At 33.9% G+C, this 72,089-nt stretch overlaps 5 protein-coding genes across 6 annotated transcripts in view; 2 read left to right on the top strand and 3 right to left on the bottom strand.

Moving 5' to 3' along the window:
• Positions 1–3,196, bottom strand: part of LOC146927219 (phenylacetaldehyde oxime monooxygenase CYP71AN24-like) — a 5,681-nt gene extending 2,485 nt beyond the window's left edge. The window contains exon 1 of one of the 2 annotated variants that reach the window (XR_015005609.1): positions 2,070–2,280. Coding sequence is in view for 1 of the 2 variants with exons in the window: in XM_085700569.1 (XP_085556695.1) it covers positions 2,070–2,384 (315 nt within the window). In the remaining variant the exon portion in view is untranslated. Of the gene's footprint in view, positions 1–2,069 lie in introns of both variants that reach the window. The other variant, XM_085700569.1, reaches the window with a different exon arrangement.
• Positions 3,197–14,284: 11,088 nt separating this feature from the next.
• LOC146927218 (cytochrome P450 83B1-like) lies at positions 14,285–17,118 on the top strand. Its single transcript, XM_085700553.1, has 2 exons — positions 14,285–15,231; positions 16,384–17,118. The coding sequence occupies exons 1-2, from the start codon at positions 14,806–14,808 to the stop codon at positions 16,990–16,992; spliced, it is 1,035 nt and encodes a 344-aa protein (XP_085556679.1). The 5' UTR covers positions 14,285–14,805; the 3' UTR covers positions 16,993–17,118.
• Positions 17,119–43,501: 26,383 nt separating this feature from the next.
• LOC146927217 (6,7,8-trihydroxycoumarin synthase-like) lies at positions 43,502–47,394 on the bottom strand. Its single transcript, XM_085700568.1, has 2 exons — positions 46,383–47,394; positions 43,502–44,308 (listed from the first exon to the last, which is right to left on the bottom strand). Exons 1-2 carry the CDS (start codon positions 47,265–47,267, stop codon positions 43,700–43,702), a joined length of 1,494 nt encoding a protein of 497 aa, XP_085556694.1. The 5' UTR covers positions 47,268–47,394; the 3' UTR covers positions 43,502–43,699.
• A 1,577-nt stretch (positions 47,395–48,971) lies between these two features.
• On the top strand, positions 48,972–55,405 carry LOC146927216 (cytochrome P450 83B1-like). The gene is made up of 2 exons (XM_085700566.1): positions 48,972–49,926; positions 54,582–55,405. Exons 1-2 carry the CDS (start codon positions 49,042–49,044, stop codon positions 55,188–55,190), a joined length of 1,494 nt encoding a protein of 497 aa, XP_085556692.1. The 5' UTR covers positions 48,972–49,041; the 3' UTR covers positions 55,191–55,405.
• A 2,625-nt stretch (positions 55,406–58,030) lies between these two features.
• Positions 58,031–62,043, bottom strand: LOC146927215 (cytochrome P450 83B1-like). The gene is made up of 2 exons (XM_085700565.1): positions 60,974–62,043; positions 58,031–58,911 (listed from the first exon to the last, which is right to left on the bottom strand). The coding sequence occupies exons 1-2, from the start codon at positions 61,856–61,858 to the stop codon at positions 58,303–58,305; spliced, it is 1,494 nt and encodes a 497-aa protein (XP_085556691.1). The 5' UTR covers positions 61,859–62,043; the 3' UTR covers positions 58,031–58,302.
• Between the last annotated feature and the right edge of the window lie 10,046 nt (positions 62,044–72,089).

The raw sequence follows: 72,089 nt of genomic DNA, 5'->3' as shown, positions 1-72,089 counted from the left end.
GAAAGGTTGATCACTTTGACATGAAAAAAATAAAAATAAAGAAACTGTTTAGAAATTAATGTTAAGTTAAAAAAACCTTGTAAAGCCTATCCCTAGCTACACTTGTTATAGTGAAAGACATAGGTAAATTGGTTTTATAATAAAAAATAGGGTTAAATATGCTTTTGGTCCTTAAAAATATATCAACTTTTCGTTTTAGTCCCTCTAAAATTTTCCTTCAACTTTTAGTCCCTATAAAATTTTCAATCACTACTTTTGGTCCTTATTTTTAAGTAAATTTTTGTATTTTTTAATGAAATTTTGCAGTAATGTGTAGAATATAGTAAAAATCACTCCAAAAAAAAAATATTTTTTTAACAAAACATAAATTAAATATGATTTTTTCACCATCAAACATATAAAAATTCATATTTAATTCATGTTTTAGTAAAAAATTCTAATTTTTTTGGGAGAGATCTTTATAATATTATAAATTTTTCTGCAAAATTTTATTCAAAAATATGAATTATACATATGAGTTTACTTTAAAAGAGGGGCCAAAAGTGAAGATGGAAAATTTTTTGAGGACTAAAATTTGAAGGAAAATTTTAGAGGGACTAAAATGAAAAGTTGGTATATTTATAGCGACTAAAAACATATTTAACCCTAAATAATAGGCAAAATGATATGATAATTTGCTAAGTGTAATAAGGAAAAATAAATAATTTAACCCAAAGTAAGAAAATTGATCAGTTTCTTTAGCCTTAAAATAACATCTAAGAAGGAATGAATGTAGTTGCTGTAAAAGGAAAGTTATAGCACGTTGTGGTCCCTAAATATCTTCTTAAATTTTTGTGGGATGTTTACATCAAGCCGGTCACACACTTCGCTGGCCTATGGTCATGGGTACCACTTCAATAATACGAACAAGGATCATCTAAAGCAGGTAAGATGTAAAGAGAAAAATCAAGAGTTGTTATTATAATAAACTCATGAGTTGTTATGATGTTTTTACGATATCTACCTTTAATAGTAGATATTATCTATTTTACACTCTAATCTGAATTGACTGCTTTAAACAAATCATATACACACACAAATGCTTTGATCTATTAAATAGTTATGGATAAAAAAATTGATGTATTTGATTCAAATATCATACCAATACATTAATTTTCTTTCATCTATCTTATAGTTAAGAGTGGACAAAACATAAGATGTGGCAAGTAAACAAAATTCAAATAATGAATATCAATGCAAATATCTAATACTAAAGCCACACTAAAAACAAACTAACACCAAGCTCTAATTACGTGTTCCATTTTTAGTATATTTTTTCACTCGGAATTCAGTTTGGATGACTTATTTAATCTTGTTTACTAACATAAACACTTGTGAGATTATTTTGGACAATATATAAAAAAAGCTTATGACTTGTTTATAAGTCGTTTTCAACTTAGTTTCATAAGTTAACCAAGAAACATTATTAAAACAACGTGTGTGTGTGTGTCTTATACTAAAACAATTTAAGTTACTTTATCTTTAATTATAAAAATAGATTAAGTTGTCTATCCAAACATGGCATAATATAAGACAACAATACTTAGCATGAATTTCATTCACTTGTATGACGTATTGCACACTTAACTGTCAATGCACATATATAGGGATCATATTACACCATAGTACAGAAATGTTATATTGTTTTACTTGATTCATATTTTTTAAATTTGACCGTTAGATTGTAAGTTACATCATATATATCATCCATGTAATGTTTTATACAAAATCTAAAATCATAGAATCACCAAGATTAACGGTGTTCTATAAAAATGAATAAACTGTTAATCTTGATGTGCCTCAATAACATATTAAATGATTTCAGACTTATTTAAAAATTTACACGGATGATCTTAATGGTATAAATTTACAATCTAACGGTCAAATTTAAAAAAGAGGAATCTAGTAAAACAATATTGAGTGTGTAACATTACTTTGGTTTAATTTGATCCCTTTTACTTGAAAAAGAAATTCACCAATTTTTTTATAAAAAAGATTGATAAAAGGGGAAATGAATTAAAATATCATACCATGAGGACTCCTTTGATGTGGTCAAAAGTGATATCAAAAGAAAATGAACGCTTTTTCTTAAGTTGAAAGCAAGACATCAACAATAACCTCTTCATCTGTGTATTGTCTATTTGGATCCAAATGTTCATCAATAATCTCTTGATAAAAATCATCAAACTCCTTGAAATTTCTATCAAGACGACCATGCAACCCCCTAAGTTTATCAATCCAACTCGTGAATGGAATATAATCAGAAACAAATATTTCTGCGAGCAAAGCTTGACACTCATGAAACATTCCTTGAAACCTACTTCTCTCAGTTCCTTCATCCTCATAGCTTCTCCCAAAAACAATCCTACAAATTATAGTACTTGAAAGAGATATCAATATCTCACTCATATTTGAAACACTTGATGAACTAGCATGCCCTGAAATTTTGTTGATCATTTTCTTCACCTCAAAATTTCTTATAGAAGAATAATATGACACACGTATTGAACTAAATATATGAACAACACAAATTTTTCTTATTTCTCTCCAAAAATCAGTGTATTGTGAGAAAAAAATTTCTGACCCATTATAAAACAATTTTTGCTGACCATATAATATAGGTCTATTAGAAAACAAATGGTCATTGGTTTTCAATACTTCTTTTGCAATTTCAGCTGAAGAAACAACAATAGCTTGTCTTAGTCCAAGTTGAATTGAAAATAGAGGACCATATATTTTTGAGAATTGAGAAAATTGAAGATAAAGATTAGGAATGTCTAGTTGATGAAGATTTCCTATTATGGGAAGGCCTTTAGGACCAAGTGGAAATTTTTTAAGGGTTCTATGGTTGTGGAAGAATATTAGCAAAGGAATAATTAGACATAGAGCAAGTAGAAATAGTACTGACAACATTGTTAAAAAAGGATAGTATATGGAAGAAGAAGAAGAAGAAGAAGAAGAAGAGGCTGCTTTAGATGTACTTTCAACTTTATAATAATAACTTGGTCCTCGTGAGCAGTTATATATAACAAGAGTGAACAACCATTTTAGGGTAACTAAAAAAAAAAAAAAAAGAACAACCATTTTAGGACCAAATTAATTAGTACCTAACTGACCGACATAAGAAAAAAAAGGAGATAACTGGGTCCTTCACAATAATTCAAATACTTAGGTTTTCTCAATTTTTTTTAATGAAGTTTTTATCCTCCATTTTTTCCCCATTTAACTTTTTTTCTTCCAAATTTAGGCATCAAATCATTTTTTTAGTCTTTTTGACGATGTGACCTATTCATTTATAATATGACAACGCTTATTATGTCACATTGAATATTCATGTTAGAAAAAAAATGTTTAATAAACGCTGTCACGTAATAAATGAATATGACACATCATAAAAAATGAACAAAAAAGGAAACGAGAAACCAAAATTTTCAAGCAGGTTAAATCGGGGACCAAAAAAATCAATTTTTAGAATAGGAGGACCAATGCTTCATTTATTTTGAAAATAGGGGGATTAAAAGTACCCTTAAGTTAATTAAAAAGAGACAATATGATCCATGACAATAATTAAAAAGAAACACCTGGATCTCTGTCAATAATTAAAAATAGGCAATTTGGTCCATACATAACAAAAAGATGTGTCTAATATGAATCAGATTTAAAAGTGGACCCTATTATATCATTATGAATTTGATATAATAGGGTCCCAAATATACATCATATAAATATATACAACCCAAAAAAAATGAAGTTGATATATATGTATATACATATAACATCATATTGTTAGAATATGTATATGATGTATATTTTGTTGTTGCTGTTGTTGTTTGGAAGTTGGCCCTTTTTCGTATTTTAGAATCAGATAATAATCACGACTCATAGTTCAAGGTTTTGAGATATATCAATCTTTGATGCGTCTTGCAAGAGTTCTCGCAAGTGTCCAAAGTTATGACGAACTAAGGTGTAACCTTGTGTAGGGATAAGGCCAAGAACCTTGTTCTTAGGAATTTTATATTTTAATGTAAAATAACTCTTATTTATAATTTCGAAAATTTAAGAGAAACTTATTTATTTGTTTATTTTTAATCATATGAGTTTTTAAATTACTTTTATTATTTTTAAGAAAAAATAAATATTTATCCATCTTTTTCACTAAGAATCTCATTAAGTTAATGTCTCAAAATTTGGGTCGTTACACTCAGCTATATCCCTAGGATATGAAATAATGTCTTCTCCAACTTTGGCGTGTGGAATCAGCTTTGTATTATTTTTTTTATCTTTGCAATTATGTGAAAGAAAACAGTGTTTCTGTCACCATCTAGATGCCACTTTACCTTTGACTTTTCTTGCCAAAATATTTCTTGCATATCTATAGTCACATCTAACTCAATTTGAGTTGTTCTTGTTTTTAGTAACTTCAAGTTAGTAGAGAGCACAAACATTGGGCAACCTATGAAATTATTGATCCAAACCTCTGAAACAATACTCTTACAATCTTCATGAGCAGCCAACATATTTATGAACTTAAAACTATATGCAAATCTATTATGACTATTATGAAATTCTAACAGTAATGGATAATGGTTTGACTTAGTTTTTATCCATAATTGATTACATATCTTAGACCAAGTGTAAGTTGGTCCCCTTATAGGTAAGTGTATCAAATTGTTTATGTCAAACCATACTTGAAATTTTTCCATAGATTTTCTAGTAGGGCTATGGGCTCCCCTATGTTCATGAGATCCTAAAATGGTGTTAAAATCCGCCATAAAGCACCAAGCATAAAAAACTTATTTTTCAATCCTTCCAAAATATGCTAGAGCTGTCTTCTGTTGATATAACAATTGGAAGTATATAGATAGCTGAAAATGCAAAATCCTTCCCATTTTCTGAAAACTTGAAAGAGACTTGTTGATCATCACAACATATGACCACATGATCAATATCAACTAAACAGATACACCATAAATTAGGTAATTTATGTTGTAGCCTAATCTTGACAACCATCTTATAGGAAATTTTTTAACTGTCATCTAGGGTTCAAAACTAAATAAAAAAATTAGGCTTATTTTTTATGATAAGCCTTTTGAGAGCTAATCTTGATGGGGAGTTGGCAATTCATTTGAAAGCTTTAGATGAAACATGCTTTGATCATGTATTATACTGCTTTGTGGCTTTAGATGATGAGTTGTGCTCATTCTTCTTTTTGTGAGTCACCACCTTGAAACCTGCTTGCAGCTCATCAGAAAATTGATTATTGTATTTGTCAGATTCTTGGTCAGCCTCTCTCTCTCTCTCTCTCTCTCTCTCTCTCTTCCATGTTATTGCCCAAGAGTCTTTCAAATGGTGCTGCTTGTGACTTCTTGAGTACCTTCCGAGCTTGAAAGATTATCCTCTTCAATTTGTCGAGTATCATCATGAAATTATGAGTTCTTCACGCAAGCTTTCATCATCTTCATTCTCTACCTCTTTCATTGGAGAAATCTTAGCCATATATAAACATATAAAATCCTCAACAAGTATGGTGCAAATATTTATTGTGTTTTAAATATAAAATAAAATGTTATTTAACAGAAACACTACGTCAATGTTGATATTTCAAAAGTAGTCACGTGTTTCCAAAATTTTATCATATCGATTTTTCTCATATATGTTACAGAAATGATAAGTAGACACAGATTTTCAAACACAATAAAGACACCATGGGTAATTTGGATATTTCACCCTTTAAATAGGGGCAGTTTTGTAAATACACCACAACCCTCTTCTTCTTCTCTCTTCTTCCTCTCTCTTCTCTGCGTGTTTTCTTTCCCAATTCTTCCAACATCCTCCTTAATACCACCATTATCCACCACCGTCCTCATTACAACCCATCGTTATTAACATCGATCACCACCCTCTCGACAAACGTGAATCATATCAGCACACATGGAATCAAAGAAAGCGATGTGAATACGAGATCTGAAAGGAAAGAAAGAAAGACAGCGGGAGGAGGTGATGGTGATGATGTCGCGGCGGTGGAGGTCCAAATCTGAACGGAGGTTGAAAGGGTGGCCACTATTGATGACGACGGTGTTGTGAGGGTGAAAGCTCAGGAGGTTGTGGTTGTAGAGAGACGGTGATGACTGTCGTGGAGGTTGGTGAGAGGTTGATCTGAGAAGATTGTTGGACGGTGGTGGTGGCGGTGCCAGAGAGAGGAACCGGTGGTGGCTGGCTGGCTGGGTGGGAGATGAGTGAAAGGAAGCAACACGGATGGGAGGGAGAGAAGAGAGAAAGAGAAAAAGAAAGAACAAAAAAGTTATACCTTATTTTATACATTGGTGTCTGTATTGTGTTTGAAATTGTGTGTTCAGTTATCATTGCTGTATATGTTATATATATATATATTTTTTTTTTCTGCATATATAATCACATAAAATCTGCAACGAATGCGGTGCAAATAATGAATGATTATTTATTTACATATGAAATAAAAATTTATTTAATAGAAAAATTACACTAATGTTTATACTATGAAAATAGTCTTTTAAGTTTCCAAAATTTTAATATTTCGGCTTTCCTATATATGTACATAAAAATTTGTTGGCCTCGCATTGCGAGGAATGAACTTTCATAGTGAGCCAACTTTCCCTTAATGTTAGGAAAATGTGCGCCTATGAGTACTGAACCCCTAAGCCAGTGAAAAAAAACCTTTTGACGAGCAGGCGAAGGTAGAAATGCGATTTCTGAAGGATTGAATCAACCAGAGCTATCCGGGAGCCAAAGAATCATCAACTAACGATCATTTTCTCATGCTTTCTTTTTCATATCTAATTATATATGTTTAGAAGCTATTAGTAGCTAATCCTCTCTAGGTTAGGTCATAAAAGAGGAATTCCATGTAATTGTTTGATTATGCAACTTTAAATGATTCTATGAATTCTAGTCGATTACTTTGCGATTTATCCGATTAATATTGTTCTCAATGTCTTTTATGCATTGACAAAAAGTCTCATAAATTGATTTAGGTCACAATGATTATGAACCCTAACTTTGTTGGCTCGACCTATTTTAATCGTTCAATTATTGATTAGATTAGACATAAGCTAATGATAATTGTTACTTACTTCGGCATTCTTAAACCTTCGATAGTTAAGGACTCACCTAAGACATTAGGGAACAATAACTGTTGAACAAATTTAGTGACCAAGAAATTGGCCTAGTTAGTTTGTTAAAATCAAATAATTAATAGCTTTGTATTCATAGTTTGTAGTTACCCAAACGATTGAGGGAAGGTAAAGACAAATGACATAGTCATATCTCTCTTAAAAAATTAAAACCAACCATTTTGCCAAGTGTAACCCCTCCCCCCATTTTATGACAAATAACCTAATCATAATCGTAGTATTTTGTCTTATATTAAAACTATCGATCTCTTAAAGAATTATAAAGAGAATTTTGTTTACAATAAAAATTGTCGGAAAAACAAGTAAAATATATTATGATTTTTTAGATTTGGCTCCCTTGTATAAAAATGACTAGCTTCGCTGCACCTAAAGAATTAAAATTGACAATCAGGAAAGAGAATGATGGGTTGCCTTCAGGAAATGGAACTGAGTTTTAAAAGTCACCCTCATGCATGTGGGTTAAAATTGTATAATTTATGTTAAGATTATATTCCTTTAAAGTGTCTATTTTTGTTTGGCGGTTGCTTCGCAATCGACTTCCTACTAAGTCTAACTTAGCAAACCGTGGTATCCTGGATATAGAGGCGTGCTTATGTGTGTCAGGATGTGGTCTTGTGGAAGATGCCCGCAATCTGTTTTTTGTCTTGCAGTTGCTTTGGTTCTTTATGGCCTTTAGTGAGGTTTTGGATTGACTTTGATGGTGTCGATCATTGTGATATTTCAAATCATTGTGCTCAATTTTCATATTATACAGGTGGTTTGAAATCAAGGAGGTCTTTTCTTCAACTTATTTTGGTTACTTACGATGTGGGTTCTATGGAATGAAAGAAATAATAGGCTTTTTAAGCAAAAAGAAAATTCCATAGCTCAATTATTAGATAAAGTAAAATATCATTCATTGTGGTGGATGAAAGCCAAAAATGTTGTTTTTATGTTTGGTGATCATTTGTGGTGGTCGAGTCCATTGTCTTGTTTAGGCATTGACTAACCACTTTGTTGTAATTCTTGTGAACTGCTTGTATCTTTTCTAGTAGCATTTTAGGTACACCTTGTGCTGAGAGGACTGCTATAGCAGTGTTAATATAATCCTTTTCTTTTTGTTAAAAAAAAGATTATATTCCTTTAATCCTGATAAACGGAAAATGTGCTAACATTATTCAATTTGGTGTAGAAACAAGTATAATTTTCGAATGAATGATGTAAGTGAAGTCAGTGGCGGATCTTAAGTTAATTTGTTGGGGGTGCCAAACTTTTATGGAATATATATTAAATAATATATATTAAATGGTTTCAAGTATTATCAGTAATTAATAATTGGCCAAGTGGTATGGAATTCCTTACAGGAGCAAGAGGTTGATGGTTTGAAACCCCTCAGAAGCGTTTTTTTAAATACAATTTGCAAAAGTAGAAGTTAAAATATGTAAAAAGAAGACACACAGGTATTGAACTGGCGACCTACCCCCTTACCACTGCAGCAGCTGAATTCTAGAAGTTAAGATGCAACTAATATAGTATATAAGGAAACTTTGGGAGATGCCATGGCACCTGCCTGCCCCCAAAGAGATCTGCCACTGAGTGAAGTGATGAATGGTTAATCAGATAAATCGAGAGAGTTATTAAGTGTACAAAAATATAAAAATAGATTGATTTTTTTGAAAGAAATTAAAAAAGGTTGAAGTTGTTAATCTCAGCATTAAATAGAAAAAGGTAAGATGAATATTTAAGATAAAAAATAAGAGTAAAATAATTTAATGGCACGATTAACTACACATAAGTGATATGAGATAAAAACAATTGAGAGGATCGGTTCCCAAAGATAGAGAAAGAGAGTTAAGATGAAGTTCATGGATTAGATTTTCTGTTTGTTAATAATAATAATATTTTATGAAATGATCTTGAAATAAATTGGTTTAAGTTGAATCACATACGAACTATAACGACCCTAAAAATAATATCTATGACGAAAATGTGTTAGCACTGTCTTTGTCATACATTCAATCTAAAAACAACTCTTTCATAAACACAACACCATACGAAAAATATTTGGACACACTCATATCACATGAAAAAAATAAAAGAGAATAAATGTAAATGATGTTGATTTATGTGACTAAATTATTTTATTTTTATTTTTTTAATTAATGTAAGTGTGACCAATTATTTACGATTTGTGGTAATTATGAGACCATAAAAGCCTTCTCAATATAAACACTTCAAGTTAAAATAAAATGATTAAATTGTCAACCATAAGTTGGAGCCACAAGATCAATTTTGACTAAGTCAAGTTGAATAGTCTACACAATTGTTTTAAAAATGGCAAAATCTTTTTTTTCTCTTTTTTTTTTATTTGAAGGATAAAAAAGGCAAAATCTAATATCCATATATTTCTTACTTTGGTTGGTTGGCTATATTTTTGAGAAAGACATTTGATTCTTTGGCTTATCTCGTCTAATTTTCAAAATAGCTTAAAACTTAAAAAAAATCTCAAATTAATTTTTCTATAAAAATTAAATGAAAAATGTTTAACTAATACTTTTCTTTTTATATATATATATATATATATATATATATATATATATATATATATGGCCAAATACCTTATAATTATTCTTATAAATTTTTACAAGAAAAAATTATTTTGAGATGTTTTTTAAGTTTGGAACATTTTTTATAATTAGACGAGATAAGCCAATTAACCAAATGTCCTTCTCAAAAATATAGCCAATCAACCAAAATAAGAAGTATGGATTCGGATTAAATTTTGCTTTTTTGGTACTGCATCCGTAATTTACTTTAAGTTGTTTTGACATTTTTATGCATATTTTGTATTGAAAAAAGAAATTATGAGCGATTTTATAAAAGTATCCTTATTAATAACATGATAAAAAGAGAAAGAAAAAAAATATAAATAAGATAGAGTAATAAATAATAAAGAGAATGATATGAAAAAATTATTAATGATGCATTGGCATTGCAATGTGACTTATAATAAGACAATTTTTTTTTAAAAGTGACTTATAATAAAATATGAATATGAAGGGAGTATTAAATATCAAGTGATATATAACTGACATATTTTATTTTATCTTACCGTAACCTTTTTGGCCATTGGAATTTGGTGTGTTTAGATTGAATGTGTTGTAGTGCCGACACAATTTCCACATGTGAATGCACAAGTTCATTGTCGTCATAGATATTATTCTTATAATGTTTTAGAAGAAACAATTATTTCGAGATTTTTTTTTAAGTTTTTAAAAAATTCAGAAAATTAGACAAGATAAGCCAACCAACCAAATGTCCTTCTAAAAAATGTAGCCAACCAACCTAAAATAAGAAGAATAGATTAAGAATACATTTTGCCTTTTTTAGCACTTCATCCATATTTTATTATAAGTTGTTTTGACATTTTCACGCATATTTTGTACTAGAAAAATCAATTATGAATATTTTTACAAAATTATCCTTACTATTGATATGAGAAAGAGAACAAAAGAATAGAAAAAAATTAATAAATAGTAAAGGGTGCGATAGGAAAAAAATCATTAATGCTGTATTGATATTTTTTTCTTTTTTTGAAAGGGTTGATGCATTAGTACTGTAAAGTGATTTATTATAAAACACAAACAATTTTTTAAAAAATGACTTATACTCCCTCCGTCCCTTAATGTAACCACCCATTTGATTTTATTTATGTCCCTAAATGTAACCCCCTTTTCAAATTACTAGATGCATTTATTACTTTTTTCCTAAACATAACCCTAATTAATACTACTAACTTGTCTTCAAATATGAATAGTCAAATTTAATACACATACAAACAAATGACAATTTGGTAATATTAATACACAAAACATACACATTAATTACACTGACAACTTTTCTTAAGAAATGTGAAAAATGCAAAGGGGGGTTACATTAAGGGACGGAGGGAGCAGTAAAATACGGTGAAGTAAAGTGAGTCAATTCAGAAATATATAGCTGGCATTGGAATTTGGAGTGTTTAGATTGAATGTGTGGCAAAGGCAGTGCTGACACATATTTCACATGTGAACGCACAAGCGATATTATTCTTAGTGCCGTTATAGGTTATACGAGGTTTCATTTAGACCAATTTTTTAATATTTTTTTGGATAAGTCAAGAGTGAGTTTAAACAACAAAGAGAGACCGAGAAATCTGTTGGCATTCTCAAGAAACCGCTACACTACCTTGCTGATTTTCTTTTTTGACTTTTTTAAGGTATGGCGTGAATGGAACTTCGTTGTTTTTCCCTCGCACCAAATACTGTTGAACAAGATCGATTTCTTTTTAAAGGGTTGCGCACCTTATGAGGGTGCGCCATTGGTGTAGGTTTTGATTGCTCATTGGCATTGCCTTCTGCTGCCAACGCTTGCTGAATAACCTCAAGATCTCTCATTATTGTCGGACGACTATTCATAACAACAATAATAACAAAATGGTGTTGTTTTGGTGGTTTGTCATTCATCTTTTCAATAATAGCGGATTGTACGTCATTATGGGAAAATAATTCAAGATCCTGTAATGTTAGTACATTAGATAAGGGTTCAGCTGCAGTATGCTGATTATTCAACTTGTGGCTGCAATCCACATGTTCCAAAACAACTGTATTAATGCTTGGACAGACAATATCGTTTGTGGCACTATGAAAAGTGAAGTGGAAATAGGTACTTGATTTATAACGCTGTTGTGCCTCATATATAGTTAATTTCTTGCACAATTGAATTCACATCATCATTTCTATTAATTTTTTTTTCAAAAGATCTTGATGAACAGATACCTGCAGGCAGCGGCGAAGTTAGAGAAATTTTTACGAGGGGGCCATGCATATAAAAAAAAATTAGGCAAAGAAATTTTTTATATTTCTATAATGAATTCCTTAACATGTGCCCTGAAGGACACAATTTAACATTTGCCTTTAAAATATTATATATTAAATTTAAAGGTTAAACATGTTTAATCTCTATAAAATTAGGCTTCAAGAAGTCAAATATTTGCTAAATAGATTAACATTTTTTTTAACGTAGACAAATAAGCTATTTGCATTAAACTATCCTCTATTATGTTTCACTATTGATAACTTTTATTGCTAAAAATGTTTTCTCCATTGTTGTTGTGGAGACCGAAATGACAAAATAAGAAAAAATAAGTTTATTTATTAATCAAGTAATAATTTTTTTAGCCTTTTAATTTATGCAAATGAATTTATTTGAGGTAGCTAAAAATATATTATTGGGGTAGCTTGCCATATTAATATGCCTAATGATTCAATAGAAATATAAATTTTGGCTACCCCACTCTATCAAAGGGATTCGCCCCTGCCTGCAGGATTTTCCTTTTTTTGCCTAACTTAAACTGGTTGCTTCTGAATTTTTTTTCTAGCGGTTTCCCTTTGTCAAATTTGACTGATTTTTTCTTGTCGTTGCTCCCAATTTACTGAGGATGCAGCCAACAAAATTTAAAAACGTTGTGGCCGATATTTTTGCAATGAGTACGAAAATCTGGAAGCCATACATATAATTGAACCTCCACATTAAAAGTAAAACCATTCCTTTCCACAAGTATTTCATGAAATAAGCAACGGAAGAGATCCATATATATACCTATATGTGCGCGTACGTAGTGACCAAATAATCTATTTTGAGTGGCGCTATCAATGATGATTGGTGTACCTACAACATTCGTAATTTTCACACAAAGTGCGATCCTGCCAATATTCCTAGGGTAATTATATTAAACGAATCCATACTTGAGCATGCGTCTGACATTGAGTATAAGCATTAAAGTCTTTCATCCATTAAAAAATTTGAAGGACTTCCGATTTCATGTTGATTGTTCTCTTGGCTAGAACTAGACGTAGCTCTTCATAAGAGGAAAATGACAACTCATAAAAATCTTTTCCAAGCGAAATCATTTTCCAAGGTCCCAAAGTCTTCCATTTAGTGGCGGATCTTCTCTTAGACCCACAGGCGCCATGTCATCTCCTAGTTTTTCTATATATACTATATCTGGCATGAAAGTTTCATAAGTTTTCCTGTGTTACAGTGGATCGGGGGTGCGCGATTCTTGAGTATGTCGCGTATTCGAATCCTAGTTCATCTCATTTTTATATGTTTAATATTTTATTTAAAAAAAGTGCTTGTGGGGGAATCGAACCCTCACCCTGGATTCGAGCAAAAATAAACCACTAGACCAGTTAATATTTTTGATATTTCTAATAGTAGTATCTAATAAGTACTCAATCCCTCCAACTCAATATCTCACACAAATTTCTTAATTAAGTGAGTTCCACTAATCAATTATCAATAACTTTATATCATTACATTGGTTCCATTTAAGATTGGAGTCTTAAATGAGACCTTGAGTGTTATAAAACGCCAAAAACTTCTCTTCCTAATAGGAGTACTTAATAGATATCAAGTCTTAAAAGTTTTCGTCAATTTTTATCGACAACTAAAATGGTTGTTCACTCTTTATATAAGTTGGTGAACAATATGTAGGACCTATTGTATGTGGGTATTGTCCAACCAAAAAATATGGAACAAGTAAATTTCCATATTCCCTAAAAAAAATTAAGTAACTTGCCATACGGTCTCTCATCCAATAAATGCATGGATATTTTTTTCCTTCAACTAGTAAAGCTATGGTAGGGCACAAAATGGTTTCACAACTTTGCTGCATGACGTTTTGATGTATGGGGTGTGAACAACTTTCGAACTTTCACGGTTCATTTCCTCTAATAATAGAGAGAAATGATATTTCTACTACTATTTTATGACAATTTTATGAACAATTTTATCTTTTATACTCATATTATATTTTTATTTTTTCTCTCTATTATTTTAATTTCCGTGTTAATACTTACTTTTCTTTGTAAATTTTATGGTTATCCCAAAAGTTATCACATAAATAGTTATTTATATAACCCAACTCATAAAAGACATTTGAAGGAAGGTTCGTATCGTAAGCACAACAACACAAAGTCAAAGTGAATTACATCAACAAAGAGTTAGAAATTGTGAGTGTTTGTAAAGACATATATATTTCCCTATATATTTATTAAAGTTGAGAGTACATATAAATCATCCTCTTCTTCTTCGATAGTCTATCATTTTGGACATTGATATTAACAATGTTGTTAGTACTATTTCTAATTGCTCTATGCCTAATTATTCCTTTGCTAATATTCTTCCACAACCATAGAACCATTAAACGTTATCCACTTGGTCCTAAAGGCCTTCCCATAACCTTCATCAACTAGACATTTCTAATCTTCCTAATCAACTTTCTCAATTCTCAAAGATATATGGTCCTCTATTTTCAATTCAACTTGGATTAAGAAAAGCTATTGTTGTTTCTTCAGCTGAAATTGCAAAAGAAGTATTGAAAACCAATGATCAATTGTTTTCTAATAGACCTATATTATATGGTCAACAAAAGTTGTCTTATAATGGGTCAGAAATCTTTTTTTCACAATACACCGATTTTTGGAGAGAAATAAGAAAAATTTGTGTTGTTCATATATTTAGTTCCATACGTGTGTCATATTATTCTTCTATAAGAAATTTTGAGGTAAAGAAAATGATCAAAAAAATTTCAGGGCATGCTAGTTCATCAAGTGTTTCAAATATGAGTGAGATATTGATATCTCTTTCAAGTACTATAATTTGTAGGATTGTTTTTGGGAGAAGCTATGAGGATGAAAGCACTGAGAGAAATAGGTTTCAAGGAATGTTTCATGAGTGTCAAGCTTTGCTCGCAGAAATATTTGTTTCTGATTATATTCCATTCACGAGTTGGATTGATAAACTTAGGGGATTGCATGGTCGTCTTGATAGAAATTTCAAGGAGTTTGATGATTTTTATCAAGAGATTATAGATGAACATTTGGATCCTAATAGACAATATACAGATGAAGAGGTTATTGTTGATGTCTTGCTTCAACTTAAGAAAAAGCGTTCATTTTCTTTTGATATCACATTTGATCACATCAAAGGAGTCCTCATGGTATGCGCATTGATAGTTAAGTATGCAATAGGTAGTGTTCCGGTGACAAGAACTTAATTGGTAGAGATAATGCATTCTAATATGTAGGGATCAAAGTTCGAATTTTAAACACACAATTTATTCACTTTAAAAAGGAGAATTCTAATAACTAGGCTATTTTACAATAAAAAGTAAGCAATACGTAGTACAAGAGAATTTTGTTGACTTTTGCCACATCTTGTGTTTTGTCTACTCTTAACAATAAACGTAAAATAGATCAAAGAAAATTAATGTTTTTGTCCGCTATTTGCATCAACTATATCAAATTTTGTTATCCACAACCCTTTTAATAGACTAATGATTTTTCTAAAGTGGACAACTCATTTTATGATTTTTAAAGTGGTCAACTCACTTTAAAGGGTAAAGTGAACAACATCAACCATTAATAAATTAGAAAACATCACAATAAATTTTGGGTTTGTTTGTTACAATAACAACTTTAAATTTTTTTCACTTATCATTTTATTTACTTTAGACAATTCTTGCTCAAATTATATTATTGAAGTGGTACACATAGCCTATACATGACCATAGGCCAGCCAAGTGTGTGACCGGCTTGATGTAAACATCCCACAAAAATTTAAGAGATTTAGGGACCACAACGTTCTATAACTTTCCTTTTACAGCCTACTACATCCATTCCTTCTTAGATGTTATTTTAAGGCTAAAGAAACTAATAAATTTTCTTACTTTGGGTTAAATTATTAATTTTTCTTTATTACACTTAGCAAATTAACATCTCATTTTACCTATTATTTTTTATTATAAAAACATTTTCCCTATTTCTTTCACTATAAAAAAATAGCATGGGATAACTTTTACAAAGTTTTTTAACTTAATATAAATATAAATTTCTAAACAGTCTCTTTATTTTTTTCATTTCAAATCAATTTTGATTTTTAGTCTACTTTTGTTACAAATTTCAGCACATGAATATTGAATGATATATTGCAATTAAAGAGTATATCTCTCACAAATAAGCACCGTTATTACAAAAGTCGTTATGATAACTTATATATCATCTTAACAAATTGAAAATGTAATTTAGATTTTTGAATGTTCAAGTTTTTGGAATATTTTTCATTTGGTAACTCATAAAACACTTATTTGTAGGATATTATCGTAGCTGGAACAGATACCACAGCAGCCACATCAGTTTGGGCTATGACAGCCTTAATGAAAAACCCAACAGTAATGAGGAAAGTACAAGATGAAATTAGGAACTTGGGAGGTGAAAAAGATTTTTTAGATGAAAATGATATTCAAAATTTACCTTATTTGAAGGCAGTGATTAAAGAAACGTTAAGATTGCACCTACCAGCCCCTCTACTTATGCAAAGAGAATCACGTGAAAATTGCACTATAAGTGGATACAATATTCCAGCCAAGACAATATTGTATGTGAATGCTTGGGCTATACAGAGAGACCCTAATGTTTGGAAAAACCCAGAAGAATTTTATCCTGAAAGATTCTTAGAAAGTTCTATAAATTTTAATGGACAAGACTTTGAACTAATACCCTTTGGAGCTGGTCGTAAAATTTGCCCAGGAATGTCTATGGCAGTTGCCTCATTGGAACTTATCCTTGCCAATCTTCTTTATTCATTTGATTGGAAATTGCCACATGGAATAGTAAAGGAAGATATTGATACTGAAATGTTGCCAGGGATCACACAACACAAAAAGAATCCTCTTTGCCTTGTTGCCAAGATCCCTATGTAGATGCATCACTTTATAGTAATAACTACGATGGTTTCTTATATAATATGTTATGTTTGTTAGGTTTTTTATGTAGTGGTACTCTTTGATTTTGTTTTTTTAATAAAACCAGCTATTTTGTTTCTTCTACCGATTTATATTTTTGGATATTGCTGTGCAAAAAGAATTATAAGAGTATGATTTTACCACATTGTATACAAGATGATTTTGTTCATAGAGATCAAATTATAATTATCGCTTAAATGGGGATCTTATATTATTTAGATGAATGTTGTTGAGAATTCGAATAGAGTCACACCAATACTTGATATGTGGAAGAAATTGATGGCAACCAAAATCAAAGGAATGCAATAATAATCATGAACAAAATAAACAGCAATATAAAGGAAGAAGAAGAAAGAAAAACACACAATATTTTTTACCCTATTCCGTCAAAAATTGAACTATCAATTGACTCTAAATTGGAGAAAAGAGAAGCTCTGATCCATTCCACTGATCAAGAGAGTGCTTTAGACAAAGATTCCATAAAGAATTACAAGAATCAACCTTCCAACATAATTCTACATTTTCGTCAAAATCTCATTCCGTGACCAAAAGACTTAATCATTTCACACCCAAGGTGTTTGAATGGTGTTTCCAAACCCTATAATTTACCCCAACAGTCCTCAATCTTTACCCTATTGATTTCCTAAAGGTATTTGTAGAAATCCATTTATTATTATCTGTTTTATCTTGGTTTTCGGGTGTCAAACATTGATTACGTTTGAACCTTTTAAACCGGTGATATCTTATTTTTTCTTGGGAAGGGAAAAAAGTAAGCAAAACCCTTGAGAATCGAGGTCCGGGAGTTGTTTTCGCTACGGGAAGGTGTTAGGCACCCATAACGACTATAGTATCCTATAGGAACCGTCTTTAACTTCTACGCGTGCGCTTTATTTTTAAATGCTATTTTGAAGAGTATTTATTAAACCTAAAAGTTTCTAAGTGAAGAATTGGAGGGAGAAGAATGTTTTTGGATTTTTATTTTAGTTGAATTGAAGGAATTTTGTTCCTTGCCTACGTACCCGTTTAAGGGATCAAATCCACCGTAGTTCTCTTCCAAAAATGTTTTTGTTTTTGTTGGTCGATTTTAAGTTTGAAAATGAATTTTGAAGAATAGAAAGAGGCCTCAAGGGCATGAGATTTAGAAATTGTGAGGTGGAATTAGTTATTTGCAAAAGAAAGTCAAAGTTTGATTATTTTCATTGAAATTTGATTAAGAAAATAAAAAAAGGAAAATTCAATGGGATTTTGATCCCAAGGTTTATTATGGAAAATGTTTGAGTGAAGTTTGTTCAAGTTTTTTTTTGGGAAAATTATTTTTCTAAGTATAAAGCCTAAACATTCATCTAAACATACAATCCTAAACATACATCTAAACATGCATATTCTAGCTATATACTATAGTGATGTGTGTGCATGTGTCGGTGCTTGTGTCGGTGTACATTATTAGAGTCCATTGTCCTTTACATCATACCCTAGATACATTCTATGGCCTCCTTGCCAAGAAATTAAAATCATAGGAATATTACAAAATTCTTAAGTGCCACATTCTAACTTTGGTACAAATTAAATTGCAAGAAAGAAATAGAGATGAATATGGGATGAAATGGAGATGCTTATGGAATGATGAAACATGAAATGAAAGGAGTTAGTAGCACATGACAATATCAAAGGAAATAAAGCAAGAGGAATACTAGAATATAAAGGATGGAAAATAAAGGCAACATAAGTGCAAATATGCCTAAAATTTATTCATAGAATGCAAGAACCATATGACCTATAATTCTCACATTCCAATACATTTTTTAAAGGTTTAGAATCAAGTCTTGGAATGGGAATTAAGGCAACATGATTTACTTGGCATTTTAGAACAAATTTTAAGCATATTTACATTACTTAACCACACAACTAACTTGTAAACCAAGCAACTAATCAAGATTCATACTCATGCATTAATATCAACACAAACAGTAGCTAAAACCCTATGAAATCAAGTGGTATAGGTCACCAAAATTCATCAAGCAATTTGGATTAAAATCAAGCAAATTTTCATTTATTTTTAGTACAAAAATACCTCAAAATAGTAAGAAAATTAGCCACATCATGTTCATTAATTTTTTTAATATGCAAAATTATCACAAGAACACCTCAAAATTATCAAGAAATGTGTATGAAATTTTTTAGAATTTTTCACAAGATTTTTGGGCTCAAACTACATATAAACTTCACAATTTTTTTAACAAAAAAGTAAACATTTCACAAGAAAATACTACATACTTTTCAATCAGGATTTTAAAACATAATCAACATCACAAAAGTGTCAAAAAAACAATCAAGATCACCTAGAAAACTTTTTAGGGAATTTTAAAGGATTTTTTAAACTAAAAATTGCAAGAAAATTATTAATTCTAACAAAAATAAGGAAAAAAAATGCTTCTAATATTCTTTTCAAGCCTTAGCACGAAAAATGTCACAGAAATGTTAGAAAAAATGTCAAGAACACATAGGAAAAGATTTAGGAATTTTGGTGAAGGAAATTGGACAGATAAGGGTGCAAATAGCAACATTACAGCAAGAAATATGCAGGACAGGGGAGTGTGTATAGCAAACAGGCATGGCAATTGGTTCCTGGGCCTTAAGAGGCCACTGGAGCGGTTGGGGAACGGGTATGGAGCGGGTTAACCCGGTTCATGGCAATATATATATGCCTGAACCGGTTTGAAGCACCATTTCCCCTTAATCTTTCTCTCTCTGTACTAGTCCTAGTGAGAGAAGCTCTCACTTCTCTCTAAAACCAGTCCGTCGGAGGTGAATCGGAGAAGATGACCGGAGGAAGTTCCGGTGCGGTGGTTCGCCGGTGGCGCCACCGTACCGGAACCTTTTTTCCAAAACTTTTTACACTATTCTTCTCGTCTTCTTCTCCTCTTCGTGGTTTTGAGGTTACTTTCGTGAAATTATGACAGAAACGAAGTAGATCGGGGTTTGATTCCTTTCGACTTTTCAAGAACTTACTGGTTTTGAATCTTTTTTGGAAACACTTTCCTGCAATCACACCGATCTATTTCGATCTGGACTCGATGATGTTTTGGAAACGAAAACTGAGAGAGTTTATGTGTTCACCTGAGGCTAGATCGAAGATTCGGAGGAGAAGATTGTGGAAAACTTCACGAAACCTATCCGAATCTTTGGTGAGTGCTTCGCTGTTGTCGTAGACCGAAAATAAATCGGTGAACTTGTTCCGCTTCTTCTCCGATTAAACTCAGATTCGATCCCTCTTCTTCTCACCTTTCCTCTGTGATCGTACGATTCGTCACTTCGGTGGCGAATTCGTGCTAGAATTGCAGAGACCTAGGGTTCGATGATGATGATTCTCCAGTGAATCTCTGAGAACCACTACAAACACGTTGCAATTGTTGAATCTTGTTGCGTGAATGGAACTTGTATTCTGTGGAATTGGTAACGATTGATACGAATCTGTGAAGTTTTGGTCTGGAATTGGCAATTTTGAGACGGTTAGGGTTTGAGTTCTTGATGAATGTTCTTGGAGTTTTTTGCAGATTTTCGTTTTTGATCTGTGAAAGGTGGAAAGAGAAAAGGAAATAGTGTTTTTGATGAGTTGTAAAGAAATGAATGGTATCTGACTTTGACTGTGATGACTGGGCTTATTTATAGCTGACACATGGAATATCTGGACCAATGGGACACTGCCACATGGACTAGGACTGTAACTAACTGGACTAATAAAAATCTGACACGTGGCCCCTGACTTGTGACTTGGACAAAAAGGACTAAACTGCAAAATACTGAAAGATAGGGACTAAAATAAAAATATGAAAAGTGACACAAAGGGTTAAAATGCAAAAATTAATAAAATTGAATTTAAAAAAGGTAATTTGAAATAAACGTAAAGTGAAACAAATAAAAATGACAAAACGGACTAAAACGAACCAATGGCTTAAATGAGGTACTTTAAAGTAACCTCTCTCTGCCAAAATTTCGAGTGAAATGACCAAAGTGCCCCTAGGGCTAAAACGACTAAAAATGACTCAGACGCAATTTTAAAAATGGATTTTTAACAAGGAATTAGAGCAAGACCTTATACCAGCAAAGTTAACAGACTCAGAGACAATTTTAGGACTTAAACAGGACTTTGACACATGAAAAGACTAAAATGCCCCCAGGGGCAAAACTGACTCAAAAATGACTTCAAATGCAATTTTTTAAAATGGATTTAGACATAGAATGAAACAGAGACTTATTCACACTACTTGAAAAGGACTCAAACAAAATTTTGAAAGACTGAGAGAAATTTGACATAGGAAATGACTAAAATACCCTTGCATGTGAATTTTTGCAAACAATATTGAAATAAAATGCAGAGAAAGATGCAATTGATCAGAGACAGTTCAAATGACTTATAATGCAAGAAAAGAAAAATTGACTAGTATTTTTAGGTCCAAAATTAGGGTATAACATTATCAAGTAAATTGATATCTTATATATTTTTTTTAGAAAAACACAATTATTTATTCACTATAAAAAAAACCTCAATTATTACAATGAGAACAATAACACGAGTTTGTAATTGGTTGAAAAATAAATGTAAAGTGACCGAATGTAAATGACTTGAATCAAAAACACGTTTGATTTAAAAAGTTTTGAAATTAAACTTGCTATTTAGATTAAAATGCTTGAATATAAACAATTTGTTTCTTGAGTTGGAAGAGACCTCCAAGTGATGGGTCAACCTTAACAATGATGATGCAGGCAAAAATTATGGTGCATAAGGTAAGGAAATCCTTATGCACCGTGCATAAATCATTCACAACCATTAGATCTAGTGTACATGTGTAATAATCCTAGGTTTCTCCTCTCAAACTACACCAAATCAAGGAAAAGTGAAACATAAGTTAAAATGCTTCTCTTTCTAAATTATTATAGAGAGAGAGAAGCCCTGCAACAAAGGTTATCTTCTCCGATCAACATTAAAACGCCGGCGCGGTGGTGGCCGACCCAACAGGGCGGCTCTTCTTCTTCTTCTTCTTCTTCTTCTTCTTCTTCTTCTTCTTCTTCTTCTTCTTCTTCTTCTTCTTCTTCTTCTTCTTCTTCTTCTTCTTCTTCTCCTCCTCCTCCTTCTCCTTCTTCTCCTTCTTCTCCGGTTTGGATTGTGTTGTGATTGCTTGAGTTCGGATTTGTTGTGTTATTCTAGATTATGATGATTTGAAAAGGTTGTTGTTATTTGTGAGATAAGGAAAAAATATTGATGGAGATAGTGTTGTTCTTGAAATCAAAAGAAAAAGATTGTTGCTGGAAATTTTTATCTGATGATTGTTTGCTGGAAAAGTGTTTGATGGATTTGTAGTGAAAGCTCAAAAAATGAATTGCTGGAAAATATTGTTCATGTTGTTCTTGCTGGAAACCATTTCCACAGCAAAATGGTTTTGGAGTACAACTCACAGAAACCATTTCCACAGCAAAATGGTTTTGAAGTACAACTAACAGAAACCATTTCTTTCCCCCTCCTCCAATTGTGTCAGTCCAAAACTGAATAATGGCAATGACTCTAGGTCCTTAGTTTTTTTCACCTGCTGGAAACCATTAATTACATCCAATGGTTTTGGAGTACAATTCACAGAAACCATTTCCACAGCAAAATGGTTTTGGCATAATTTCAAGTTTTCATTTTTTATTACATGTTTTCATTTTATCTAAGACATGTTGAGTTTTTTACATGTTAGTGTAAAAAATTTCTGAACTCTTTTAAACTATTCTGTGTCATGTAAAATAACCATACTCAGAATTATGTGCCTGGAGTTGTGAAAAGATGATTATACAAAGATTTCATTGGCCAGAATTATGTAACAGATAGTGTGCAGAAAGTTCTTTTGCTAAAACATTTATTAGTGATTGAATTTGGATGCAAAATATTGATGCTAAATAGCAGAAATAAATTTACCAATGTGCTTCTTGTTGTTCTTGGTCAATCATTTGTGTAATCCAAGAATAAATTGAAAAGAAGCAAAACATTGAAGGTGAGAAAAACACAAGAAGGGGGGTTGAATTGTGTTTTGAAAAATTCTTCGTTTCTCCTAAAAACTGAACACACTGATCAGAAGCTAGGTGAGAAAGCTTCTGAAGTGATAATCAGAATCTAAATGCAGCGGAATAAAACAGAGAGAGAGAAGAAGAACGACACAAAGCAATTATACTGGTTCCTTCCACAATCCGGAAGTAGTCCAGTCCCCCTTGCACTTCCAAGGAGATTTCACTATGAGTAATATCTGATTACAAATGCTCAAGCACACAAGCAAGAGACTTCCTTTGCTCAAGCACACAAGCTAGAGACTTCCTTTGCTCAAGAACACAATCAAGAGACTTCCTGCTCAAGCACAACTGCAAGAGACTTCCTAACTAAACAAAATTACACAGAAAATTGTTTAAGGTTGAACACTTGATATACAATCAGAGGTGCTCACAATACAAATCAGATACAGACTCAATGAACTTAAGAATTTCTAAGATATGACTTTGAGACACAGAAATTCTAAGTGAATGCAGAACAATTTCAGCAGAGGTTTGGTACTTGTGAAAATCTTGTGAGTCTTTCGTTTAGCGTTCTTGCATTACCAATTCTCTAGGTCTTCACTCCTTTATATAGAGGTGTGAAAGAGACGTTATGAAATTGCCAGCACACCAAAGAGTCGTTAGTTGAAGCTTGATCTTTCACCAATGATCTTTTGCCTGATTTGGTTGTTGTCCTATGAAGAACCAATTTGAAATCCATTCCTTATCCAAAGGAACATATATGCAGGCGAGACCGTATTCTGGAGCTGTTTTCTTGTCTTGAAGCGTGGACACAAAACAGAGTAGTGGAGAACGTGGTTGTACAATTCGTACAAAGTACAATGTCAACGCTTTCGTCCAAAATGCAAGCACAAGCCTTCAAACATCTTTGAAATGACCGTTGCAAAATTCCACTAATCCTTTGTTTGTGTTTTCGAATCCAATGGACAGCTTTTGCATTGATAATTCTTCAATTCTTGAATCTTTTGCAAATCCAGTTGAGATTCAGCTTCTGGTGAAATAGCTTCTGATGAGGCAGCTTCTGATGATATGACTTCTGCAGCTTCTGATGACGCAGCTTCTGATGATGTGGCTTCTGGACCTCTTGTCTTCAGAAGCACTATTCTTCAGGAGCAGCTTTACTTCAGGAGCGCTATTTCTTCAGGAGCAGCTTGACTTCAGGAGCGCTTTGCCTTCAGAATCATCTAAGCTTCATTTTCTTTTGCTCTTTATTTGCTCATTCAGAACCAATGATGATGTGACTTTATAATTATGGTCCTGTACACTTGAACAAATATTAGCTAGTCCAATTTACAATTTTTAATACCTTGTTATCATCAAAACTCTTTAAGGTTCATTGTTAAACACATTTTGTTCCAACAATCTCCCCCTTTTTGATGATGACAAACAAAAGTATTTAAAATTGATCAATTGTTGTTAATCTAATTAACAAGTTGACTTTGGGGTTCTGAGGTTTGTAAGCTCAGAATCTGAGGTTTGTAAGCTCAAACTCCCCCTGAGTCTGATAGTATTTAAGGTGAGGTTTGTAAGCTCCCCCTAAGTTCTATCCAGGTTAATTAAATTCATTTTTCGCGCAATAAAATTATCAGAGCTTAAAAACAAAATTGAATCATTGAAAGAATTAACTTATAGATAAGAAGAATGGTTCAATTAATTTTACTTGAATTTTGATACTCCTTCGTTCGTTCATAGCTTATACCAATAAGGTAAAAAAAATGATAGAAGTTTTTCAAAAAAATTTCAAATGCCATTAATGGGGCTCAGAGCCTTTAAATACTTGTCACATATACTGCCCCTTTTGTCATTATCAAAAAAATAAAAAAAAACATAAAAGACAAAAAGAGAGTATACAAGAAATTAATCAAAAGAGAGTATACAAGAAATTAATCAGAAAAAAATATATGAACATGAATATCTAAAATATCAGAAGCAGCTAAACAGTCAGAATCAGTAAGCATTCAGAAGCAAAGAGAATTAAAACAGAATGGTTTCAGAAGCAAGGACTAGGAATTCAAAACAAACAACAAACAAAAAGAAAAACACAAGGGTGTGCAACTAAGTGTTGGTTTGATGTTGTTTCTTCATCTCCTCCATTTCTTCAATCTTCTTCTGCAACAGTTCTTCAAGCTGTTGTTGCCTCTGGAGAAGAGCCTGTTCCCTTTCCTTAGCTTCTTGCTGCTGCTGTGCCATCTGTTTCTTCAGAAGCTTACACAACCTTGCTTCTCTGGTCAAGTAATCCGTTTCTAAGAAGAAAGGCTGGTTTGCCAGGAGCAGTGTAGAACTTCTTACTCTAAGACTCTGATTCAGATTTTCCATTAGCCTTCTGACTGATGCTTGCTTGACTCTGATGCATTTAGCCTTGATCTCTTCAATAAGCTCAGCTGCCCGGTTCTGAAGAGATGCCCAGGAGTCTTCATATGCACTTGTGAGATCAATTGTCCTTCGTTGATCCACAAGATTATGCAATCTACTAAGGATTGTCAGAAGCTCAGAATTAATATATCCAGATTCCAGGATGTTTGTGGGTGGTTGTTCAAGGATTTCAAGATCAGAATCACTGATTTCCAGATCTTGAACAGGGTTAGGAATTGGAATGGTAAAGTGTGTTTGAGTGTTTGAAGATGAAGGCTGGTCAGAGGCAATGTGAGTGGTAGAGGTTGAGGCTTGAACATTGACTAGAGAGATGTCAACATCCATGGGAGTTGGTTGTGGGGAGTGTTCAATTTCAGTTGGTGGTTGTTGTGGTGAAGTTGATGTTTGAGTGTTGAGTTGGGGGTCAATGGTAGCTGTTGGTGATTGTGGGGGTGTTGTGGGTTTATGTGGTTCAGGTGTTTGTTGATGGGGGTTTTCTGAAACAACGTTTTCAGAAGCAGCTGCTTCTGGAGTTGCTTCAGAGGCCTTTTCTGAGGTAAACTCAACATTTTCTGGAGGAATCATGTTGAGAGGTTGAATGTTAAGGGGTTGAGGGTTAAGGCGAAAGATAGTCTCAATGACTCTTTCTCTCTGCACAGCCATTTCAGCCAACTTCTCATTAATTATGTGACCAACTGGTTCATAAGTAGTTGACTGAGAGGGCTTTTTGTTGGTTTTGGTTGATGTTGACTGGCTTTTTACTGGTTTTTGAAAGAGTTGGGCTAAGGGTATATCATCATCAGAATCATCAGAATCTGATAATGGTGTGGATGCGGTATCTGATGATATATTAATTACCTTCTCTGGTTCAGGATCAGAATCCTCTTTAACAGACTCACTGGTCATCAGCAACAGTTGCTTAGCTTCTGAAACTACAGACTCTTGTAGCTCAGCAGCAATCTCCATAGCTTTTCCAATAGCTTCTGACACAATAGTAGCAGCTTCAGTCTTTTTAGAAACATGAGGGAAGTTCTTGGTCCTCCTTACTGCTTGCTTCCTTTTCTTCTTTGGTATTGCAGGTTGATCAAGAGTAATGCCAACATCCATGATCATCCTGGAATCCATGTCTTCAATGGCTTCTTCAATAGAAGGTACTGATGAACTACCAATCTTGAGCTTGTCAGTAGCAACTTTTGCCTTTTTAGCAGATTGTTCAACCTCTAGATATTGCTCTGCAGTCATCTTTCTTTTTGACTTTCTGCCTCTGGCTCGTGGCAGAGCACCACCATACATTTCCTCTGGAATATCTTCCAATCTGATTCTCTCATTGGTTGCCTCAAAATGTTCCTTTATATAGTACATCTGCACTTCAATGGGATCCTTCTTGCAGATGGGTGGAAAGTCCTTCATAAGATCAGACTTAACAAGTGATTCACTCAAATCTGTATGAAGCTTGGTGACAGCAGGGATCAACTTCATATTCTTGAGGGTTTGTGCATTAATGAACTTTCCAGTTTTAGTATCAAGCAACTCGTCTGTCAAGGCTTCAGCACTGCTTAGCTTGTCCAAGACTCCTCCTTGATAGAATATTTCTGACAAGAGTCTTCCATAAGGTACCCAGGTTCTATTCTGCAGCTGACTCTGTTTCAGACACTCTATCAAGTATTTGAACATATATTTTGGCACGTTCACTTTCTCCTTCTTAATGAAGTGTTGAAGAAAGACCTTTTGTGCCAAATTGGGTTTCTCACTTCCACCACATGGAAGTAAGTCCTCATTCTGAATCTTCAGAAGCAGCTTCTTATCCATGCTTAGATCAGCATACTTTCCTGCTTGTGTTGAGTTGTACAGGGCCAAGTTTACTTTCTCTTTCCAGAGGCGTTCTTCAGCTGTATTTGAGAGATCAATTCCAGAGTATTTTCCAGAGGCCTCTCTACAGAGTACAGCTTCTATCTGCCATTCCGCAATTCTTACTGGAATACCACAAATACTTGACATGATTTCAATACCTGTAAAATGCTCAAGACCCATTTCTTCTCTGGTCTTCCCTTCCAGTTCGGGATAAATCAACACCATTTGACTTTCTTTAGTTATAGACGCAGCTTTGTCATAAACCTTAGCCCTCACCCAGAAGTGTCTTACCAATGCTTCGAATGTTGGTCCATTCAACATCTTGAAGTAATGCATAAGTTCCTGCTTTTCATAGTAGCTTCTGATCCAACACTCATGGAAGGCGAGTGATTCAAAATCCACCGGATTTTCTATTTGAACCTGTAGTTCCCATTCTTCCAATTTCATGCTTCTTCCTTTGTAGTCATATTCAGGGATCATTCGTGAAGTAGATACTGAAACTTCTCGTTGCGAGCTTGATGATGCCATTTGATGATTGACGAAGATTTGAAGAAGATAAAGATTTTAGGGTTCTAAGGTTGAGAGAATGCGCTTACTTCGCAAGAGGTTTGAGAGCAAATGTGTTTGTTGTGAGTGAGTAGTGTGTGAATTGTCAAAGTGTTAAAAGTAAAACGATTGCAATTCAAAAGAGACAAACAAACATAACATTAATGACAAAATTGGGGGCGCGTGAAAAGTACTTTCAAAGCTATTAAATCATCATTGCCCTTTTAGTTATACACCAACACATACAGGCCACGTAAGAAGTTCACAGAGTGACTACCAAGTTAGTGGGCCAGAAGTTACTTTTTAAAAGGTAACTTCCAACGTTTCCACTAATTCAACTATTCAGAAGCAACAAATCCAGCTTCTGGACTTCAGATGCTGACGTCATCATCAGAAGCGAGTTTTCCTCAGAACCTCAATAAAGAGCTTCTGATGGACTACCGCTTCTGAACTAACTTCAGAACCTAAAATCCTATTCAGGAGCAAGCAAGCATTTAATCAGATACAAAGTGCATGTTCAAATTTTTCTTTATAAAATCAAATCTTTCAACAGTTAAAGGCTTAGTAAATATATCAGCCCATTGATTTTCAGTATCAATGAATTGTATATCTAAAATTCCTTTTTGAACATAATCTCTGATAAAATGGTGTTTGATTTCAATGTGCTTCGCTCTTGAATGCAAAATTGGATTTTTAGACAAACAAATAGCAGCAGTATTATCACAATAAATGGGAATACTGTTAGCAGTCATCTGATAATCTTCCAACTGATGTTTCATCCAGAGTAGTTATGTACAACAACTTGCAGCTGAAATGTATTCTGCTTCTGCTGTAGACATAGCAATAGTTGTTTGTCTTTTGCTAGCCCAGGATATAAGATTATCACCCAGAAATTGACAATTGCCACTGGTTGACTTTCTTTAAATCCTATCACTAGCATAATCAGCATCACAGAATCCAATTAGCTTATAATCTAAGGATTTCCTATAAAGGAGTCCAAGATTAGTTGTTCCTTTCAAATACCTGAAGATTCTCTTGACAGCAGTCATATGAGATTCTTTAGGATCTGATTGGAATCTTGCACACAAGCATACACTGAATAAAATATCTGGCCTAGATGCAGTGAGGTATAACAAAGAACCAATCATACCTCTATACAGCTTCTGATCTACTTTAGCTCCTTCATCTTCTTTGCTTAAGGTGCACGTAGGGTGCATTGGAGTGTTCATCACTTTACAATCTTCAAGTTTGAACTTCTTCAGAAGCTCCTTTGTGTACTTTGATTGATGAACATAGACTCCATCTTTGCATTGATTGATTTGAATGCCAAGGAAGAACTTCAGCTCTCCCATCATGCTCATTTCAAATTCATCCTGCATCAACTCAGAAAATTCCTTGCAAAGAGATGCATTAGTAGAACCAAATATTATATCATCAACATATATTTGCACAACAAGAATATCTTTCCCAAGGGTCCTTCTGAAGAGTGTAGTATCAACCTGTCCTCTTTTAAAGTCATTTTTTGATTAAGAAATTACTTAGTCTATCATACCAAGCTCTGGGAGCTTGTTTCAAGCCATATAGTGATTTCTTCAGTTTAAAAACATGGTCAGGATATTTAATATCCTCAAATCCAAGAGGTTGCTTGACATACACTTCTTCTTCTATGACACCATTTAGAAAAGCACTCTTGACATCCATTTGATATAATATTATGCCATGATTAAATGCATAGGAAAGAAGTAACCTGATTGCTTCCAATCTTGCAACTGGAGCAAACGTTTCAGTGTAATCAATGCCTTCTTGTTGACTATACCCTTGTGCAACAAGCCTGGCTTTGTTTCTTGTTACTTCACCTTGCTCATTCAGCTTGTTTCTGAATACCCATTTTGTTCCAATAATGTTCTTGTGCTGAGGTTTGGGTACCAGATCCCACACATCATTTCTTTGAAATTGATTCAACTCTTCTTGCATAGCTAGGATCCATCCATCATCTGAAAGTGCTTCATCAACTGTTGTAGGTTCAATCATTGAGATTAGTCCAATCATTGACTCCTCTTGTCTGAAATGTGATCTTGTTCTTCTTGGACTATCTTTGTTTCCAATGATTAGCTCCTCAGGATGTGAAGACTTGTGTTTGAATGTGTTTCTGGGAGGATCTGCTTGATGTGAGCCATCTTGTGCTTCATCAGAAGCAGCTTCATCTTGTGCTTCTGATGTGGGTTCAGCTTCTAGACTATCTTCAGACTCAGCTATCTGATCAGGTTCTGGAGTAGCTTCAGGAACCTGTATCTCTGCAGAACTCCTTGCTTTGAAGTTTTATCTCCAAGCTCCTTGTCATCAAATTTAACGTGCATAGATTCTTCAACACAAAGTGTTTCTGAATTATACACTCTGTATGCCTTTGACCTTTCAGAGTAACCTAAAAAGATTCCCCTTTGGGCCTTGGCATCAAATTTCTTTAGGTAGAGCTTGTTGTTCAGAATGTAACATGTACATCCAAATTGATGAAAGTAAGAGATATTGGGTTTTCTTCCTTTAAAGAGTTCATATGCTGTTTTCTCCAAAATAGGTCTAATATAGATCCTGTTCTGAACATAGCATGCTGTATTCACTGCTTCTGCCCAAAAATGTTTTGGTAAATTGTTTTCATGAATCATGGTTCTGGCCATTTCTTGTAAAGTTCTATTCTTTCTCTCTACAACCCCATTTTGTTGTGGTGTTCTAGGAGAAGAGAACTCATGGAAAATTCCATGTTTTTCACAAAAAGCTTCAAATGGCTCATTTTCAAATTCTCCACCATGATCACTTCTGACTTTCAAAATTTTTGATTCTTTTTCAGATTGAATTTGAGTGCAGAAGCTACTGAATACATCACACGCAACATCTTTACTCTTTATGAATTTCACCCAAGTCCATCTGCTGTAATCATCAACAATGACTAATCCATATCTACTTCCATATAGGGATGCAGTACTCACTGGTCCAAATAAATCAATATGGAGTAATTCTAAAGGTCTGGAGGTTGAAACAATGTCTTTGGTTTTAAAAGATGATTTCACAATTTTCCCTCTCTGACATGCACCACAGAGTGCATCTGAATGATAGTCAATGTCTGGTAGCCCTTTCACAAGTTGTAACTTACTAAGCTTAGAGATTAACCTCCAGTTAGCATGTCCCAACCTTCTGTGCCACATCCATTTCTTATCATTCATTGATAGTAGGCAAACCACCTTCTGATCAGCCAGTTCAGAAAAATTGATTTTATAGACATTGTCAACTCTCTTTCCCTTGAACACAATGGATTTGTCTTTCTTGTTGATTACTGTACAGTTGGGTTTTTCAAAAAGCACATCATAACCATTATCACAAAATTGACTAATGCTCAAAAGGTTATGTTCAAGACCATCTACCAACCATACATTATTAATTGAGGTAGAGGAATTACCAATAGTTCCTGTACCTATGATCTTGCCTGACTGGTTGCCCCCAAATTTCACATTTCCTCCCTCTTTCATTGTTAGGCTGAGGAACATGGACTTGTCTCCTGTCATGTGTCTTGAGCAACCGCTGTCTAGGTACCATGATCTTTGCTTTGGCACTGCTCTTAGACATACCTGCATCATTGACATTTTTAGATTTAGGTACCCATTGTTCTATGGGTCCTGAAAGGTTAGTACTTAAGGCTTTACTCTTCACTTCTTGTACCTTGTGATGTGAGTTGGGTTGCTTCTGATTAACCATCACCTTAGGTTTTGGTACTTCAGAAGCAGTAACTATCTTCTTCTGAAACTTAGACTTCAGAACCCCAGATTTTGGTTTCACCAGACTCTGAGGAATAGGTTCTGATCTTTTCAGGATCCTGACCTTTGAAGTCTTGGAATCAGATTTGATCATAGCCTTTGACTTAGAGTTCTTTGGCGTTGAAGTAATCTTAGCCTTAGGACTAGAAGCTTCAGGTTCTGATTGAACAACAGTTTCCAACTCAGCCCCTTCTGGTACAAAGAATGTTTTCAGACCTTCCTTGATGCATTCACAACAAGATTTTAGATTGGTTTTCTCAAGTTTCACTTCTGGAAAACCAATTCCTCTGCCATTGTTCTTGTAAATGCTATAAATCATAGAAGCTACTCTGCTTCTGTCAATGCCAGATATAATAAAATCTTCAAGAGCAATTTCATGGTTACTTAAAGGTTTTTCATTACACTTTTCTTGTAGCTTCTGACATAAGAACCTGAGCTGATCTTCATATGTTTTACACATGAAGTCAAAGCCCCTAAGTCCTTGTTCAGAAACTTTTAGATCCAATAGAGTTGATTTTTGCTGTTGTACCAAATCAGCATATTTTTCTTTTAAATCCTTCAACTCATTGGTTCTTACTTCAAAATGTGTAAGAAGTTCTTTAAGTGACTCAACAAGTTCATCTCTGGGAATTTTGGAATATACCTCGTTTTCATCTTCTGAGTCTGAATCTGATCCAGCTTCTGAAGTTGCTGTTGCTACCAACCCAACAGCTACCTTTGCATCTTCATCAGCTTCCTCTTTATCAGATCCAGATTCACTACCCAAATCATCCCAGGTTGCCATTAAACTCTGCTTAATCTGCTTCTTGAGTTTGCTTGGTTTGAATGTAGACCTCTTTGACTTGTCCTTTGACTTTTCTCTTTGAAGATCAGGGCATTCAGCAATGAAGTGTCCAGGCTTCTTACAGTTGAAGCATCCCTTCTGATCTTCTTTCTTTGAGCTTCTGGAGTTACCCCTTCTGGAGAGAAACTTTCTGTTCTTCTTGGCCAGATATTGAAGTCTGTTTGAGAGCATGGCCATTTCAGCAGCATCTGGTTCAGAATCTGAACTTGACTGTTCTTCCTCTTCAGATTCAACTACTTTGAGAGCTTTTGATGACTTGCCTTTGGATGGAAGAGCTATTGATTTACTCTTCTTAGTAGACTCATGTTCATTAAGACTTAACTCATGAACTTTGAGAGAACTAACAAGATCTTCGACACTTAAAGTGTTTAAATCTTTAGCTTCCTCAATGGCAGTCACTTTTGGTCTCCATCTGGCAGGTAAGCTTCTGAGTATCTTGCTTACATGATCAGAAGCAACATAGCTCTTCTTTAGAATCTGTAGCCCAGAAACTAAGGTTTGAAACCTTGAGTACATCTCCTCAATAGTTTCATCATCCTTCATCTTGAATAACTCATACTGATGTACAAGCAGGAGAGCCTTTGCTTCTTTGACCTTCTTGCTCCCTTCATAATTTGAACAGAGAGAAGCAAACATAGCTTTAGCAGTGGATTTGTCACTCATCTTCATATACTCTGCTTTGGGTATGGCAGTGACAAGGGCTCCTCTGATAATATGATGCTTCTTGTAAAGTTTCCTCAGTTCTGGAGTATGTTTCTTTCTATCCACATCAGCTCCTTCTTCATCAAGGACTAAATCACCAACACCATCTTCCAGAATATCCCATAATTCTTCATCCAGGCTCATGATGTAACTGTAAAAGTTGGTCTTCCACCAAGAGAACTCTTCAGCATCTCCATTGAACTTTGGAACTTTTCCAACACTGGTTTTCTTACTATCACTATAATCATGTGAGACATGTTTATAGCTAGTATCACTAGAACCAGTAGGAGGAGGAGTAGACATGTTTTTCTCAGATCTTTGACTGTTGCACGGTTAAGTGTTACACAACAAACCAGGCTCTGATACCAATTGAAGGTGAGAAAAACACAAGAAGGGGGGTTGAATTGTGTTTTGAAAAATTCTTCGTTTCTCCTAAAAACTGAACACACTGATCAGAAGCTAGGTGAGAAAGCTTCTGAAGTGATAATCAGAATCTAAATGCAGCGGAATAAAACAGAGAGAGAGAAGAAGAACGACACAAAGCAATTATACTGGTTCCTTCCACAATCCGGAAGTAGTCCAGTCCCCCTTGCACTTCCAAGGAGATTTCACTATGAGTAATATCTGATTACAAATGCTCAAGCACACAAGCAAGAGACTTCCTTTGCTCAAGCACACAAGCTAGAGACTTCCTTTGCTCAAGAACACAATCAAGAGACTTCCTGCTCAAGCACAACTGCAAGAGACTTCCTAACTAAACAAAATTACACAGAAAATTGTTTAAGGTTGAACACTTGATATACAATCAGAGGTGCTCACAATACAAATCAGATACAGACTCAATGAACTTAAGAATTTCTAAGATATGACTTTGAGACACAGAAATTCTAAGTGAATGCAGAACAATTTCAGCAGAGGTTTGGTACTTGTGAAAATCTTGTGAGTCTTTCGTTTAGCGTTCTTGCATTACCAATTCTCTAGGTCTTCACTCCTTTATATAGAGGTGTGAAAGAGACGTTATGAAATTGCCAGCACACCAAAGAGTCGTTAGTTGAAGCTTGATCTTTCACCAATGATCTTTTGCCTGATTTGGTTGTTGTCCTATGAAGAACCAATTTGAAATCCATTCCTTATCCAAAGGAACATATATGCAGGCGAGACCGTATTCTGGAGCTGTTTTCTTGTCTTGAAGCGTGGACACAAAACAGAGTAGTGGAGAACGTGGTTGTACAATTCGTACAAAGTACAATGTCAACGCTTTCGTCCAAAATGCAAGCACAAGCCTTCAAACATCTTTGAAATGACCGTTGCAAAATTCCACTAATCCTTTGTTTGTGTTTTCGAATCCAATGGACAGCTTTTGCATTGATAATTCTTCAATTCTTGAATCTTTTGCAAATCCAGTTGAGATTCAGCTTCTGGTGAAATAGCTTCTGATGAGGCAGCTTCTGATGATATGACTTCTGCAGCTTCTGATGACGCAGCTTCTGATGATGTGGCTTCTGGACCTCTTGTCTTCAGAAGCACTATTCTTCAGGAGCAGCTTTACTTCAGGAGCGCTATTTCTTCAGGAGCAGCTTGACTTCAGGAGCGCTTTGCCTTCAGAATCATCTAAGCTTCATTTTCTTTTGCTCTTTATTTGCTCATTCAGAACCAATGATGATGTGACTTTATAATTATGGTCTTGTACACTTGAACAAATATTAGCTAGTCCAATTTACAATTTTTAATACCTTGTTATCATCAAAACTCTTTAAGGTTCATTGTTAAACACATTTTGTTCCAACATAATAAGCTTAAGGAGTACTTATGCAGTTTATTTGTTTGTTTTCTTAATAGTTATCAGCGAACGGGAAACACAAATAAAAAAAATGATATCTGCAGTTTTGGGATAATTCTATTTATGTTGATACAGAAAGTTGTTGATCCAAAGTTGGAGGGTGAATTTAGCATCAATTCAGCAAGAAAAATTGTAGAGATAAGGAGATATTAATTGTTATTAGAATTAAGCTTTCACTTGGGGTGTAGAAAACAATTATGTTGGGCTACCAGTTAATGGGCTGGGATTTATGCACGGTGCATAAGGATTTCCTTATGCACCATAACCACATAGCGGCATAATGGAGTTTGAAGGCCTTTTTTGCAATTAGCTCGTGTGATGTTCTTCATGCGGAAATGTGGGAGAATGTATTTGGGCTTGGATATAGTGTAGAGATATTGTTTATCGTGCACATCTCATTGTGGAGAGTAACTCAAAAGTCTTGATTGACAGGATTACGAGAAATTGCACTATTTACGAGATGATTTCTACTTTTGTTAAATGTATACACAATTGGATTAGTATGTCCAAGTTCGTCACACATGACAGGTAGGAAACAGAAATGCCGATTGACTTGCTAGTGATAGTCTCTACTTGAGTTCTTTTAATTGTTCTGTTGTGGACTATCCTCCCAATGAACTACATAAGTTATTTTTTTAATAATTTTTTAGTAGTTTTCATATTCAGAAATATTAAACTAGCTCTTTGGTTTCATTTTCTCGTTGGGCTTAGGCCCTCTTTTGTAAAAAGAAAAATGAAGTAAAAAATGCAGAAAGTAAAACAGAATTGATAATTAAACTACAAAAGTAAAAGAATAGAAATTAGAAAATGAAACATCGAGTAAATTATGAAATTTAGATATTAACATTTTCAGAATTAAATTTGTTTTCAATTTAGGAGTAGGTTTTAGAAATTAAGTATCCGATATTTATTCTGTTGTGAGAAGTACCCCTTCAGTGATATATTTGTTGATGGCAGTTACTTTGTTGAACTAATTTCAGCAATGACTTGTATTCAGATATTGTTGTTGTCAGCCTTTTCTTGTCGAATTTTATTGTCTATCCATGCTCTCTCCACTTCGTTCACATGTTTTACTGAAGTGTCGATCACTTTCTTAAATTTTTATTTTCATTTCTAGGGGGCCTCTGATAGGTTTCTAACTGATGGTGAAAATTCAGCTTCACAATTTTAATGTGTTGTATCGTGGTGTTGAGGTGTTCGCGAAAGTTATGGTAGGCGGATCATTCATCCAATTTGTCATCAATTTCCATACTTGTTCAGTTTAACTTCTGACAAGGAAATCATGGTACCACAAAAACAGTCTCAGTTTGATGGTGTGCAGAATTGGAACTGGAGTTGATTTCGAAATCTGAATGGCGAAGAAAATCTGCGCGTTGCTGTACTGGTGAGTGCACTGCCTGCTGTACAACTGTGGGAAGGCGTGACAGATGCATTTAAATGGCTGCTGGAGGATTGCAATAGTTTCTAGTAAAAGGTTGTTAAAAACTACTCTGTGGTCTGCATAATTCAGCAAAATTCAACTAGATTTTTTGGCAGCTATGCATCGCTTGTGGGAAATGTCGGTGATGTGAAAAATTTGTATGTTTGGATGCAGTTTCCTTTAAGATAGATTACTAACCCGGGTAGAATTATGGAGGAGAGGGGTTATCGTGACGTGTATCAACAGTGTTACATGTTTTTCTTTGAAGACATTGAAGCTGCCGCAATATGACTAGAATATTTGGGATATGGTTTTCAATTGGCTTGATTGGAAAGTAGTAGGTTCAGGAGCTGAAATAGTGTATAATTTCTCGTTGTTTAATTCAACTTGCAAAGGGAAGAAGGGCTAGGAAGTGTCCCACTTAATTTGGCTAACAACGGCTTGATGTATTTGGTTGGAAAGAAACGACATTCTCAAATTGGTGACTAATACACTTCATTGTACGTATGGAATGTATTCTCAACGGCTTGATATATATTGTCTTGTTTTGATCTCGCAAAAAAATTAATATATGTGTTGGAAAATGACTCAAAAATGATGCATCCTGGAACTGTCAAAATCGGCGCCCGAACACTGTGCAATCGGGGCCCGATTTTGAGCTAATTCTGAAGGCCTGTGATACTGTAAAAATCGGCGCCCGAATGGTATAAATCGGGGACCGATTTGTTGCGCTGCAGAAGTTAAAAAAATGGTTTTTTCATGGGCCGGTTCTGTTCCGTTTGGTTTTTTGAGGGATGCTTTCCACTATAAATATAAACCTTGTATCAGATGATTATGTGGTGTAGAAAAACAAGGTTTAGAAGCCAACAAACAAACTAGGGTTTATAGAGAAATTCTCTTGGCAACAACACTAGGGTTGGGATTGTTTTTGATTCACCTTGAACAAAGCACTATTAGGATTGAGTCTCTTGGTCACGGGAAGAGGCTGGGACTGAGGGTAGAGTTAGGTTTGAAGACTAATTCTTGTAACCTTCAAAATCTCTTTGTAAAGAAACTCATATCATTATAGTGGAACGGAGAGCTGCTCTCTCCCCCAGAGTAGGTCATCATTAGACCGAACTGGGTAAACAGATTCTTGTGTTCTTCTTCTTCTTCCTTTATCTCTTGCTGTTTATTTTTGTTTGAATTATTTTTTTGCCATCCGCTTCAATTGATTGCTTGGTATTAATTTGCTCCACGCATCAGTTTTATTATTGGTGTGGTTTTCACAACGAATTCACAACAATTGGCGCCCACCGTGGGGCAAAGGTCAAATCAATAACCAGGTATCATGGGTTCGAAGTGGGATATTGAAAAGTTTACCGGTAGTAACGACTTCGGGTTGTGGAAGGTAAAGATGAGGGCAATTCTAATTCAACAAAAGTGTGTTGAAGCATTGAAGGGAGAAGCACAGATGCCTGCGCATCTGACACCTGTTGAGAAGACGGAGATGAATGATAAAGCGGTCAGTGCTATCATTCTGTGTCTTGGTGATAAGGTGTTGAGAGAAGTATCAAGGGAGACTACTGTTGTGTCTATGTGGAATAAACTTGATTCATTGTACATGACCAAGTCCTTGGCACATAGACAATGTCTGAAACAACAACTCTACTTTTACCGAATGGTGGAGTCAAAACCTATAATGGAGCAACTGACGGAGTTCAATAAGATTATTGATGATTTGGCGAACATAGATGTAAATCTGGAAGATGAGGATAAAGCCTTACACCTACTGTGTGCTTTACCTAGGTCCTTTGAGAATTTCAAGGATACTATGCTTTATGGCAAAGAGGGCACTATCATTTTGGAGGAAGTTCAAGCAGCTTTGAGAACCAAAGAGTTGACCAAGTTCAAAGAGTTGAAGGTTGATGATAGTGGAGAAGGCTTGAATGTCTCAAGGGGGAGAAGTGAAAACAGAGGAAAGGGGAAAGGCAAGAATTCCAGGTCAAAGTCTAGGCCAAAGGGTGGTGATAATAAAACAAAGTACAAATGTTTTCTTTGTCACAACTATGGTCACTTCAAGAAGGATTGTCCGGAGAGAAAGGGCAATGGAAGTGGTAATCCATCCGTTCAGATTGCAAGTGAAGAGGAAGGTTATGAGAGTGCTGGAGCACTAACTGTGACAAGTTGGGAACCTGAAAAGGGTTGGGTCTTGGACTCTGGGTGCTCTTATCACATCTGTCCGAGAAAGGAGTACTTTGAAACTTTGGAGCTGAAAGAAGGTGGAGTTGTTCGCCTTGGTAACAATAAGGCTTGCAAAATTCAAGGTATGGGTACTATCCGTCTCAAAATGTTTGATGACCGTGATTTCCTTTTGAAGGATGTGAGGTATATTCCTGAACTTAAGAGAAATTTAATATCTATAAGCATGTTTGATGGTCTAGGATATTGTACTAGAATTGAACGTGGTATGATGAGAATTTCTCATGGTGCATTAGTTATAGCTAAAGGGTCTAAAATACATGGTTTATATATTTTAGATGGTTCCACTGTTATAGGTCATGCATCGGTTGCTAGTGTAGACACTCTGGACATAACTAAACTGTGGCATTTGAGGTTAGGTCATGTCAGTGAGAGGGGTTTAGTTGAGCTAGCTAAACAAGGTTTGCTAGGGAATGAAAAATTGAACAAACTAGATTTCTGTGATAATTGCACATTAGGCAAACAACACAAGGTGAAGTTTGGGGTGGGTGTGCATAAATCTAGTAGGCCTTTTGAGTATGTTCATTCGGATCTTTGGGGTCCAGCATCAGTTAAAACTCATGGGGGAGGTTCATATTTCATGTCTATTATTGATGATTTTTCTAGAAGGGTATGGGTATACATTCTGAAGAATAAAAGTGACGCTTTTGAAAAATTTAAAGAATGGCATACACTTATAGAAAATCAGATTGGAACTAAACTGAAAGTGTTGAGAACTGACAATGGCCTGGAGTTTGTTTCAGAGCAGTTTAATGAGTTTTGCAGGAAACGAGGTATTAAGAGGCATAGAACCGTGGTATACACACCTCAACATAATGGTCTTGCTGAAAGAATGAACAGGACCTTGTTGGAGCGTGTGAGGTGTATGTTGTTGGGAGCTGGACTGTCCAAGAGTTTCTGGGGAGAAGCTGTTAGTACTGCAGCATATTTGATTAACAGATGTCCATCAACAGGGATAGATCTTAAGACACTTATGGAGGTTTGGAGTGGGAGACCGGCAGACTACTCTAATTTGAAAATTTTTGGAGCTTTAGCATTTGCTCATGTGAGACAGGACAAACTTGATGCTAAAGCTGTGAAGTGTATTTTCATGGGTTATCCTGAAGGTGTGAAAGGTTACAGACTGTGGAAGATGGAACCTGGAGGATCAAAATTTATTATAAGCAGGGATGTTACTTTTGATGAGACTCGTATGGGGATGAAGTGCAAAGACCTGGATACAAGCTCAGAAACGGGGGTAGAGAAAATTCAGTTTGAGGTGGAGCCTACCACTGATGAAAGGGAAGGGGAGGATCAGACTCCAGTACCTGATGAGAGTGAAGGCCAAGAAACAATTGATCCTGACTATCAGCTAGCAAGAGATAGGATAAGGAGACAAATTAATCCACCTGTTAGATACGGTTATGCTGACCTCATTTGTTATGCTTTGAATGCAGCTGAAGAATTGCAAGACTCGGAACCAAAGAACTTCAGGGAAGCATTAGAAAGCAACGAAAGCAAGGATTGGTTGAAGGCAATGAATGAGGAAATGCTTTCATTGGAAAAGAACCAGACTTGGAAACTTGTTTCATTACCTAAGAATCAAAGGGTAGTGGGAAGCAAGTGGGTGTTTAAGAAGAAAGAAGGTATACCAGGGGCCGAAGCACCAAGGTATAAGGCAAGACTTGTAGCAAAGGGTTTTACTCAGGTGGAAGGGATTGATTACAATGAAATCTTTTCATCGGTGGTAAAACATTGTTCTATAAGGGTACTTATGGCAATTGTTAACATGTATGATCTTGAGTTAGAACAAATGGATGTGAAGACCGCATTTCTACATGGAGAGTTGGAAGAAACTATCTATATGCAACAACCAGAAGGTTTCGTGGAAGATAATACAAAAGTGTGTTTGTTGAAGAAATATTTGTATGGGTTGAAGCAAAGTCCAAGGCAATGGTATCGTCGGTTTGATGAGTTCCTAGTAAAGGCTGGTTTTGTGAGAAGCAACTATGATAGTTGTGTTTACATGATGAGGAGAAATGAGAAAGTCATTCTCTACCTTCTCCTTTATGTAGATGATATTCTTATGGCAAGTTCTGACATGCAAGAGATTCATAAGCTCAAGAAAAGATTGAATGATGAATTTGAGATGAAGGATCTTGGTAATGCAAAGAGGATACTTGGTATGGATATCATAAGGGACCGAAACAAAGGTGAGTTGTTCTTATCTCAGCAAGGTTACTTGAGGAAAGTGGTGGAGCGGTTCAGAATGAGAGATTCTAAGGTCGTTGGCACTCCTCTTGGTCATCACACAAGGTTGTCAATAAAGCAGTGTCCTCAATCCGATGAAGAGAAAAGCAAGATGGAGGGTACTCCCTATGCAAGTGGGGTTGGAAGCATCATGTATGGTATGGTTTGTAGTAGACCGGACTTATCCTATGCAATAAGTGTGATAAGTCGGTTTATGGCAAATCCGGGTCAAGTGCACTGGCAAGCTTTGAAGTGGGTTCTGAGATATTTGAATGGGACTTTGAAAGGTGGTCTGAAGTATACAAGGTCACAACCAGGAAGGGATGCTTTGGAGGGATATGTGGATGCGGACTATGCAGGTAATGTAGACACTAGAAAATCTTTATCAGGTTTTGTGTTTACTTTGTTCGGTACAGCAGTAACTTGGAAGGCAAATCAACAATCAGTTGTAGCTCTTTCAACAACTCAAGCAGAGTACATAGCCCTTGTTGAAGGGGTCAAGGAAGCCATATGGTTGAAAGGTATGATTGGAGAAATGGGGATTAGTCAAGAGTGTGTGAAGATACATTGTGATAGCCAAAGTGTCATTCATTTGGAAAATCATCAGGTCTATCATGAAAGAACAAAGCACACTGACATTCGTTTGCACTTTGTTAGAGACATGATTGAGACAAAGGAGATCATGGTGGAGAAAGTGGCATCGGAAGAAAATCCAGCAGACATGTTCACCAAATCATTACCGAGATCAAGGTTCAAGCATTGCTTGGACTTGATTAACTTCATTGAAGCATAGATGAAGGTTGGAGAGAGCAGCAAGGTGATTGATGGTTAAATTGGCATCATCACCATTTTGGAGTCAAGGTGGAGAATTGTTGGAAAATGACTCAAAAATGATGCATCCTGGAACTGTCAAAATCGGCGCCCGAACACTGTGCAATCGGGGCCCGATTTTGAGCTAATTCTGAAGGCCTGTGATACTGTAAAAATCGGCGCCCGAATGGTATAAATCGGGGCCCGATTTGTTGCGCTGCAGAAGTTAAAAAAACGGTTTTTTCATGGGCCGGTTCTGTTCCGTTTGGTTTTTTGAGGGATGCTTTCCACTATAAATATAAACCTTGTATCAGATGATTATGTGGTGTAGAAAAACAAGGTTTAGAAGCCAACAAACAAACTAGGGTTTATAGAGAAATTCTCTTGGCAACAACACTAGGGTTGGGATTGTTTTTGATTCACCTTGAACAAAGCACTATTAGGATTGAGTCTCTTGGTCACGGGAAGAGGCTGGGACTGAGGGTAGAGTTAGGTTTGAAGACTAATTCTTGTAACCTTCAAAATCTCTTTGTAAAGAAACTCATATCATTATAGTGGAACGGAGAGCTGCTCTCTCCCCCAGAGTAGGTCATCATTAGACCGAACTGGGTAAACAGATTCTTGTGTTCTTCTTCTTCTTCCTTTATCTCTTGCTGTTTATTTTTGTTTGAATTATTTTTTTGTCATCCGCTTCAATTGATTGCTTGGTATTAATTTGCTCCACATCAGTTTTATTATTGGTGTGGTTTTCACAACGAATTCACAACAATATGTCTTTATTCAACATGGTACTTCATTAAGTTGTGAATGTGTTTTCGATCTTCTTCGTCTAAACATCCAACAAATGGACGAACATCCAATGTATGAACTAACTCATAGTTGTGAAGTCTACAGATTGCTCTAACCGGTCCATCTACAACTATCCTTCAACGGTCTTGCTTTGTGTTTAAACAGACAACACTATGTAGTTGCAATTACTGTTGAACTTTCAACTAACTTTTACTTTCCACTCTTGTTAGTTACAACCTTGATTTAAAGTTGAATCTCATTATTTTTGTCATGTTTCCTTATTTGGTTTAGTAATATAACTACCATTTGATTTTGTATCTCAATCTCCCTAGTATGGTGCAGAAAATCTCCCCTGTATTAAATATTTTATCAATTGCAAATGTATCACTTGAATCTATATATATATATATATATATGAGCTTCCATTCCTACAATTCATACAAAAAATGAATTGAAAATTAAATAATAAACAAAAAATTATGTACCTATTAATGGAGAATTTTATGGGTTGGTTGACCGTAAGATTGAGGAAGTAACACCCAAGATATGAAAATAAAAATTCAACTTATGTAGTTCCCTAAGAGAAGACTACACAACTGAACAATAAAAAAAACTTACTATAAGTAACAAGGTCAATCGACACTTCTATTTTCCTCCCACTAAGTGTGATGAACTTGGACAATTTAAAAGATTGTGCGCACACTTAACCAAATTGGAAATTGTCCTGTCAACGGTGTTGTTTCCCGTAATCATGTAGATCAAGAGTTTTGAATCACCCCTCACAATGAAATGCAATATGCAATCTTTTTTATGTAACCTTTGATCCACCGTCCATCTAAATTACGAAAAAGGCTTTCCACACCTTGCTATATCGCTATTCCCCCCTTATTCCAACTCAAGAAGCAGATTATTTACATTCAAGCATTTTCATTTATGAAACAAGTTGAATTTCAAGACTCTTTTAAATCAAACATGCTTTTTTATTCAAATCATTTACATTCGACCACTTTACAAATTCAAAGAGGATTCTTCTTGTATTACAAATTCAAAGTAACTGATTTTCTCTTTTTTCAAATTAAAATAGTAGAACAACATTAAAACCTTAATAAACAGTATATTAAACATGAAACTAACAAAGTTAATATAAAGGGATACATCTAAATAGGGATATTAGGAACAAGGCAAAGAGGATTCTTCTTGTGTTGAGTGATCCCTGGCAACATTTCGGTATCAATATCTTCCTTTTCCAAACCATGTGGTAAATTCCAATCAAAAGAATAGAGAAGATTAGCAAGGATAAGTTCCAATGATGCAACTGCCATAGACATGCCTGGACAAATTCTACGACCAGCTCCAAAGGGTATCAGTTCGAAATCATGTCCAATAAAATTTATAGAGCTTTCTAAGAATCTCTCAGGATAAAATTCTTCTGGATTTTTCCAAGCATTAGGATCTCTTTGAATAGCCCAGGCATTTACATACAACATTGTTTTGGCCGGAATATTGTAACCATTGATAACACATTTTTCCCTTGATTCTCTTGGTACAAGGAGTGGAGCTGGTAGGTACAATCTTAATGTCTCTTTTATCACTGCCTTCAAATATACACAATTTTGAATATCATCTTCATCTAAAAAATCTTTTTTATCTCCCAAGTTCCTAATTTCCTCTTGCACTTTTCTCATTACTCTTGGGTTTTTAATTAGGGCTGTCATAGCCCAAACTGATGTGGCTGATGTAGTATCTGTTGCAGCTACAAGCATGTTCTACAAAGAAACTTTGTAGTTAAATATAATACACAATATATTTTGTAAATTAGTTTTTATTGTAACAAATCTATTTTTGAAAAGTATAGAATCACAAAAAGTTTTTATGAAAATGAACACCGGTATTTAACACGAAAACCCCTCTTGTATTGAGATAAAAACATGACAAAACTCCAACAAAAAAATATATTCTAAGAAATAATTTTATGATATTCTTTCAATCTTCTTGCTCACATACACTATAGTGTTTTCCTTAAAACTTATAATATTCAAATACTTTACTTTTGCAATTACAGGAAGTAATAAAGATTTTTTTGAAGGAACTCACCGTTGTAAATTTTGCTTGGACTCTTGAAATTTACGTTTTTTTATATACAAAAACATATTGAATTAAAATAGAAGTCCAATGTGAGAAAACTTTAACCACCTTCTATAAAGGGTTGCCTTATCCACCAAATTATCAGCTAGAAAAAAGACTAAAACAAAAATTGTACTGCATGTTAGGCTATTATATTATAGGTATATATTATCTATAATTCGTTTTAAGTGTTTCTTTCTATGAAATGTTTTGTTTTTGCAAAATGATATTTGAACATCTATCTAGTAACAATTTTTGTGACAACTTTCTCTCTTATACTCACATTATTTTTTACTTTATCTCTCTCTATTGCTTTGATTTTTGTGCAAATATTTTCTTTGTAAATTATGATTGTCCCATAAGTTGTAAATGGTTGTTCAAATAACACTCCTTTTAGTATTTTTTTATTCAACGTTTTCGAAATTTGAATTTGTATTTTGTAATTATTGTTGTATGAAAATTCTAATTATTAATGTGATAAAAAAAGTTATTGAGTGTACTATGGTGTAAAAGACAAGCTCTAACCCTAGATTGAAAGCACAAGGAGAACAAATTATACTTGACACTTAATTTTGTCTACATTTCTTTCTTTCTATTACATGAGCAACAAATATATATATTGAATAATGATATTTAAACAATTAATTTGTAACAACTTTTGAAACTATTTTATTTTTCTCTTTTCTTATCTATAAAAACAGTAGAGAGAAAGAGAATAAGAGAAAATGATAGGGATAATTGTTCCAAAATATTTACACAAATAATATTTTCTAATACAAATATTTCTCTCTCTTTCTCTTTCTCTCTCTTTCTCTTTCAATTTGCTTCATGAAAACTTCGCCTGACACGGACATGTATATATCCCACGTTGCTTAATGTTTTGTGGTAATTTTTACATCAAGCCAGTCATACTTGGCTTGCATTTGGGCACGTGTCCTCCTTCAATAATCTAGAGTGTTCTTGATTTATATCAAGACAAGAAAGCTTTAATTTTCGAAAAGAAAATGAAGTGTTTTAGTTATGTGAGAGATAGAATACAAATAAAATACAATGACATCTATTTTTTAAAGACGTTGCAGTAAAATATGTCTTTGAATAGGTTATCATGTCGTAACAAACTTTAAAAAGTGTCAGAATTAAGCCTAACAATAAGCCATTGACAAATAACAAGTCATGTTTAGACCTTGAATAAGCTTTGTAAAATCTAGGCTTAATCAAGTACACCATGCTCCTTTTTAACCTAAAATCTAACTCTGCCCAATCTATTTTCAACCTTAATCATAATTACAAACAGGACTATCTATTTTTTCAAGGTTAAATAAGTAAATAGTCCCCCTAAATATACCAACATTTGATTTTAGTCCCATAAAATATTCTTTAGGTTTTTAGTCCCTCTAAAATTTTTCATCGATGAAAAATTTTAGAGGGATCAAAAGCCTAAAGAATATTTTAAGAGGACCAAAATCAAATCTTAGTATATTTAACGGGCCATTTACTTATTTAACCCTTCTTTCAATAAATGAAGAGTATATCTGAACTCATGTACTAGTGATTTATGAACCGTAATATTTTGTACCAAAGTTATTGAGACTATGTTTAAGGGTTATTGGTCTGCTATATTTGAAGTATATTTTTTCAACTATATTTCACATAATTGAGAGTTTATAAGGAATTCACCCGAAAAAAAAGTTGAAAAAATGAGTTAAAATATCATACCATGAGGACCCCTTTGATGTGATCAAAAGTGATATCAAAAGAAAATGAACCATTTTTCTTCAATTGGAGCAAGACATCAACAATAACCTCTTCATCTGTAATTTGTTCTCTATTTGGATCCAAATGTTCATCAATAATCTCTTGATAAAATTCATCAAACTCTTTGAAATTTCTATCAAGACGGCTATGCAATCCTCTGAGCTTATCAATCCAACCCATGGATGGAATATAATCAGAAACAAAAAACTCTGCAAGCAAAGCTTGAAACTCATGCAACAATCCATGAAATCTACTTTTCTCATTTCCATCATCCTCATAGCTTTTCCCAAAAGCAATTCTACAAATTATAGTACTTGATAGAGAAATCAATAACTCACTCAAATTTGTTACACTTGAAGAACTAGCATGCCCTGAAATTTTTTTGATCATTTTCTTCACCTCAAACTTTCTAATAGAGGAAAAATATGATACACGTTTGGAACTAAATAAATGCACAACACAAATTTTTCTTATTTCTCTCCAAATATCACTGTATGGAGAAAATGCAATTTCTGACCCATTATAAGATAATTTTTGTTGACCATATAATTTAGGTCTATTAGAAAATACATGATCATTGTTTTTCAACACTTCTTTGGCAATTTCAGCTGAAGAAACAACAATAGCTGGTCTTAAACCAAGTTGAAGTGAAAATAGAGGACCATATAATTTTGAGAATTGAGAAAATTGAAGATACAGATTAGAAATGTCTAGTTGATGAAGATTCCCTATTATTGGAAGGCCTTTAGGACCTGGGGGATAGTGTTTAATGGTTCTATGTTTGTGGAAGAACATTAACAATGGAATAATTAGGCACAGAACAAGTAGAAATAGTAGTGGCAACATTGTTACACTTACAATTAATGTCACCTATATGTTTTCTATGAAGAGGAAGAATTATAACACCGTAACTATTATATACGAACAACTTGTGCCTCCACAAGTGAAAACTAGGCGGCACCGCTTTGACACATATATATATAAATTTAATTTCATAGAGGATTTCTATGATGATACTAACATATGTGCCTTAAAAAGCAGGGACGTTCCTACGAATTCGGAGGCTTGGTTCTGTAAGTGAAAAGAGGCCCGTAATAAAATAAAAACGTATTTTTTTTTAAAGAACAATGTTCTATTTAAATTGTTTAAAAGATAAATATAAGGTGTCGTATATATGTGATACATCCAAAGGTGAAAATCACTACCGTATACATGAAGAACCTCAAACCACCCTCTCAAACTACCCACCTAACACGAAAAGAAAGAGGATCCAATTCTAATAGGCCTAAAACAAAACAACAGAAGAGGAAAAGGAAATCAAATCGGGGAAAGTTTGATGGAGTGATGGTAATGGAACGTGTGGTATCAGAGTGAAAGATAAGAATGATTTTTTTTTAGTGGAGTAGTACTTAGTAGTAGTACTGGGCTATAATTTTTTTTTAGGCACATACCTTGGGGAGGTCAAGTTCCGTTGAGCTCCTTGCATACCTTGGTTGTGTCCGGCGTCGGCTCCGCTTTCACCTCATCGACATCACTATCGCCGCCGCTGCCTTCTCCGTCGTCCATCACCGTTGCCGCCGCCTTCTCCGTCATCGTGTCCGGCGTAGTTATTTCAGTGCTTCTTCTTCCTCGTTGGCATGGGATTGGGATGTTATCTCTCTCTCACTCTCTCTTTACTGTTTTTTATTTTTGTATTTTTCTTGTTTTCACGGTTCCCATCTTCTCTCTCTTCCCTCTTTAGATGTGAATGAGCTGTCACATGTTGGTTGGCTGTGACCAAATGGCTTTGTGTTGGTCCCGTGACCAACCAAGAATTTCTCTACTAATGGAGTAGAAGTGATATGATGGGAAGTAGCTCTAGGTATGGAGGATGCATGCTAGAGCAACCAAGATTGCATGTTGCAATAAGATTTAAGTGCAATAAGGGAAAGAGAACGTGAAACTTTAATTTTTTAATAATTAAATTTCAGTAACAATCAAAATTAAAATTACAATCATGTCCTTTGGTTTGACTTTTTTCATGAAGAAAAATTGGGTATTTTTTTATGGATATTTATTAGCATTACCCGCCGACTAAAAAGTGAAAATCACACCTTAAGGTGTGAGTTGCTAAAAGACACCTTCATGGATGCCTTCTAGCAAGACAATATATATATACATATATCCATATATATGGGGTTTGCTAGAACACACCCACTAGTTTTTATGTGGGAGTGTTTTAGCAAGTTATAACTAAAAAGTTAATAAATACACCTTAAGGTGTATGCTGCTATAACACACCTTCTAACAAAAACAAGTGGGTGTGTTCTAGCAAATCTTATAGGCATTTGCTAGGATACACCCACTTATTTTTTAGAAGGAGTATTTTAGCAAGTAAATAACTAAAAAGTGGTTAAATACACCCTAAGGTGTAACTTTGCTAAAACACTCCCACATAAAAACCAGTGGGTGTGTTCTAGCAAATCCCATATATATATATATATATATATATATATATATATATATATATATATATATATATATATATATATATATATATATATAATTGGCAGATGAGGTTTATAGCTAAGCATTCTCCAACCCTTCAAAGAAAATAAGATAGTTGACATTAATTGTAACAATGTTTTCACTACCATTTCTCTTTGTTGTGTGCTTAATTCTTCCTTTGCTTATCTTCTTCCACAAATATAGAACCAGTACAAATTATCCACCTGGTCCTAAAGGCCTTCCAATAATAGGGAATCTTCATCAACTAGATATTTCTAAGCTGTATCTTCAATTATCTCAATTCTCAAAATTATATGGTCCTCTATTTTCACTTACACTTGGTTTAAGACAAGCTATTGTTGTTTCTTCAGCTGAAATTGCAAAAGAAGTATTGAAAAACAATGATTGTGTTTTTTCCAATAGACCTATATTATATGGTCAACAAAAATTAACTTATAACGGATCAGAAATGGTATTTTCTCAATATAGTGATTTTTGGAGAGAAATAAGAAAAATTTGTGTTGTTCATATTTTTAGTGCCAAACGTGTATCACATTATTCCTCCATAAGAAAGTTTGAGGTAAAGAAAATGATCAAAAAAATTTCAGCGCATGCCAGTTCTTCAAGTGTTACAAATTTGAGTGAGTTATTGATATCTCTATCAAGTACTGTAATTTGTAGGATTGCTTTTGGGAGAAGCTATCAGGATGATGGAAATGAGAAAAGTAGATTTCATGAAATGTTGCATGAGTTTCAAGCTTTGCTTGCAGAATTTTTTGTTTGTGATTATATTCCATTTATGGGTTGGCTTGATAAGCTTAGAGGATTGCATGGTCGTGTTGATAGAAATTTCAAGGAATTTGATGAATTTTATCAAGAGATTATTGATGAGCATTTGGATCCAAATAGAGAACAAATTAAAGATGAAGAAGATATTGTTGATGTTTTACTCCATCTCAAGAAAAATCATTTATCTTCAATTGATCTCACTTTCGATCACATCAAAGCTGTCCTCGTGGTATGTTATTTTGATTTCTTTTAAATTTTATGATTTCTTTCAATTTTATGATGAATTACTTCTTTTAGTATACATACCCTACCATTAATTATGTTTTTGTCCTTTACCTACAAATTTTTGCTGTCGCTATAGGTCAAATTTCTTGTATAAAACCTCCTTTGAAACATTGATTTGTTTTTGAATACAAGACCTATACTAGATGTTGTTCTTAAATACAAGACCTATAGTAGATGATAAGATCCTTATTAAAATAGATGTTGTTTTTATAATAAGGATCTGACAGAGTATTATACTCCATCAGATCTTATTATAAGAATTTTCATTTAAAAAAATTATACCTTCATTGAATGTTTGTCTTTTCAATATTAGTGAATATATTTAGAAAAATGCTATATAAATTGAATGGTATTCTCGCGAATCCATCGCGGCCATTATTTCACGTAGCCACTTTTTATTTGACTTCCACCATTCACCAAGACTTCCCATGAATTCCGGCCAAATGCAGATTTTTATTGGTTAGTTTTAAATTCAAGATGATTTAGAGATTATTCCTTCGTTGTATTTAGCATTAGTCATATATTTAATTATTCACAACTTTCTATAAGGATATATTTGCAAAATATTAAAAAAGTGGTAAAAAAAAAATGTAATCCGATTTTGTTATCAATACTCATATATTTGTTAGCAATGTAATCCTTTTTTGTGGAATCTAATACACATCAGATAAAAAAAATGATTATGTGGAAATTATCGTTGCTTAAACGGCATATGACTAGTTAATCCTGTATTTTTCTTTTTATAATAAGGATTAGAGAAAGTATATATTTGTATTGGAATATTGAAAAAGCTTAATAGAATGTATTTATACAATGATAATCTAGTAATAGTCATACACAAATTATGCACATTAATTATATCAATAATTTTTCTTAATATGTTCAAAATGTGTCACAGTTTATAGGGATTACTTTAAAGTTTAGAATATTGAAATATTAAAGCATGATAAACCTAAGGGTTATAGAGTATTAGTTTCTTAGTCCTCTTATCATGTGGTAGGAGATAAACACCAATTGTTTCCTTTCTTTTTCATTGACTTTTTACACCAGAGCTTATTCTCTTGGAAACGTGTAGAACACTTATTATTGGGACCATTCTAAGTCGAGATTAAAAAATTATCCCGTCATATTATAGGAGTCTACTCATTTTACTCTAGAGCCAGCCCTTGCTAGTTCAAACAACACTTTTATAAAATTAAATTTTCTAATGTATTATGTATACCTACTTTTTTTTTTTTTTGAGGGAATTATGGATACCTACTTATTTATTTATTAGTAAAAGTACATCAAGAAGCATCATTATTTTCTAATGCATTCGTGTAGAACACTTATTATTGGGTCCATTCTAAGTCGAGATTAAAAAATTATCCCGTCATATTATAGGAGTCCACTCATTTTACTCTAGAGCCAACCCTTGTTAGTTCAAACAACACTTTTATAAAATTAAATTTTCTAATGTATTATGTATACCTACTTTTTTTTTGTTGAGGTAATTATGGATACCTACTTATTTATTACTCCCTCCGTCCCATATTACTTGACCTATTTAGAATATTTGCACTATTCATGTAACATGTTTTGACTCTATTTTTCTACTAATATATAAAAACAAAATATAGCATATAAGATGTTGTTAGATTCGTCTCGATTAATATTTTCAAAATATTAAATTTTCGTAATTTTTTCTACTAGATTATTAAAGAAATTTAAGTTTAAAATTGTGCATTGGCATACGTGACAGAGTCAACTAGGTCAAGTAATATGGGACGGAGGGAGTAGTAAAAGTACATTAAGAAGCATCATTATTTTCTAATGCATTACTTGTAAATAATAAGTTTTGGTTTAGGTTATAGCTCCTATAGATATTCATTAGAAAACACCTACTCATTTTTTAAAAAGATTATACTAGTAAGTACTAGTAATTAGTAAAAACTTTGTTGAATATACAGTCAAGATTGGTGTTGCTTAAATGGTCTTTTATAAAAATTAAAGGATATTCATTAGAATTTTTGTTTTAAAACACCGACGATCAATCTAACAATTTCTTTCAATAAATATATTTTTGGTAAAAAAAAAATGGGTATTATATTTTGGTGGTCTTATTTTATCAAACACGAAAATAATCCTACTATTTTTAAATTGCAAAAAAATATAAAAAAGAGAATAAAAAAATTCAATTAAAAAATAGTTTATCAATCTTGTACACTCTTGAATGGAATCAAAGAGCCACATGATCTGAAAATTCGTACAGACAAAGAGATAATGCGTCGGTATATTCAGCCAATGAAACTTTTTGAATCAGTTAGAGTGATCCATATGCCAGATCCCATTTTTCAGCTGTGTAAATTTTTTAATTTTTTTCAGATCAAGTATTATGAGAAGTATGAATAACATTATTATATATTTTTTTTTTTGGGTACACATTATTATATGTTTTTAAAGAAGGAATAACATTATTAAGTAGTCACAATGATATTAATATGAGACGACAAATTATATGACAATAGATCGAAAGCTAAATATTGATTGTAAAAAGACAACCAAGCAGAAAAATTTCCTCAAGTGGGGAGAGAGGGACTGGGAATGTTTCGACCACATATCTGCGTGAGTGAACTCACGCTAATGTTAATTCTGCGTGACTTAACTCACGCTGCGTGATTTAAGTTACGTCTGGTTTAAAACACGTGACTTAAGTCACGTTTCGTACACGTGAGTTAACCCACGCTGGTTTACTCGCGCAAATTTTAGTGTCTTACCCTTCATTGTTTTGTATTAACTTTATAGATTAAAGAATGCCTTTTTGCAAGAGATGTCTAACCAGCTTGTTGCTCATCATATTCCACAAATATCATCATATTCCAACAACTGTATCAAGAGAAACACGTGTTGATGGAACAGTGTCAGCAAATCCACACGCAAAGTCCCTTGCAAGCCACTTGAAACATTATTGTGATGGAACTGTATGATTGACCACCGTTTTAACTTTAATATAAAAATCGTGTTAATAAACTATTGGTAATCATCAATTAAGAGATTTGATTATTTATTGATACAGTTGTTGGAATATGATGATATTTGTGGGTTATGCTTTTGGAATTATTAACTAGTGTGAGTTAACTCACGCGGTGTGAGTTAACTCACGCGGTGTGACTTAAGTCACACATGAGGTGCGTGAGTTATTCTATTTCCGTTTTTATATTTTTCAAAAAAAAAAAATTAGAGTATAAAATTTTATTTTAAAAATAATCATACTTCAAAAAACAAAGTATAATATTTATTTTAAATAAAAAAAAGTATAATATTTTATTTTAAAAACAATAATGTTACAAGAACCAAAGAAAAAGAAGTTAAATAACTCGGCTATATTAAACAAACAAAAAGAAGGAAAAAATGGGGATTGGTTAATAAAAGAGATGTGTTCGAGTGTTTTAAATTGGCCTCATAACTCTTTGAGGTGGACCAAAGATATTGCATTGTTAGAGGAGATGGTGGGTTTTGAATGGTTTAAAGAGGTAGTTTTTAGAGAAATTGGAAATAGAGGATCAACAAGATTTTGGAGAGATGTTTAGGTTGGTATATTGCCCCCTTTTGTGAGAAATTTCATTGACCGCTTTCTATTTTGAACCAAAAGACATGGTGATTGAGGATGGTGGATGGAAGGGTGCGACATTGGGAATTTTCTTGGCGTAGATAAACTTCTGATCTTGATCTCATGGTCCAGATTATATCTCCATATTTCAAATTATGAAATAAAAATTAAATCTACATGTTTTTTGTTTGAGCAAAAGTCTCGTATGCGTTGAAGTAGAAAAGATGATGCCAACAAAAAATATATTGCTCTAAATGTGGAGGATACATGGATTTATAGTGTGCATGAAGTTAAGAAAATAGGATTCAATGCAGTCAATAAAAGCAAGGAGTTACACATTCATAATAAAACCAAAAACTTCTATATTCCAGACTTTTAGATTTCCTTTCAATTGCTTTTATAAAAGTTGTCATGGTATGTCCAACAATTGTTGAAACGAAAGGGTTTAGGTCCCCAACTAATGAGTGAACAATCAAACTAAATTGGACAATGATTAGAGACATCTCAATCACTCACCCATTGATTCGCAAATTATTCGCTAATATCCAAACTTTCCTGGACAAAGACACTTCATGATCAATCCAGAATTTTTCACTGCATCTTTTAATATCAATTTATATTACAATATTTTTTTCCCACAGTCTTATATGCGCAAGTGATATAATTTGATATTGTGGAAAAAAATTTAGTTTATTATGTGAATTTTTTGACAGTATAAGAGATATTCCACGTTGAATATATGTGTTCATTTTTATTTCTTCCTTTAAATTTCAAGATTCAACTTCTTTTGGAATTGTTATTTACACTCGTATTACTTCTTTTGGAGTTGTAAATTACACTCGTATTATGTTCATCTAGCCCAAAATGTTAAATTATATTGTGCTCAATATGTTAAGTTTGTATAATTTTTTAAACAATTCTATAAGTTGCCACAATTGGTTTGACATGAAAAATAATTTTGTAATTTTTTTGTTGTCGATATCTATTTTGACTTCTATATTATTTTGTAGGACATGCTTGTAGCTGCAACAGACACCACAGCAGCCACATCTGTTTGGGCTATGACCTCCCTAATAAAAAACCCAAGAGCAATGAAGAAAGTGCAAGAAGAAATTAGAAACTCAGGAAGTAAAAAAGAATTCATAGATGAAAATGATATTCAAAATTTTCCTTATTTAAAGGCAGTGATAAAAGAGACATTGAGATTGCACCTACCTACCCCACTACTTGTTCCAAGAGAATCAAGAGAAAAGTGCATTATAAGTGGGTACAAGATTCCAGCCAACACAATAGTGTATGTGAATGCTTGGGCTATTCAAAGAGACCCAAATAATTGGAAAAATCCAGAAGAGTTTTATCCCGAGAGATTCTTGGAATGTTCAACGAATTTTCTTGGACAAGATTTTGAATTTATTCCCTTTGGAGCAGGTCGTAGAATTTGTCCAGGTATGTCTATGGGAGTTGCATCATTAGAATTAATCCTTGCTAATCTTCTTTATTCATTTGATTGGAAGTTACCACATGGGTTGGTAAAGGAAGATATTGATACTGAAACGTTGCCTGGGATCACTCAACACAAGAAGAATCCTCTTTGTCTGGTTGCCAAGATTACTATGTAGATGCATCCCTTTATTTCAAATTTGTTAGTTTCCTGTTTGATATGCTATGTTTATTAAACTTTTTCAATTGTGTTTTTCCTTGAATTTGAAAAACAAACTAGTTACATTTGTCGATTCTACCAACTTGTGTTTTCGTACAATGTTGTATAAAATTTGCAAGTGAATGACTTTGGCAAGTAATATAAAATTATTAGGTTTGTAGACTATTTGTCAGACAAGATGTATTGACATGCTGGTACGACATCATAACGTACCTCGGCTCGCTTTCTTGGATGTTTTATTTTTACGTGAGATATCTGAAGATTTTATGAAGATATGATTCACGTGAAGTGTTGACCAAGAAACGTGTGGTTTCTAGAAGCAGTGTTAAGAGGTTTAACTTTACCGTGTTTCTTAAGTGTGATGTTGTAACATTTAAGAAAACATTTTATTTGCTTCAGAATATTGTCCTGAAGACCGTGTGGATAATCTGTATGTTTAGCCCGTTTTATGCATCAAGCCCATACTGAATTCAGACTATATAAAGGAAGACTCAAGACCTAATTCTTTACTGAAGACGACATTTTACAAAAGTGTCTATTAGGGTTTTAGTCTGCACTTGTTGTTTATGAGCCACTCTTGTATCACCTTGATGCTAGAGTTAGACTGTTAGTTGAGTTGTAAGCTTTGAAACACTAGTGAGCTTCTAAGAAAGAGTGGATTAATCTATTTTCACGGAGTGCTTCTCCATTTCATTTGTAATTGTTGATTATCACTGGTGAGTGATTCAGGGGAAGTGAGAGGGGTCTCATATCTAGGTGCATCTTAGATAGAAATTACACGGGTAGTGATTAGGTGCGAAGCTAGTAAACTGGAGGTTGTTTATGCAGGCTTCAAACTAATACTATTACAGTGATTTTCCTTCCTGGCTTGATAGCTCCCAGACGTAGACGTTGCACCAAACAGGGTTAACAAATAACTTGTGCCTTTTACTTTATGTCTTTATCATTAAAGTTGTTATTTGTGTTGACACGATGTCTTAACATTATTCTTGACATTTCGCGTGTCTTGACATCGTGCTCAACATCTTTACTACATGCTAGAATTTAAAATATATTATGGTTTCTGAAAGTAGCTCAACTGTTCCGAGCTAAGGAATTCGAAACTAGAGGTCTTGAGTTTAAACTCGAACAAAGAAGTTAATATTAATTTAATAATTTATTACTAACATTTGTTGTTAAAAAAAATATCGTGGTATTAATTTAGAAGAAGTATGATTGTTTGAGTCAGACTGAGTTACAATAATGAAAAATGAGATCAGTAAGTCATGCTTTGGAATGCAAAGGAGATAAGTCTTATAGGATACACATCTAAGATATTCAATATGGTAGTTTAATTGAACCCTACCTAATAATTTATATTATTTTACATTTTTCAATTAATTTAACAACTCTACTACATTTTCCAAATATCTGTAATACCTATCAAGCACTTTAAAATGAGTCCCATTATATCCTATAATATATCCTAAATATATATTTTATCTATTTTTGTTAACACAATAAGGAAGAAAGAATCATGGCTTTGCCGAGCAACAAGTTTGATTTTGGGAACACTCTAATTAAAGCTAAATATCAGTTTTCAACTGACAACATTATGCTCTTAGGTTCATTAGAGCATTCACAATGGAGCTCTCCATTTTTGGATGCTTAAATAGATCTCAGTATATTGGATCCACTAATAACTTTATATCATCTATCAATAATACTTTATCATCACATTTCAATATTTTAATATATAAATATATGGGGTCTACAAAGAAAGAGACGGTCTTATATGAGACACTTTTTTCATTGGGAACCCTTTTGGATATCTCGACAATGGGGGTACCTATGAGGTATCAATGCTTATTGACATACCCATTATGGATGGTCTTAGTTTAGTTTCTTCTTTTTGAAACGGAGAAATTTACTATAGAAACTTGAGCTCGGACACAAAAAGTGCCACATGACAAGACATAATGATACAAATAACAAATCTCTTATTAGTGGGATTAGGAAAGTGTACCGAATCGTTTAACAAATAATAAAGTGAAGTAGAGTATCGTATCCATAGAGATTGTCGTTTCGTCCAAACAATTCGCGTTACTTATTTTAAATTTGACGATATAAAATTAAAGAGTAAAGGGTTAGACATTGTAATCTTTATCTATTTGCAGCAGAGCAAGTTTACCTATTTGGTTGCACAAATACAAGTTTACCCATTTTACAAGCGAAGCCTGAGTGGTGTGCATAAATGACATAAAATCATTTTTCCTTCGGGAAATGTATCTTGCCCAGAAGCTCGTATGAACTGGCTGGGGTGCTCCGTTCATACCCCCAGGCGTAAGGATTGGGTTCATAGCACTCCATACGGTATGTATTGTTGTAATGATTGAACTGGTTTGCTGCAAAATTTTCCACGAATAGTTTTCTGAAACAATCATAAACAAAAATACCCAAGTAGCACTGTTCTAGGAGTGACTATAAGTAATAATAATTATTGTTATAATTATTATGATTACAATACCCTTTTTTTATAAATAAATATATTACTAAAACAATAAACATAAATAAAAACAATTACAGATAAGTGATTTAAATTGCTTAGTCGAAAATATTGACAATCCTCGGCAATGACGCCAAAAACTTGATCTCGGATTAGGCAAATGTATCAAATCGTTTACCAAGTAATAAAGTGATAAGTAGGGTATCGTATCCATAAGGATTGTCTTTTCTTTGAAACAATTTGCGCTACTTATTTTAAATTTGACGATATAAAATAGAAAAGTAAAGAGTTAGAGATTGCAAATTTGATCTCTATGAATAGAAAAAATTCCTATGCAATTTGGTAAAATCTTACACTTGTTATTATTCTTCAAAAAAAAAAAAAAATCTTACACTTGTTATTTTTCATAGCAGTATCTAAAAATACAAATTGGAAGAAGCAACAAAATTAACTAATTTTTTCTTCTTCAAAAGATTAAAATCAAAGAGTAACACTACATAAAAACCCTAATAAACATTGCAGAGTAAACAAGAAACTAAGATTTAGTTAAAAAAGAAACCAACATAGTTAATATAAAGGGATGTATCTACTTAGGGACCTTGGCAATAAGGCAAAGAGGATTCTTCTTGTGCTGAGTGATCCCTGGAAGCATTGATGTATCAATATCTTCCTTTACCAACCCATGTGGTAATTTCCAATCAAACGAATAGAGAAGATTTGCAAGGATAAGTTCCAATGAAGCAACTGCCATAGGTATACCGGGGCAAATTCTACGACCAGCTCCAAATGGTATTAGTTCGAAGTCTTGTCCAATAAAATTTATAGAACTTTCTAAAAATCTCTCGGGATAAAATTCTTCTGGGTTTATCCAAATATCTGGATCTCTCTGAATAGCCCAAGCATTTACATATAATATTGTCTTTGCTGGAATGTTGTATCCATTTATAGTACAATTTTCGATAGATTCCCTTGGCACAAGTAGTGGGGCTGGTAGGTGTAATCTTAGTGTCTCTTTAACTACAGCCTTCAAATAAGGACAATTTTGAATATCATCTTCATATAAAAAATCTTTTTTAACTCCCAAATTTCTTATTTCTCCTTTCACTTTACTCATTACTCTTGGATTTTTTATTAGAGCAGTCATAGCCCAAACTGATGCTGCTGATGTGGTATCCGTTGCAGCTACAAGCATATCCTGTAAAGAGGTGCTTTATGATTAAATTTTTTTATAAAGTTTAACCAAACTTCATTTTTCATCAATGTATATTATTTCAATTCGTTCTAACAAGATAGAGGATTGATGAAAATAATGTATTTTTTTTTACCAAAATTATTGTGAGTACGAACTTTAGATCAAAGCTACCTTTACTTACCACTGCTAGAAAAGTTGTTCTATCTTTTATTGTATGGATTTTTTTTTTTTTGAGGGAATTGTATGGAAAATGTTGTGTACACTTCTTTGGTGTATGTATCACGAGTAGGGGTGTTCGTGGGTGAGTTTGAGTTGGGATTGGTCAAACCCAAAACCAAACTAAATAGGGTACTCCGGTTTGGGTGATGTAAAATAACCACCCGTTATACTATTGAGTGGGTTTGGGCAAACCCACTAATTTTTGGGTTGAGTTGGATTGGATAATGGGTTACCCAACTTATTTTTCTATTTTTTTAATATTAAATGACTAAATGACAAGTCCTCATAATTTTGTTTTAAAATAGTACTCTACTTTTTAATTTTCTTAAAAAAAATGTTTAACTTATTTTACTATAATTTTATGCATCATAGAATATCAAATAATAAACTTCATCATAAAATACTTACAACAAACTAAAGTTGCATGACAAAAATTTGCATTAGTATTAGAATAACCAAAAAGTGCAACATATTAATTTGTAACTCTAGTATGTTTTGATTTTCAATATATAGGGTACAATGTGTATGTTTTAAAAATATAACTTTCTTCTACGCTATGAAAATAAAGATAAAAAATATTAACATTATTGGGTAAGTGGGTTTTTTGGGTTTGGGTCTGGTTTTACCTGAAACCCATTTATTTTTATGGGTTTTTCATTATTAGAAACCATACCCACCCAACCCAACCCAACCCATTTTTTTTGGTTTTTTAGGTGGGTTTGACCGGATTTTCTAGGTTGACCCAACCCATGAACACCCCTAATCATGAGATAGAAAGAGATACAAATGAGTGAAGTGATAAATGTCATAATGCCATGTGATACAAATTATATCCTCTTCTTTTTACTTTCCTCCCCTTTTATAACTATCTATCTCTCTCTTGATTATATTTTTTATTATTGAAGAAAGAGAGAAAGAGAGTCAAGAGAGGAAAAGGAGAAAAGATAAGGAGAAGATCAACATATGTGAGTGTAAACACTTTAAAACAAAAAGGAAAAAAAGACAAATATAGATGGATATGATATATGTGATAGTTTAGTGACGTGATAGGAAGATAAATATAAAAAAAAATATAACAATTATGTTGAAATAATGTATGGAATTTAGAGATGTCTATTTATCAATGTTGAAATAATGTATAAGAGAAATGCCAACTTTTGCGTGGGCACAACATCAAATAAAATTTATCCGGACACACAAATTATTGAGGTATTCTTCCATGATAACAAGACCAAATCAATAATGTTTAGACACACACATAAAAAGACTCTCCTCAAAATATTAAATAATTTTTTTTTTATCAATTTCCTCATAATTAAAAAAATACTTCTTTATGTGTATGTGACCAAACACTAATTCTTTGGTCTTGTGACCATATTAGAATTTCTCCAAATTATTAAATTTAAAAGAGAAATAATATTAACTGATGTGACTATGTTATTTATTTATTAATTTATTTTCTTTGCAAGTGTGTACCCAAACTTTTTGATGAATCTTTAATATTTGTCATTTAGAACACATGCATGTGAACATGACCATGTATAATACTCCCTCCGTCCCGGAATAACTGACCCATTTTCTAAAAAAAAGTGTCCCAAAATAACTGACTCATTTCAATTTTCAATACAACTTTCATCATTTCCAATACAATATAACACTAAATAATACTACTTTTATCATTCCCAATACAATATATTCCACTTTCCCCTTTATTTATACATTTTTCTTAATCTGTGTGAAAAACCAAAGTAGGTCAATTATACCGGGACGGAGGTAGTATATACTAAAAGAGGAAATTCACAAAAAAAAAACAAGTTTAAAAGGTAAATGTATTAAATTATCATACCGTGAGGATCCCTTTGATGTGATCAAAGTTGATATCAAATGAAAATGAGCGTTTTTTCTTGAGTTCAAGTAAGACATCAACAATATCCTCTTCATCAGTAATTTGCTCTCTATTTGGATCCAAATGTTCATCAATAATCTCTTGATAAAATTCATCAAATTCCTTGAAATTTCTATCAACACGACCATGCAATCCTCTGAGCTTATCAATCCAACCCGTGAATGGAATATAATCAGCAAAAAAGCTTGCTGCAAGCAAGGCTTGAAACTCATGCAACAATCCATGAAACCTACTTTTCTCAATTCCATCATCTTCATAGCTTTTCCCAAAAGCAGTCCTACATATTATAGTACTTGAGAGTGAAATCAATAACTCACTCAAATTTGTAACACTTGAAGAATCAGCATGCCCTGAAATTTTTTTGATCATTTTCTTCACCTCAAATATTCTTATAGAAGAATAGTATGATACACGTTTGGAACTAAAAATATGAATAGCACAAATTTTTCTTATTTCTCTCCAAAAATCACCATATGGAGCAAAAACAATTTCTGACCCATTATAAGACAATATGTTTTGACCATATGATATAGGTCTATTAGAAAACACATGATCATTGTTTTTGAATACTTCTTTGGCAATTTCAGCTGAAGAAACAACAATAGCTGGTCTTAAACCAAGTTGAAGTGAAAACAAAGGACCATATATCTTTGAGAATTGAGAAAATTGAAGATGAAGATTTGAGATATCTAGTTGAAGAAGAATCCCTATTATTGGAAGGCCTTTAGGACCAGGTGGATTATTTGTAATTGTTCTATTTTTGTGGAAGAACATAAGCAAAGGAAGAGTTACACAGAGAACAAGTAAAATTAGTATCGACAACATTGTTGCAACAAATCTCACTCACCTATGAAAGGAAGAGAATCCTACTCTCTGTTCATTTTTATAAGCACATTCAATATTTTTCACACACACATACATACATACATATATATGTATATTAAAAAATTTTAGTAATGTAATTAATATATTATATTCTTCGTATAAATTTTACTAAATTTTCCTTTATACATGAGTGTTAATATATGACAGTTCATATTCAAAGGTGAATAAGAAGACCAACACGATTGTGTCCAATAAGCACTACAAGAAAATATCAAGTTTGCTACGCAAAAGGGTTAGACTTCCCAAAGCAGTGAGTCTTGGTTTCAATTTCGGTGGCTGTATTCATGTGTAGGGTCCAACGCAAATAAGATTAGGGTTGGAGAGAATCATGCATATGCCATATGTGCACATGCTTGTGGGACAACCATTTCTATTTTTGAGAAATGCATGTGGGGAAATCATTTCTATTTTTGGACAAATACATGTGGGACAGTGATATTTAGCATTCTCCACAAGATTAGAGTATTATTGGTAGTTTTGAGAGAGACATGTATGTGTGACATGATTGGGGTTTTTCTATTTTGGGATTGAAAAACAAGGCTTTTATTGTAGAAAATACTCCCTCCATGTCCAATTTTACCCTTGTCACAATTAATTACGTTATGACTTTTAATTTATCACAATTGTCAAAAATTGGAGTACTAATTACCAATTGTCCTTACCTAGGTAGTGCTCTCCCTAAGTCTCATTTCAACTACCACGTTCATTTTTTGGAAGTGTAAGTAATAAATGTATTGAAATTAGAATTGTATACTCCCACCGTTCATTTAAGAAGATTTGGAATTTTGAGAAGAAAAAAGCAAGGAGTAATCATGGCAGCCAAAAAATAAAATAAGAGTATTGTAGTCCAAATCTACAACTATTTTCATTCTTTAATGATTTCTTAATATGTGTTTAATCAGCTAAAACATCAAATAAAAAGGAATGGAGGGAGTACAACTCCTAAATGCCGCTCAAGTAAAATAGCCAAACATCAAAAAATATGTTTGGACAAACCATTTATGTTTGACATTTTTGATTTGTTAGCATCAATTAGAGACTATGGATCTCCTACAAACAATTCAAAGGGTCTGTCTAACAAAGTTTTGTCTATTATATCTATAAATATTGTTTTAAGAGGATTAGTATTTTCATAAAAAATGATAACAACGCAATTTAATTTGTTCTTCATTTGTCTTTCATTTATGTGTAATTGTCTACCAACTTTTAAATTTAAATGAATGTTCGTTCGAATTTTTTTTAATAAATGGTTTGTTTGAAAATAACTAGTATAAAAAATAGGAAAATGTTATTTCTCTAGAAAAATAGCATCAAGAATTTTTCAAGACACAACTGCCAAGTTTTAATTGCATGATTTATTTGTTCACTTCCTATTTTTCAGCCACACCTCCTTGAATTGTGGCAAATAGTGCATTGTGATTGACTGCTCTTTATTCATGAAGAATTCTTGATGTTATTTTTCTAGAAATATTGCTAAAAAAATATTATATTTAGGAAAGATATTTTTTCAAATAAGAACTTGGAATCAATATTTATATATATTCTGTCCGTTGATATTTTGTAAAGAAATATTATAATATATTTATATTATATGTCATCTATGACGATTATGATTAGCTGGTGTCATGTATACAACACCTTGCAATGGCGGCAGCAAACATTTTCAACGGGAGACGTTGAAAATAAACATGTTTTAAGAATAAATTATTAATATACTTCATGCATTATTGAGGAATGTCATCGAGATGACAACTATGGTTAAGATAACTATGGCTAATATAATACTACCTCCGTCCCGATATAATTGATCTACTTTGGTTTTTCACACAGATTAAGAAAAGTGTATAAATAGAGGGGAAAGTGGAATATATTGTATTGGAAATGATAAAAGTAGTATTATTTAGTGTTATATTGTATTGGAAATGATGAAAGTTGTATTGAAAATTGAAATGGGTCAGTTATTTTGGGACATTTTTTTTTAGAAAATGGGTCAGTTATTCCGGGACGGAGGGAGTATAGTTTAAGTATCCAGAGAAATTTTATGGATATTTGTTTATACTTAAAAATAACCATTTTGTTAGCCAATATTGGCAAATAGGAAATTAGAAGCGATGACTAAAGCTCAAATAAGGTACAAGACTTGTTTTTTTTTTTTTTTTTAGATTTCAGATTTGTTTTTGTGTAAAAGTGGTTTAAATCTCCAAAAAAAAAGGGTCTTGTATCCCTGATTTGCACCAGTGATATGTGATGATAAAGAAGTTGAGTGATGGAGTCGATTCTTTCTCAATGTCGCTAACTTAGTACGTGGGTCGACAAGTTTAAAAAATGAGTCAAACATAGTGGGACTGAACAATAATGCGTGAAACCCTCGTTTCATGTCTATAACACCAGTAACTACCTTGAGGAATGAGGGAGAACATATGATTTTGATGGAGCTACGTAGTAAGAACCTTGTCAATAAATCATTTCAAGAAGGGGAGACTGAAGCTGAACATGGAGGGCCAAGATCCCACTAGCATGGGGTTATCATGCAACATACCTGCGATATTAGCTAAAAAATGGCTCTTCAATATAGGCAACATCATTTATCTAATAGGCTTAGTTTTTGCTATAAATATTCAAATCATACACAATAATTAGATACATCCAATCAATGAAACATGTTTTTTTCCCCGCATTTTTATCTCTTAACTGTTTTGCCTTTATCTTCATTTTAAGGCATTTCTTAATGTAGCTCAAAAACAGCCATACCTAACGGTCTACTATAGAAGTAAGGGAATCCACAGCTGAGGAACAAAGTTCCTCTCTCAAAGTCAATCACTTGATCCAAACATAATCATAGTTAAGGACTCTTAGACGACCACTATTTTCGCTTTTATCAACAATTTTGGCACGATCGTTGTGACAATATAACCTTTACCACTGAAAAATTCAGTGCAAAAACTATGATAGGTGTATGCACATTAGGTCCTGAAAGAGGCTCAACAGTAAAGGATAATTTTCATCTTTGTTGCGGATTCGTTGTGAAAACCACACCAATAAAAACTTGATGTGTGGAGCAAATTAATACCAAGCAATCAATTGAAGCGGATGACAAAAATAAAACAAACAAAATAAAACAGCAAGAGAGGAGAGAGAGAGAGAGAGAACACGAGAATCTGTTTACCCAGTTCGGTCTAATGATGACCTACTCTGGGGGAGAGAGCAGCTCTCCGTTCCACTATAATGATATGAGTTTCTTTACAAAGAGATGTCAGAGGGTTACAAGAATCAGTCTTCAAACCTAATTCTACCCAAAGTCCCAGCCTCTTCCCGTGACCAAGAGACTCAATCCTAATAGTGTTTTGTTCAAGGTGAATCGAAAACAATCCCAACCCTAGTGTTGTTGCCAAGAGAATTCTCTATAAACCCTAGTTTTTTATGTTGGCTTCTAAACCCTGTTTTCTACTCTACGTTTCATCTGATACAAGGTTTATATTAATAGTAAAAGTAACCCTTAAAATATGGAACAAATCTGCACTGAAAATACGTTTTCTTTATTTCCTTCAGCGTACCATCGTGCCACGTTACGATTCCATCGTGGCACGATTTTTCCAGTGCTTGCATCAGGATCTGCTTTCAACCCATCGTGGCACGTTGCTTCCAATCGTGGCACGTTGCTCTCCATCGTGGCACGTTGCTTCTGATTTCTGAACCTGATTTTAAGTTAACTCTTACAATTCTCCACCTTGACTTCAAATCAGTGATGATGCCAATTTAACCATCAATCACCTTGCTGCTCTCTCCAACCTTCATATATTCTTCAATGAAGTTAATCAAGTCCAAGCAATGCTTGAATCTTGATCTTGGTAATGATTTGGTGAACATGTCTGCTGGATTTTCTTCCGATGCCACTTTCTCCACCATGATCTCCTTTGTCTCAATCATGTCTCTAACAAAGTGCAAACGAATGTCAATGTGTTTTGTTCTTTCATGATAGACCTGATGATTTGCCAAATGAATGGCACTTTGGCTATCACAATGTATCTTCACACACCCTTGACTAATCCCCATTTCTCCAATCATACCTTTCAACCATATGGCTTCCTTGACCCCTTCAACAAGGGCTATGTACTCTGCTTGAGTTGTTGAAAGAGCTACAACTGATTGTTGATTTGCCTTCCAAGTTACTGCTGTACCGAACAATGTAAACACAAATCCAGACAAAGATTTTCTAGTGTCTACATTACCTGCATAGTCCGCATCCACATATCCTTCCAAAGCATCCCTTCCTGGTTGTGACCTTGTATACTTCAGACCACCTTTCAAAGTCCCATTCAAATATCTCAGAACCCACTTCAAAGCTTGCCAGTGCACTTGACCCGGATTTGCCATAAACCGACTTATCACACTTATTGCATAGGATAAGTCCGGTCTACTACAAACCATACCATACATGATGTTTCCAACCCCACTTGCATAGGGAGTACCCTCCATCTTGCTTTTCTCTTCATCGGATTGAGGACACTGCTTTATTGACAACTTTGTGTGATGACCAAGAGGAGTGCCAACGACCTTAGAATCTCTCATTCTGAACCGCTCTACCACTTTCCTCAAGTACCCTTGCTGAGATAAGGATAGCTCACCTTTGTTTCGGTCCCTTATGATATCCATACCAAGTATCCTCTTTGCATTACCAAGATCCTTCATCTCAAATTCATCATTCAATCTTTTCTTGAGCTTCTGAATCTCTTGCATGTCAGAACTTGCCATAAGAATATCATCTACATAAAGGAGAAGGTAGAGAATGACTTTCTCATTCCTCTTCATCATGTAAACACAACTATCATAGTTGCTTCTCACAAAACCAGCCTTTACTAGGAACTCATCAAACCGACGATACCACTGCCTTGGACTTTGCTTCAACCCATACAGAGATTTCTTCAACAGACATACTTTTGAATCATCTTCTACGAAACCTTCTGGTTGTTGCATATAGATAGTTTCTTCCAACTCTCCATGTAGAAATGCGGTCTTCACATCCATTTGTTCTAACTCAAGATCATACATGTTAACAATCGCCATAAGTACCCTTATAGAACAATGTTTTACCACCGGTGAAAAGATTTCATTGTAATCAATCCCTTCCACCTGAGTAAAACCCTTTGCTACAAGTCTTGCCTTATACCTTGGTGCTTCGACCCCTGGTATACCTTCTTTCTTCTTAAACACCCACTTGCTTCCCACTACCCTTTGATTCTTAGGTAATGAAACAAGTTTCCAAGTCTGGTTCTTTTCCAATGAAAGTATTTCCTCATTCATTGCCTTCAGCCAGTCCTTGCTTTCATTGCTTTTTAATGCTTCCCTGAAGTTCTTTGGTTCCGAGTCTTGCAATTCTTCAGCTGCATTCAAAGCATAACATATGAGGTCAGCATAACCGTATCTAACAGGTGGATTAATTTGTCTCCTTATCCTATCTCTTGCTAGCTGATAGTCAGGATCAATTGTTTCTTGGCCTTCACTCTCATCAGGTACTGGAGTCTGATCCTCCCCTTCCCTTTCACCAGTGGTAGGCTCCACCTCAAACTGAATTTTCTCTACCCCCGTTTCTGAGCTTGTATCCAGGTCTTTGCACTTCATCCCCATACGGGTCTCATCAAAAGTAACATCCCTGCTTATAATAAATTTTGATCCTCCAGGTTCCATCTTCCAAAGTTTGTAACCTTTCACACCTTCAGGATAACCCATGAAAATACACTTCACAGCTCTAGCATCAAGTTTGTCTTGTCTCACATGAGCAAATGCTAAAGCTCCAATAACTTTCAAATTAGAGTAGTCTGCCGGTCTCCCACTCCAAACCTCCATAGGTGTCTTGAGATCTATCCCTGTTGATGGACATCTGTTAATCAAATATGCTGCAGTACTAACAGCTTCTCCCCAGAAACTCTTGGACAATCCAGCTCCCAACAGCATACACCTCACACGCTCCAACAAGGTCCTGTTCATTCTTTCAGCAAGACCATTCTGTTGAGGTGTGTATGCCACGGTTCTATGCCTCTTTATACCTCGTTTCCTGCAAAACTCATTAAACTGCTCTGAAACAAACTCCAGGCCATTGTCAGTTCTCAACACTTTCAGTTTAGTTCCAATTTGATTTTCTACAAGTGTATGCCATTCTTTAAATTTTTCAAAGGCGTCACTTTTATTCTTCAGAATGTAAACCCATACCCTTCTAGAATAATCATCAATAATAGACATGAAATATGAACCTCCCCCATGAGTTTTAACTGATGCTGGACCCCAAAGATCCGAATGAACATACTCAAAAGGCCTACTAGATTTATGCACACCCACCCCAAACTTCACCTTGTGTTGTTTGCCTAAAGTGCAATTATCACAGAAATCTAGTTTGTTCAATTTTTCATTCCCTAGCAAACCTTGTTTAGCTAGTTCAACTAAACCCCTCTCACTGACATGACCTAACCTCAAATGCCACAGTTTAGTTATGTCCAGAGTGTGTACACTAGCAACCGATGCATGACCTATAACAGTGGAACCATCTAAAATATATAAACCATGTATTTTAGACCCTTTAGCTATAACTAATGCACCATGAGAAATTCTCATCATACCACGTTCAATTCTAGTACAATATCCTAGACCATCAAACATGCTTATAGATATTAAATTTCTCTTAAGTTCAGGAATATACCTCCTTCAAAAGGAAATCACGGTCATCAAACATTTTGAGACGGATAGTACCCATACCTTGAATTTTGCAAGCCTTATTATTACCAAGGCGAACAACTCCACCTTCTTTCAGCTCCAAAGTTTCAAAGTACTCCTTTCTCAAACAGATGTGATAAAAGCATCCAGAGTCCAAGACCCAGCCCTTTTCAGGTTCCCAACTTGTCACAGTTAGTGCTCCAGCACTCTCATAACCTTCCTCTTCACTTGCAATCTGAACGGATGGATTACCACTTCCATTGCCCTTTCTCTCCGGACAATCCTTCTTGAAGTGACCATAGTTGTGACAAATAAAACATTTGTACTTTGTTTTATTATCACCACCCTTTGACCTAGACTTTGATCTGGAATTCTTGCCTTTCCCCTTTCCTCTGTTTTCACTTCTCCCCCTTGAGACATTCAAGCCTTCTCCACTATCATCAACCTTCAACTCTTTGAACTTGGTTAACTCTTTGGTTCTCAAAGCTGCTTGAACTTCCTCCAAAGTGATAGTGCCCTCTTTGCCATAAAGCATAGTATCCTTGAAATTCTCAAAGGACTTAGGTAAAGCACACAGTAGGCGTAAGGCTTTATCCTCATCATCCAGGTTTACATCTATGTTCGCCAAATCATCAATAATCTTATTGAATTCCGTCAGTTGCTCCATTATAGGTTTTGACTCCACCATTCGATAAAAGTAGAGTTGTTGTTTTAGACATTGTCTATGTGCCAAGGACTTGGTCATGTACAATGAATCAAGTTTATTCCACATAGACACAGCAGTAGTCTCCCTTGCTACCTCTCTCAACACCTTATCACCAAGACACAGAATGATAGCACTGACCGCTTTATCATTCATCTCCGTCTTCTCTACAGGTGTCAGATGCGCAGGCATCTGTGCTTCTCCCTTCAATGCTTCAACACACTTTTGTTGAATTAGAATTGCCCTCATCTTTACCTTCCACAACCCGAAGTCGTTACTACCGGTAAACTTTTCAATATCCCACTTCGAACCCATGATACCTGGTTATTGATTTGACCTTTGCCCCACGGTGGGCGCCAATTGTTGCGGATTCGTTGTGAAAACCACACCAATAAAAACTTGATGTGTGGAGCAAATTAATACCAAGCAATCAATTGAAGCGGATGACAAAAATAAAACAAACAAAATAAAACAGCAAGAGAGGAGAGAGAGAGAGAGAGAGAGAGAGAGAGAGAGAGAGAGAGAGAGAGAGAACATGAGAATCTGTTTACCCAGTTCGGTCTAATGATGACCTACTCTGGGGGAGAGAGCAGCTCTCCGTTCCACTATAATGATATGAGTTTCTTTACAAAGAGATGTCAGAGGGTTACAAGAATCAGTCTTCAAACCTAATTCTACCCAAAGTCCCAGCCTCTTCCCGTGACCAAGAGACTCAATCCTAATAGTGTTTTGTTCAAGGTGAATCGAAAACAAACCCAACCCTAGTGTTGTTGCTAAGAGAATTCTCTATAAACCCTAGTTTTTTATGTTGGCTTCTAAACCCTGTTTTCTACTCTACGTTTCATCTGATACAAGGTTTATATTAATAGTAAAAGTAACCCTTAAAATATGGAACAAATCTGCACTGAAAATACGTTTTCTTTATTTCCTTCAGCGTACCATCGTGCCACGTTACGATTCCATCGTGGTACGATTTTTCCAGTGCTTGCATCAGGATCTGCTTTCAACCCATCGTGGCACGTTGCTTCCAATCGTGGCACGTTGCTCTCCATCGTGGCACGTAGCTTCTGATTTCTGAACCTGATTTTAAGTTAACTCTTACAATCTTCAACAATCAAAAGTAAGGATTCTTGACAGAGCAAGCCTTTGAAGATGTTGGGAATGAGAACTTCCAAGAGTACTTCTAATGTTTCGGGTACAACTGATTGAAACATTTGAAGCTCCTATAGTAATGACAACATTTTTCATAGACAAGAGATTGACATTGGGGTACATGACATCATGTATCAAGTATCCAAAGAACATGTTGACATTGTAAAACCCATGGTTCAAAATGAGTTTCAACAAGCCAAGTATTTCAAGGTTGTGTGAGCCAATTCAAGTAATAATTCAGTAAACAATGTTTCATAAGGTTTACAAGGAAGCCACAATCAGACTTGTGTTATCAATCAAAGTCAACCAATTATTACATTGATAGGACCTTAACATGTTCGTCTGATTCCTATTTCTAGCTAAGTATTTTTTCTATAGATAACTCTGGCCACATGGTGGTGAATGATGCTTTTAACATGACTAACCCCCTTATTTCTCGACCAATATCCACAATGAATCGAGAAATTGATACATTTTCCCAAAGGTTATAAAACTCTTGACTTTGTTACCTTTTCGTGGGAAGATGACAAATCAACTATGGAGCACATTGGAAGACGATAACCTGCAGCATTGTTTATTATTACCTTGCACCTATCCCCAATATTTTATTGGAAATAGAGGAATTACATGATCTATAGTATCTAATCATTGACTAATGGGGTGGGAATAGGCCAGGTCAGGTCAGACTTTGATAGGCCTGAGTCTGGCCTACGAAATTTTTTGCAAGTCTGAGTCTGGCTTATGACCTATTTGTTAGCTTGTATTTTTAATGTTGTTTTTCGGTAGGAAAACTTTCTAGTCGAAGCTAAAACGTTATTTTTGGTTTCAGTCTAGAGATTAGTTACATTCGCCGCATTGTAAAGAGTCTTGGCATATTCAAAATCATCTAGTTTTTGACAAAGAGAATTCAAATTGTCTGCGAAAAGGCAAAGTTAAAGTTGAAAACACATGGAAGCACATTGGATTTGTCGAAGACTTCTAGTTTTTAGTCCGTTAGTTTCACTTATATATATATATATATATATATATATATATATATATATATATATATATATATATATATATATATATATATATATATATAGGGTTATGTTACAAGCCACCCTTTGGTGGTGTCTTTTATCAAGTCACACCTTAAGGTGTGATTTTCACTTTTTAGTTATAACTTTGCTAAAAGACACCTTCATAAAAGTAAGTTGGTGTCTTTTCGCAAATGCTCATAGAGTAACTTGATAAAAGACACCTTCACAAAATGTGTCTTCTATCATAACCCATATATATATATATATATATATATATATATATATATATATATATATATATATATAAGTTTTTTGTTGGAAATAAATCAAAAACAAATATCTTTATGCTCTAAATATCCAAGTGACATATAGAAAAGAGTAATAAGACAATGTATGTTTGATTTGATGAACCATATTTTACTTATGCAATGCAAATCATTTTCTTTCAAGTTGTTTTTTTTTTCATCTTTGAAGTGTTGTTTCATTTTAATCTCTGAAACTCTTAGTTGATTATGTCGAACAAGACAATTATCTTCATCATTTTTGCATTCAAATTCATGAACACCATGAACATTCAAACATTTTTCGG

Source organism: Medicago sativa, chromosome 4, assembly GCF_051527215.1.
Source record: "Medicago sativa cultivar Bolivia chromosome 4, Bolivia_mono, whole genome shotgun sequence".
Classification (NCBI taxonomy): domain Eukaryota; kingdom Viridiplantae; phylum Streptophyta; class Magnoliopsida; order Fabales; family Fabaceae; genus Medicago; species Medicago sativa.
The sequence above is the reverse complement of the archived record's forward strand: the minus strand, read 5'-3'. Positions and strand labels throughout refer to the sequence as shown.

Bases quoted from the DNA above. Each gene is read 5' to 3' on its own strand.
- LOC146927218 (XM_085700553.1), top strand. From the start codon at position 14,806: ATGATCAAAAAAATTTCAGGGCATGCTAGTTCATCAAGTGTTTCAAAT. The intron at 15,232-16,383 runs GTATGCGCATTG...ACTTATTTGTAG, and splicing joins ACATCAAAGGAGTCCTCATG to GATATTATCGTAGCTGGAAC.
- LOC146927217 (XM_085700568.1), bottom strand. From the start codon at position 47,267: ATGTTGCCACTACTATTTCTACTTGTTCTGTGCCTAATTATTCCATTG. The intron at 44,309-46,382 runs GTATGATATTTT...GTTTCTTTGTAG, and splicing joins ACATCAAAGGGGTCCTCATG to AACATGCTTGTAGCTGCAAC.
- LOC146927215 (XM_085700565.1), bottom strand. From the start codon at position 61,858: ATGTTGTCGATACTAATTTTACTTGTTCTCTGTGTAACTCTTCCTTTG. The intron at 58,912-60,973 runs GTATGATAATTT...ACCTCTTTACAG, and splicing joins ACATCAAAGGGATCCTCACG to GATATGCTTGTAGCTGCAAC.
- LOC146927216 (XM_085700566.1), top strand. From the start codon at position 49,042: ATGTTTTCACTACCATTTCTCTTTGTTGTGTGCTTAATTCTTCCTTTG. The intron at 49,927-54,581 runs GTATGTTATTTT...ATTATTTTGTAG, and splicing joins ACATCAAAGCTGTCCTCGTG to GACATGCTTGTAGCTGCAAC.